This window comes from Lathyrus oleraceus, chromosome 5, assembly GCF_024323335.1.
Source record: "Lathyrus oleraceus cultivar Zhongwan6 chromosome 5, CAAS_Psat_ZW6_1.0, whole genome shotgun sequence".
NCBI lineage: Eukaryota > Viridiplantae > Streptophyta > Magnoliopsida > Fabales > Fabaceae > Lathyrus > Lathyrus oleraceus.
Window position 1 is genome coordinate 386,340,753 of NC_066583.1, and position 72,089 is coordinate 386,412,841.

The 72,089-nt window shown below is 36.2% G+C and overlaps 2 protein-coding genes across 2 annotated transcripts; both read left to right on the forward strand.

The window, feature by feature from the left end:
* The first annotated feature begins 2,372 nt into the window (after positions 1-2,372).
* LOC127084975 (FHA domain-containing protein DDL) lies at positions 2,373-10,913 on the forward strand. The gene is made up of 10 exons (XM_051025517.1): positions 2,373-2,948; positions 4,207-4,235; positions 5,245-5,311; positions 5,797-5,854; positions 5,954-6,046; positions 6,561-6,675; positions 6,782-6,829; positions 6,919-6,964; positions 7,081-7,151; positions 10,605-10,913. Exons 1-10 carry the CDS (start codon positions 2,484-2,486, stop codon positions 10,642-10,644), a joined length of 1,032 nt encoding a protein of 343 aa, XP_050881474.1. The 5' UTR covers positions 2,373-2,483; the 3' UTR covers positions 10,645-10,913.
* A 6,146-nt stretch (positions 10,914-17,059) lies between these two features.
* On the forward strand, positions 17,060-23,731 carry LOC127080024 (uncharacterized). The gene is made up of 4 exons (XM_051020362.1): positions 17,060-17,205; positions 18,577-18,711; positions 22,228-22,356; positions 23,378-23,731. Exons 1-4 carry the CDS (start codon positions 17,161-17,163, stop codon positions 23,486-23,488), a joined length of 420 nt encoding a protein of 139 aa, XP_050876319.1. The 5' UTR covers positions 17,060-17,160; the 3' UTR covers positions 23,489-23,731.
* Positions 23,732-72,089: the final 48,358 nt, after the last annotated feature.

The window sequence follows — 72,089 nt, forward strand, 5'->3', positions numbered from 1 at the left end:
GAAGCTGAAGGGCTTCCTAAAGACTCAAATGCCTGAGGAGGTCATCCGTATTGTATGTGATTTTGAGCTCCTTGATTTTGCCCACTACTCCCTCATAATGCTTCAACGCTCAATTACTTACTACTTTTGTTGAGAGATTGCATAAGAAGACATCTTCATTTCATCTTCCATTTAGGGAGATGACTATCACTCTGGATGATGTCTCCTCATTGTTCCATCTCTCTATTACCGACAAATTTTAGACGACTCCTGTTATTAGTCAGTCGCTTGCATGTTTGATTGCTGCACGAGATTTGGGAGTTTCTAAGGTGGACGTGCTGGAGGAGTTTGGCTTCAACAGGGGAGCTCACCTTCATATGTCTAGGCTTCAGGATATGTAGGAGGAACTTGTTGTGGGACGTAGGTATGAGGCTGCCGCTAGGGTGTACATGTTACATCTAGTAACATATACTCCTTTTGAAGATAATCCAAGTGTTTATATTGATGCCCGATATGTGTGGCTGTTCAGTAGCCTCGATGTTACCAGTTGGGCTTATGGGCGCATTGCTTTGACTATCCTGTATACAACACTTGGAGTGACGATATTATTTGAGACCAGATAACTTGATGGTTATTTGAGTCTATTACAAGTATACTTGAAATTATTATTTATTGATTTCTTATTTAATTGTTACGAATAATATTTCTTAATTATTATTTGTTGTATTTGTGTTATGATATCAGGGTTGGATAACAAGCATTTCCCCACCATCTATGACAAGAAGGTGCAATATTCCCTAATGGAGGTCCCACGAGCGAGGAGATGAAGGGCCAAACAGTTACATCCCAATGGTGTTGCTGAGTATAGGATGGGGCTAGATGCTTTGATTGTAGATGGTCACATATAGAGACCATACACTGATCATAAAGTCCACCATGAGTTTTATGACTTTTCTTTATATTTCGGTTATATGCGGTGGGAGACCATGAACACTAGACACTTACCTGAGAGGTGCCCGTGACAATATGGTTATGTTTAGAGCATCCCACGACTAGTTCCAGATATACCATATGCGGGCATTGACATGTGGTTTCAGAGTAACATCATCAACTATAATCGTGCCATTAGAGATCATGTAGTTTTGATTCAACACGCCTCGCATTGTGATGATGGTTACTTAGAATGGTACCTCACTGTATGTGACCCTCACATCATCCCACTCGTTGAACATACAAATGATATTGAGTCTTATAATGTTGGGGTACCTGTCGATGACGTGCTGCCGCCGCCTCCTACAGTTGATGTCGATTACCAGTAGCGCTTCTAAATGATTGTAATTATTATGGATAACCTCATGGGTTTGGTACACCCATATGGTGAAGTTTATAATGGATTATCTCGTGCTGCACACATAGCCCATGATGACCTATTTAGACATTATTGTTATCTTTATGTATTATTTGTATATTATATATAATATTACTCAGACACCAGACCTTTTTATTAGATAATATTTTTGATCTTCCATTGATGCAACATCAACATAAACTAACATTTGACAATTGATTACGTAACTTAAATATAACTTAAAAAACGATAATAAATAAGAAAACCCAGACACTCCCAGATAATTCTGGATGTTTCATCATCTTAATTATGTCGTCGACAAACCTTGAAATCTTAACATCTAACTCGATCGACCCCTTTGTTAACCTACAGTGAAATGATCTTCACATATCCTTCACATCTTCATCAGTCTTCAACTCAATAAGGTTGTATTTCACCATTCTGTCAGTATCAATTCAATCTTCACGAAACTCGATTTTTCTCACCTTTCTGTTTTCGGTATCAGACAATAATTCATTCAACTTGGACGTCAAGACGGTGAGAGATGTGGTGCCATCCGGAAGCCAAAACTCTACGAGAGGTGAAACTCCGTTAAATTACACTTCTACCTTAATAAAAAATTGAGGAAAAAACATCTTGAGATGTTTTTATCAAACAAGAGTTGATCCCATATTTATACAACTTTGCATTTATTATGGACCATACTTAACTGCCAATGCAATCATAGCCGTCCAAAACTGTCGACAAAATCTTGAACGTTTGAAATTTCAAACAAATAACACTATCGAAAATTTCACTTTGATTAAAATTTCGATATAAAATGGTAATTATAAAATTTTCGATATTATTTATAAATTAACGATTTTTTTTATAAATTCCGATAATACCGAAAATTTAAAATACATTATCAAAAATTTAATTTCTAAAAAAAAAAATTCTGATTTATCTTTAAAAAATTTTACACAAAAATTTGATACAATATTTTTTTTTGTTAGAACACTTTTAGAATTTTAAATTTATAGGGGTGGCACGTTAAGTTTGAGTTATTTAGGGCCCTAGCCCAAAATTTGTTTTGGGAAGTGAGAGCAAGTTGATTGGTAGTGTCACTTTGCCACTTAGTTAGAACAATCTCTCAATTCTGTACCGCTCTACAACTATGGGCCGTCATTCTCCGTCCTCTCGCCGTCATTCTCCATCTTCTCGCCGTCACCGGAGCAACCGCAGCATCTCTCCTCCGCCGCCGCGAGAGAAGCAACATCAACCTTCGAGTCGTGCACCTCGGCCAGCTTCCCGTTCACCGGATCCTCCACCTTCTTCTTATCACTCTCGGTCTCCTTCTCCGCGAACTAAACGGTTGAAGAAAAATCAATCTGAACGCGAAAGCGAACCTAAACTAGAGCACCATAGGAGCCATGGCAGTAGCAGAGGGAGGGATTCAGAGAGGGAACCAGTTGAGCGGAAGAAGATGATGAGAGCTGAGAACGAGGATGATGGCGGAAGGAACGGCAGGTCGTCTAGGTCGAAGCACGAGACTTCTCCGGAGAACCACCGCAATGGGGGGAGCAGGCACAAGTCTCGGTCACCACCGTATCACCCAGCCCAAACTCAGCCTCGTGATGAGGTGTCTGGTGATACCCAACCCTAATTCAAACTATTCTTTCATTCTTTCTGCAATTACCTTTGGTTTTCGTTTGGTATACGTATGCATTTTCAAGCATTTGTTTTTATGCTCTTGAGGGAATTGAAGGAATGAGGGCGTGCTTAAGAAATTATGTTTCTGTTTTTTGCTTTACATTTATGCTTTGCATACTTTTTCTGATTGTTGGTAGTGTTATCGGATCAGTTGTTTGATTTTTATTTGTTATTAGAGGTTGATTGAATATATGGAATGAAGAGTTTTGAAAATAATTGTGTCTTCGAATGTATGAGTAGTCCTATATTATTTGGCAAACAAATTTTGTAATTGGTAGACTTTTAGAATGGACCACCCATGAATTAGCACGCTGTTGATGTTTTATATCAGATGCATTTGATTATTTTAGAGAGTATTCCATGACCTCCTCCTGACGCGGCTTAAAATGTTTTGTGTTGTCACTGAAGTGGAGTAAATAATAGGTGACTGTTGCCTATTGGAATATTGAAATGATATTTTCTACCCTAGTTGTGTGATTAACTGATTGAGGTAATGGCTCAAATTACAGAAACTGTTAGTTATGATCTTGATAACTTGTTCATATGTTGGACAACCTATTTGAAGTCACTTTGCGTTTGAAAAGTGACATTTGCATATGGCATGGTGACAAAAATGGTTGTTGAGCTGCGTGAACCAGGAATTTGACTGAGATTTAGAGAAGCCTATAGTTGGCCATGCTTAGAAATGAAAATGTAGAGTCTTGCCTTTAGCTATGTTTGGCATGTGTAAAGAAGACTTGTAGAGGCCCATGAGACTAGAGTAGGTTAAAAAGAAGGTATCCCTTTAGTTTGAGTTAGAGAGAGGTTTATTAAAGCTTTGGCCAAATAATACGAAGAATTTATAACTTATTTGAATGATTTGTCCTTAGACACGTCCTTAGAAAATATCGTTTCAGTATTCCATGAATGTTGCCTATTGAAATGATTGTTGTTGCTTCAAGTTGGTGTTCATTGTTATTGTCTTTTCTTTCAGAGGAGTTTGTTTTCTCCTGCTCCTCTTCTGTGGCTGTGTGGTTCCCAAAACTTTGTTTATTCTTTCAAACTTTTTGCGTTAAATATTCATTACCCCTTATTTATCCCAATCTTGGTCTCTTTGCTTCTGCTTTGTTGCTTGTACTTTTTTGCATGTTACACTTTCATATTCCCTGGGGTTGATGCTTATTTGGGCTGCTGTTTAATTTTTGCAGGTAACGAATTCAAGAGGAGCTGAAATGATGTAAGCTGTTGCTTCAGCTTTTATGTTCAATGTTTTGCTCCTGGTTGTTGTTGTCCATACTTTTTAATTGTCATTTTTGGTTTTAATATTTTAATAAAAATGCTATATGTTGTAGTAACATTTGTCTTTCAGCATTTTTATGTTTTTAAATGCATATGAGAAAAGGGAGGGTTGGTGGCTACTTTACAGCCTCATGAAATCATTGGAGATGAATCTAAATCTAAAATAATATGTTTACTTGTAAAGATGGTTCACTACATCTAATTGCAGTGACAATGGGCTTAAGTTAACAGAAGCTATACTGTATTGACATGTAAGTAGATGCTAGATTAAGATATGAATGTATATGTGTAGAAGCATGGTAGAGGACTGTCTTGGATTTATTAGTATGGTGATTGGAATCGAATAAATGAATGAATATTAATGTTTGGTAGAATATTTATCTTTAAGCTTCTTTTCTTATACCTGTTCATTTGTTGGATATCCTTTTGAGTCTTTCCCTTGTTCATGTTTTGTTTAATATTGCTATACAAATAGTGCCACTTCATGCATTTGATGTAACTTATATCCGTTAAGATTTGTTATGAGAACATCAGAAATAAATTGTGCTTGTAAGATTATAACTTATAGTGCTAACTGGCCTTGAGCTTGAACATGCTATACAACTCCTTTAATTGATGCAAATCTTGCAATGGACATTTATACGTGGAATAGAATGCAAAGCTAAACAATACATTATTAATTTCTATTTAAACTGAATTTAGAAGGTTGCCTACAGTTTCTGTTTGCAAATGAAAAGAGATGAAGTCTCATTGGTTAAAGAGAAATTTAACGATCAAACGTTTGTTATGAAATGACATTAGCTTGCCACTTGGTTTTAGATCCTGTGTTATGACCCTGCTCCCATCTCTATATTTTCTTAACGCTTAAAACTTTGTTTTGAAGTTGTCATATAGATTAAAATTAGTTGGTTTAGTTTCTGATGGCAATTTGATTGCTGTCTTGGCAGGAATGAAGAGGATGATTCCATTATGAAGATGAAGGCTGCTGAAGAGGCTCTGGAAGAAAAACAGAAGGTAACAATGTTTTTTCAAAAAAGAGGGACACCATATTCTGTTGTCCCTCTTCGTTGCTCATTTAGATGATGGAAGAACCACATTTTACCAAGGTTACCTCTGTATGGTATAGATATTCTTCTTCTCAGCTCTGAAAAATGGACACTTTGTTGTACTAGCTACAGTTTTTTCCTGTTCTCATTGGTTACCATAATTTTCAATTGGTGTCCTCTTCCTTTAAAGAGGAGGCTAGCATGAGACATCCAGTCTCTAGATACTAGTACACTACTCCCAAATTTGTTAGTGAGACTTCACTTCACCATTCAAAAAGGAAAACAAATAGAAAATCATAATATGATTCGACAAATTAAAAGCTAATTATTATTATTGTTATTATTATTTTGTATAAAGAAGTATGTAGATTGAATCACAAGAAAAAAAATAGAGGGTGTAGATTTTATGTGACCCTTGCTGTTTGGTTTTCTGAAATACTCTATCATGTGCAGGTAAAACCTTCGTTTGAGCTATCTGGAAAACTTGCGGCTGAAACAAATCGAGTCAGAGGTGAGAGACTATTTGTTAACCTGTATAACTATCTATTTTGATTTGTTAAGCGAGTTTATGTTGCATTTAATTGTTTGCTGAACAGTTCATAATTTTCAGGTATTACTTTATTGTTCAATGAACCACCAGAGGCTCGAAAACCTGATATTAAATGGAGGCTCTATGTTTTCAAGACTGGTGAAATGTTGAATGGTAAGCCTTTATGGCTGCCCTGGTCACTTTTTCCCGTGTCATGCTGCTGAATTTTGTGTTACTGTTAAGATTAATCTTTAAATGTTCAGTCCCAACTTCTTTATTACTAATGTAGTATTTAGATGTAGTCTTCATTATCATTATCAATATATAATTTCCCCTGCAATGTGGTATATTTTCATCATGAATTTCTAAATGTTTAATTAATACGTTAGCCAATAGCAATTGGAGTGAACTTTTCGTAACTGGACAAGCAATATATAGGGGATCTTTTTCTCCTCTACATTTAGTTGCATTTCTGCTTTCATGCATACGGTTTCATTTCTTTTCTATATATTTTCAATAGTTAATTTTAGTCATACTTTTTTTCTTCAACTCGTGCAGTTAAATTATTAAGTAGAAAATCTTCTTCAACGTTGATGGTTCTAAATGGAAATGAAGTTTTTTGTCTTCCCAAGATACTTATATTTATTTGTACTAGCATTTTCCTAAAAGAAATGTATATGATTGGCAGAGCCTCTATATATACATCGCCAAAGTTGTTACCTATTTGGAAGGGAAAGAAGGGTTGCTGATGTCCCAACAGATCATCCGTCTTGCAGCAAGCAACATGCTGTTATTCAATTCCGGTATTTATTTATTTCTCTAATTTAATGATCTCATAAGGGTTCCTTTGTTTGTTGGTGTTTTAAGTTCTCACGACGATAACAAAAAACTCATTTATTTTCTTATTAGGCAAATTGAAAAGGAACAACCTGATGGTACATCAGTAAAGCAAACAAGGTAATGCCCAATTCTTTTTTTTATGGGTTAGTCAACATATACTGCCAAAGTATTCTGCATGTAAAACCCTAACATCTATGTTGCAATAGGCCTTACATAATGGATCTTGGAAGCACAAACAAAACTTTCGTTAATGTAAGTGGTCATTGAATGTCTTTAATTAGTTTCTTTGTTATGTTCATTTGATGTAGTAGCAAATTCTGAGCCTAAGTTGGATGTGAATTATTTATTATCTGATGCTGCTTTTGCAGGATAATCCCATTGAACCTCAACGGTATTATGAACTTAGGGAGCAAGACACCATTAAATTTGGTAATAGCAGGTAAGTGACAAGTAGATATTAGTTGTTTTTTATTATGTTCAAACAACAAATTTCTTGTTTGATTTAAAAAACATGTCGGGCAAAATTGTATCTTTTGCCAGTCTGTGATATTATATGGTAATATTTAACAATTTCCACTTCCATTGAGTAGATTTTTTTCTATGCCTAATTTAACATATAATATGAACTAATTATTATTAGGCCTAAACTGTTGTAGTAATAGGGTTAGGTGCTTAAGATTGAGAAGAGGAGCTGATGGTTTCCGGACTTGAAGTTTAGAGTTCAGTAATTAAAAGGATTCTGTAATTCTATAGTGACGACTAACTAATAGATAAGAAGGATATTTAGGTGAAAAGTTAAAAGAAATTTGAAAAACAAATAGAACAATATTTGAATCCATGGAACTATAACTTGTTCTGTCCCCCAGCTGAGCCATGGAAACTATCATTAGTATGCATTCAGGCCTCTCTGTAGAAGTCTGAAGCCAAGCACATGCTTAGGGATGTGTTTGGATTGAACAGTATTAGAAAATAAGTTCACGTTCTTAGGGATGCGTTTAGATTGAACAGTATTAGAAAATAAGAGATGAATGCAATTTATTCCTCAGTCCAAGGCTTTATTCCTCGGTCCATGACTCGTTTAAATAAAGAGGGAACACTTAATTCTCTTCCTTGAATGAAGGAGAAAATAGTTACAAAGGAAACAAATGGAAACATCTAGAAGCACTAAGAAATAATTCTTAGAATTTGGGTTGAACTTGAATATAACTCAACCTTACAAAATTGGCTTGTAAGGTGAGGACTGTCCCCACTTATAAACATTATCTTCAGGCCATATATTATTTGATTTGAAACTCTTAACACCCCCCCTCACGCTAAGTACTATTGGATTTGGTGCACGGTATAAATGGTGGGTGGCCCGATAGTGAAAACCTAATAGTAGGTGGTACAACGGATTTTGAACTCTTATACCTTTTTAAAATTTTGGTGTGACCTAGTTCAACCTTACAAAACCAGCTTGTAAGATGAGGAGCGATCCACTTATAAACATATCTTTAGACCATATATTATTTGATTTTGGACTTAATAATAAAAATGAATAATAAATCTACACGATTTTCCAACACCTCCTTTTAAGTTGGTGGTGGATAGATATCTAATCTATCATGCCCATCTTGATTATCAAATGCTCAAAAGTAGGTCATGCCAAGGTTTTGGTTAAGATATCCGCAATATGTTGTCTAGAAGTCACAAAAGGTAGACATAGGATTGAGAGGGCGATGTCAGGTCTGGCATGTGAGAAATAAATCAGTTTCCCAACCAATCTCTGATATCTTCCGGTATCAAGAGTAACACTGCCTTCTCCACAAAGTTTTGCATGAGGATTCACAAGGTTATCTGCTAGTCGACGACCAACCATTCCTGTTTCTTTCAGTAAATCTATAATGTATTTTTGTTGTAAAACCATAATTCTTTTCTTTAATATAACAACCTCCATACCAAGAAAATATCTTAAGGATCCCTAGTCCTTGAGTTTAAAGTCTACTGCTAATTTCTCTTTTACTCTTGCCATTTCAACTGCACCATCTCCAATAACTAAAGACAATATGATCAACATAAACAGTTAGGGCAACAAATTTCCCATCACAAGAGAACCTTGTGAACAAGGTAGTGTGGTCAGCTTCTCTTTGAATGTGCCTGATAGAAACTGGTACCCATATGATAAATAAATGAATAACAATTGTTTATTATTGGATATACTCTAGGGAAAGATTCCCAAATCAGAGATTGAATACACAATTACACACTTGTACAAAATTGGAAAGTTGCAAGAAAATGACTAAGACACGATTTCTACTAAGGATTTTGAGAGCCTTGGCCTCTCTCCTTCCCAAATGTTCGAGATTTGGGTCTCTATATAATTCCAAAATCACCAACTCCCTATGTCTTCCTCTATTTATTCTAAACATAAACACTCAAAATTAATAAAACAGAACTGCTTCCAATAATATAATAATCACCACTTAATTGGTCCTTAATGAAGAATCTAACAATATTCTCCCCAAAGATTTCACGTTCACTTTCACCACTTACCTATGTTTCCACCAGGGTCCCAAAACTTGAACTCAGTCACCTCTCTTTAGGTTTCTCATCATAGTTTTCATCTTTGCACATTTTACTCTGATAACAAGACTTGAAGTTATTTGTTTGCACATACATGTCCCGGGCTAAAGTTTTCATCACATTGGGAACATAATCCTTTATGGGATTTATCTTGCAACTCTTCGACTGTCAACCCTCTAAAGCCTCCTAATAATATAATAACTGCCACTTACCAAAACATAACTGCTCCTTGATGAGAGGTCTAACAGTACTCCCCCTAAAGATTCACCTTGTCCTCAAGATGAAGGATTGCCCAAGTGTCCTCCAATAAGAAGACTTAAAATTGTTTGTTTACACATACGTGTGTTGGGCTAAAGTCAATGACGACCTTAAGTGTTAGGTTGTTATATTAGAATTGTTTGTACCTAAGACTGATGTATGGACTGCCTTTTATAGTGAGGTTATAAGGTTTACAAGAACCTTCTTTGTTGTCACTTGCCTTATAGGCTCGATGGTGTGTCCAGCTGTCTTCGTGATCCAACGGTCCCTGGATGTTTGGCAGGCCTCGATCTAATAAATTACTAGGGCGTGCCCATTTTGTGGATCCAAGTCCTTGGATAATTGATTGGGTGTTGACGTACCTGACTGACTCCTAGGACCCTTGGATGGATCTGACGGTCCGTGTAGGTGGTCCTTTTCCGGGCTTTATATGCTGTTGGAGCTAAGTGGGTTGGGCATTGGCCCAGACCTGAACAGTTTCTAAAAGTTTCTAAAACATAGAGTACTTTAAAAAATAATACGATTGCTTGTCATGACCCTAAAAAGGGTTATTCTGATATTAGAACATTGTTGTCTCGTCTCGATGATTTTTCATGTGACTGATGCAATATTCCTTTGCTAGAATTAGTCTGGTGTCTGTTAATGCAATGAATTTTCTTGCTTTTCTTGTGTTAGTTCAAATGCAAGAAATTTCTTAGACTATCTCAAATAGGGTTTTTAAAATGGAGTTGCCATGTCCCATATAAGAACCGTTATTTATTCTTATAAAATTTAGTTCTTAACATTAAAGATTATTTTCTTAGACAGGGCTTTAAGTATATGAGATTATTTGTGAGGCCTAATTTTAATTTTTAAGAGTTCTACTATTAGAGTGAAAACTATTATGAGTTCATGAATTTTATGCGGTATTGTAAAGTCTAACAAAGATAAGTTAAGAATCCTAAAGGGGTTATACATTTCCAAGGATGCTGCTTATGCTCTTCACCTAAAACATGTATATTTATATTTATAGTTATTTTTTACAACATATCTATATATTGTTGAATTGTTTTTTTTTCCTTCCTAATTTCAGCCGAGAATATGTATTACTGCATGAGAACTCTGCTTCGTGATAAAGCAGTGACCTCTCAGAATCTGTTCCAACATGTTCATCAGAAGTGAGCAAAACAACACTGTACCAGTAGTTTTTCTAATCAAGTCCAACATTTGTGTATTCCCTCTTATCATTAAGATTATAGGTCAGTTATGAGTTTCTTGGTATTTATACAAGATACAGATTGAATATTTCATGTTAAGATGTACAATCCTGAGGATCGTCAAATGAGAGCTTAAGAAAAATGACCCTTTTGAAGATATGGAATGGGAAATATTTACTTTGATATTCTCACCCGATTTTTTTAGATATACATTTATGTTTAATATCTCTAGAAATACAAGAGACTAAGAGACATTTGAATAAACTGTGTGTTTTGAAAATTAAAAAGCACTACGGAGACTTCATTATATATATAGAAATTACAATTAACTACATCATATAATCGATGTGAGACTATTTTATGTACAAATATTCTTATCATTCCCCAAGTTAAAAATTTATCTAAAATTTGATTTAAAAAAATTTATGGTGTGGAAGCAAGTTTTAAATATTTTTCGGATCAAAAATTGTCTAACTGAAACTACTATTGAATAACCCAGATATTAAGGGTGGCAAACGGGCATGCCCGCCTCGTTTAGGTCAGTCGCGCAAAAGCCTGCAAAAAACGGGGCGAGGCGGTCATTGTTGAGGATGCATGCCTAAAATTTTGGTCCGTCCTGCAAAAAAAAGTGAGTGCGGGACGGGGAAAACCCCAGGACATTTCACTTTTTAAGTTTAAAAATGCAAAAGTTTATGTAAATGTTCGTGCCCACAAAGGCCGCGAAGAAAATGGGGCAGGACAGACACATTTGAGTGTGAGAGCCTAAATCTTTGGTCTGTCCTGTACTAAACTGCGGACAAAACGGGCATGTCCAACGGATCAGACCCGTTTTGCCACCCTTATCAGATATGAGTAAATGTGTCAATGTTATAATAATTCACAAGTCAATCAACAACAATTAAACACAACTAATTGAATACTCTACAATAGTAAAAGTCTATCTCCAATGATATCCACACACAAAATAAAGTCAAATATTTTGTCGAACACTTGATGTGCGAAAAACAAAGTTTGGAAATTTACATGGTTTTGTTGTTCTAAGAAATACAATAACAATCAAATAGTTAGTGATCAATACAACAGACACAAGATTCAAAATGTAATCAAAATTATGATCCAAACTATGTCGATCCGTTGATCAAAACAATCGATAATTAATCGAAAAATAAAAGAGATATAGAGAAAGAGAGAGTACACAAGAATTTATTTAGGTAGTTCTCCAATCGACCTCGCAATGGGTACGTTTGCTCTCAATTCGAATTCAAATAGAGATATTATTATAATAAATGTTACTTTGCAAATGTATGTATATAAGAGATGAGAGATCAAATTCCACAAACCCTAACTTTGTTCTTGATTCTAGCACCTCCAAAAACTTTGATCAAAGATTGATCAAGACACTAACAATGTCGCTTCAATTCATTTGTTGTTGCTACTTCTTTGCACGACCTCCTTGTCTTAAGGCTTTCACCCGGTTGAATTAATTCCAAGCGCACACTTGTTGAATCCAAGATTTGCCAACACGATCCACCGTTTTACGCCACCCCCTTGCACGACACACCTAGTCCCAAGACTTTCACTTTATCGGATCCGAATTACACAATCTTGTCCAAAATCTTCAAACCCTAAAGATCTTGAAGGAAAACCCCACCTCAGTTTTCTGATTTGAATCCCTCAAAGTTCTCAACCCAATATTTTTTGTACAACAAACTTAATTGAACGTTATCAATCCCACAATGCATAAGTCACATGTTCAACATAAAAGCTTCAATATGATCATGTTGCAAATGAACTCAAATGGATCTTCAATGATGCATCAGATGAAGTTTCAAATTGCAAGTACTTGGTTACATGAAAGTTGGCATTGGCCAAGTCCTTTGCATAGGGAGTGTTGCCTAAATTCTAAGTCTAATTGTCTCAAATCAAACCAATAGTCCACACAAGATATTTTTTAGGGCTTTTGTTCTTATTATGTACATTAATAGTCAAAGACCAAACAAACAAACAAAATATACACAAACAAAATATATCACAAAATATGGTCCAAGTGGACAAAGTGAAAATGATATTAACATAAACAATTAGAATGATATGACAAATGGCAAATGAGTAAGGCTAAAAAATTAAATTGCATTGAAAGTAAAGGACTTGAAATTAAATGTTAGTTGTTAATGAGTTAGAAGTTAGTATTGCTTTTTGCTTTGCTTTTGTTTTAAGTCATTCTTTGGAGAACACTCAACCCACTTATCACAAGCATGGATTCTTGAACCAAGACATCTTCTAAAGGAAGGAAAAAAGGGTCAAGTTTCCACACAATACCACTAGAATGCTATGCCTTTTGTGTCAAAGTTTAGCGTTATGTTAAGCAATCGTAATTTGACTTATGCAGAAGTCACAACTATTTGAGGTCGGGCAATAGAATTTTGGTGTTAATGCATGTTAGAGACATAACATGATGAACTATGCTCATGAAACATACCACACACAAAAAGAATATGCAAAGTGGGGGACCTAATCTCATCCATACTTATGTTGATTTTGCAATCAACAAGCCTTAGGATATTGAGATATCATAGGTCCAATGGCATGGATGCATAAAGAAGGGGAATGAGATGAAGAGAGAGGAAAAATGGATCAAACTCAAATCGGACAAAGGAGGACTTTTACCAAGTTAAGATCATTCATTCATTTTGGGAGATGGAACGTACATTCCATCAATCCCCTAAATCCAATGATTTTAACCTAACAAAGTTAAATCAACCTTGACCAAGGCCTAACAACACAAGTCAAACTTACAAAGTCAATTAATATGGCTTCACACAATTAATTTGGCATTTATTCAATTAAAAATACTAAAAATAGTACATTAAATTAAATATGGTTGGTCAATTTCCTAAAACCTCATCAAAACACCAAAGAAATGGCCATGAGATTTATCATAGGTCAAACAAGGTCAAAGGACCTGGGAGAAAAAAATTCAGAATTTTTGGAAACTTAAAAGTATTTTTAAACAATTAAAAATATTCACAAAATCAATTAAATCATGAAAAATATTAATAATGATCCAAAAAATAATTTTAATTCAGAAAATGAAAGAGGATTTTATTTAAATTTTTTTGGTGAAACTCTCATATTTTTTGGATCAATATTAAAATTAATATGAATTAATGAAAATCAAAGGAATAAAAACAAAAATAAAAAAATCAAAAAAACGTGGACCACTTGATCTGCCTCATTAATTGAGGTGGCAGATCAAGTGGTTGAGCGTGCGCGTTCCATGATACGCTTGAGTCAAACGTCCACACGCCTGGTAATCAAACTGTACGCTCCTGATTAAAACATTTCAAACTCATCTAATGGCTCTGGACCACGCCACATCATTGTCGGAGCAAAGCGCCGGTCGTCTACTCAGGCGACCTTGACCGGACTGGTTCATTCATCGCCACATCATAAATGAAAAAAGAGGACATGATCTTAAAGATAAAATGGCGTAGATCACGGATATCACCTCAATTTTAACTAACTCCAAATATATAGAGAGATTCGTGGAGTTGAATTTTGAGGTGTGTCAACTGAGTTGCTTCGATTCGACCTCAAAGCAAATCAATCTTCTTGCCTACATTGGTAGGACTTCAGACAACCAAGGATCTAAGAGAATTGATGAGAATTGAGAGAGAATCGAAGAGAAGAAAAATCTGGAAAATTACCTTCAATGTTGTGCAGAAATGGATCTCTCTTGCTTTAATTCGTGCTTGATCTTGCTTATGGAGCTTGTGGTAGTGGCTTAAGAAAAATGCAAAGCTTTGGATCCTGGAGTTTTTGAATCTCCAAACAGTGAGATTCAAACTCAAATTTCAAATGAAATTTCTTAGGTTTTCCTTTGAATTGAGAGGGTTTGAAAGGTTGGGGGCAAAGTTGGCGCGCAAGGTCCTTTGAATTGATGCATCAGACCTATATTTATAGCCAAGAGAAGTGTTATTTGCACACTTGAAAAATTGACCAAATTTGGTAAGAATATTTTCTTGGTGAAGGTAGTATGAGAGTGACCATTTGGCGGAAGCTTAACTTGGGAGCTGGAGAGTCAAATGAGCGTGTGTAAAAACTGTACTTTTTCAGAAAATAACACAGTGACAATCGATTGTCACGGTATTACAATCTATTGTTGTGCCTAGAAAAGTGATTTTTTTGAAGTTAGTAGGGAAATCCGCTTGGAAACAATCGATTGTTACAGTATGACAATTGATTGTCATAGACCAATTTTGTGAAAACTTCGGGTTTACCTTTGTTGTATTGTTCGATGATTTTCCCTGTATCTTTTAATCTGTAGGTCCAAATAACGCGTCATTTGAAGATTTAGAAACATAACACACAGAGCTACTTCATGGTAGTGCTATTTGAAATGTTTGACTTTTATGATTGGTTAGAAAATCGTTATGTTTATACGATGATGTATTGTTATTTTGGTGAAGTAACATGAATGAATGTTTATGAAGTCGTGTTTGATGAGTTGTTGTTATTTTTTGATGTTTATTTATGTGGTAACATTAATTGATTGTTACGTATGATGAATGATGTGATGCAGTGAGATGTGTATGGGGATCCTTTTGGTGAACCTTTTTGCGATAATGCATGTTGTTAAGAGTCATGCATCATGGTGTACGACCTTTGGTCTATTTTTGGTTTACTCTGATCTGGTGGTATGGATCGGGAGCGAGTAACCAGTTATATATGGGAATCAATGAAGCATTACCTATGGTGATGATAACGAACTTTGGTGTTCTCTAGTCCTATGGTGGGGATCTGGAACGAGTAACCAGTTTCAGGTGAGAATCGGTGAAGCGTTACCAATGGTGATGGTAACGATTGGCGTGCTCTGGTCCTATGATGAGGATCGAGAGCGAGATGAACCTGATTGTTCATGAATGGTACCACATGCATAATGAGTCAAATGTGGAGTACATTGCCTTATATGATTGCATACGTTGTTGATTTTTCATGATGTTTATGATTGGATATGATTATGTGAATGCTATCATGAATTGGGTGTGAGAATATATTGTTGATAGTTGTGTAATGAATGTGCACTTGATGTGTATTCATTACCTTAACATTCCTTACACTGTGTATATTGGTTTATTGTTTCTCACCCTTCTGTTTGAATGTTGTCTTTACATGGGCATCAGGCAGATACACAGGAGCAACATTGTTGAAGTAAGTGGAAAGTATCTCTTAGAGTGGCTTCCAATAGTTTATCGTTTTATTTAGTAAGGTCTTGCTCTGATCATGTGACATCGGGCTGAGAACATTTTCTTTCACTTCTTTTATTTTGTTGAAGCTACTATTTATGTTTTGATGAGATTTCAAAGTTATGGCGAGTTGAATAATACAACTCTTTTTGCTGCGTTATGAAAGTTGAAGTTTATGAGACTAAACGTCATGAGTTGCAATTATTTTGTTTAATTGATTTCATAATGATTCCGCTGCAAGAATACCCTAAGTTAAGGTGAGTATGCGATGACATATTTTATGTGACATTTTATAACCCGTGTTACGAAGCAGTATATGTTTGATTTGAGTGACACCCTATATAGTTGTAATTTTTATTAAATTATGCGTTGAAATTATATGTGGGGTTTAAGGTGTTACACCTTATCACAGACCCAAAAATACATAAATAAATAGACAATAAATCCAGTCAAACTTTACATTAATTTGGTCAAAGTATATATAATATTATTTTAAATATTATATACATTTAACATAGACATTATATTTTTTAAGACAATATTTTCTATATATTTTGACTGATTTTATTATCTTCAAATTTATGTACATTTATAGCTATCAAATTATATAAAAATAAAATATAAAAAGTTTTAATATATATATATATATATATAGATATATATATATATATATATATATATATATATATATATATATATATATATATATATATATATATATATATATATATATATATATATATATATATATATATATATATATATATAATATATATATATATATATATATATATATATATATATATATATATATATATATATATATATATATATATATATATAGTATATATATAATTCGGTCAAAATATACATACTTTATATATTTAAAATAGACATTATATATTTTTTTAAGACAATATATTATGTATATTTTGACTGGATTTATTATTTTCAAATTTATGTACATTTATAGCAGTCAAACTATATAAAAATTAAAAATTAAAAATTAAAACATCCATAAATACATATTTTAAAATAAATTTATGCATATCTGTATTGTCAGCATATATAATTATTGTTAAAATATAAAATTCTACTATATATAAGATGGTGATTTTTTTATCTTGATTTCAAAGAATTATAAACATAAAATTTGAAGTTACATTCCTCCTGCAAATAGAGCTCCATGGCAGCATATCCAACTTCAAATGGTGATATTTTTGGAGAAAAGGTAGATATTTTAATTTATTAGAGGTCTTTAGGAGATGTTATGAGTTTTGAAATTTTTATTTTTGACAATAATAAAGTTGATATGATTTTTTACTTAATTTCATAATAGTTTTTGTCTAAAATTCAACCAAAAAATTTGTTTTTTTTTTTAAAATTTTGGTTTATATTTCAAGTTAAGTCATCACTACTAATGATTGTCGACCACTATAAAACCACTAATGTAATCATCCCTTCGACTGCTACCAAGAACAACCAAACATCTCTAACAACCACTTGCATCATTGATCTCACAACCAAATAACAACTACTACTTCCACCTCCGACCACCGCAACCATCACCTACCACCACTCAATCCACCTATGACCTATAATCTGACAATCATAAACCACCACTTTAGTCATAACTAACCATGATTTGACCACTGCCTATCACCATATTGCCCATCGTTTACCACTATGTTGACCATCATCAAACATCGCTCTAACCATCATTCATGACCATTCTAACCATGATTGATGATCATTCCATCCACCTCTTATCACCAATATGACCATCAGCCACCACCATTGACTAGCACTCTAAACCGCCACTAGTCATCACCATAACCATCACTCTAACCACCACATTATGACCCTTGTCAACTATTACCACTCTAACAACCATCAATCACTACTTTAACATGCATCCCCTGATAACCACCACTTTTAACCATTATTATTAAAATTACTACTAAACAAATATATTATATACGTTACAGATCTAATGGTATGAATTATTTAGATTAAGATATATTTATTATGAATATTTATTTTTATATGTTTGAAATTTATTTTGATTTTTGAAATTTACTTATATAAAAAATAACTTTGACTTTGATTTTTGTAGATGTATAAAACTTAAAACATAAAATGATTTACAGAACATAAAATGATTTTTGTAAAACATAAAATGATTTACAAAACATAAAATGATTTATAAAACTTAAAACATAAAATGATTTATAAAACTTAAAACATAAAATGATTTTTGTAGATGTATAAAAAATTATTTTTATAGTGTTTGAAATTTTCAATACGGATAACCACTTTAAATTAAACTTTAGGTACGTTTTGTTTTATATTTCATTTCCATCCTTTTTCCTCCGATAAATATTTTTTGTTTTGTGATTTTCTTTTATACATTAGCATCAACTATTCATATCTCTTAGTTCATATAATTAAACAAATATATAAGATTCTTTGTCCATGATAAGTCGAATTAAAATTTAAAATGTATTTTGTTTTGTAATTAAGTTTTTTGATTTAATTTTTCTTAAATCTTTAAAGTCATATATAAACAACTTTATAATCTTTAATGTGTTTTGATTTACAGAAAGGAAAAGCAGTGTACACAGATTCGATATCATTGATATCTCGTGAAGGTAATAAAGATGATGGTGGTGATGATAAAATTCATGTTCCTAAGCATAAATATGACGGTGATATCATCATAACTCCAAATAATGAGGTAATTTGTATTTAATTTCAAATTTTAATAATCCCCTACTAAATTAATATTTTTATTTTATTTTAACTTTCTCTTATGTTAAGTGATGAGGATAAAGTTTATAGGTTAGTGGATTTGGAAAGTAGAGACCTTTTAAGGTAGAAAGGTTGTCTAAGATGTGTGTTTAATATTTTTAGGTTCTTTTAATGTATGTGGGTTAAGGAGTAATCTAAAGAAACATAACGTTAAGGAGTTTATCTCTTCTAACTCTTTGGAGTTTGTGTCAATTCTAGAGACTAAGTTTAGTGATGTGTTTGTTTCCCTGGTCCACTATCTTTGAGGTAATTATTTTCATAAGTGGAACGTTAACCCCACTATTGAGGATAGTCGTGGCCTTCTGTCTATCTGATATAGTACCAAGGAAATTTCTATGTTTTCTTTTGTTGGTATAGGTTTCCTTGGTGTTGGCCTTGTTTGGAGCATTGAATTATATTTGCTTCGTGGTTAATATTTACTTAAAGTGTAATTTGTTGGATAAGATAAACATATGGGAAAACCTTATGTAGAGTTAAGCTTGTCTTTCGGGAAAGGTGTTGTGTGTTTTGGAGGATTTTAATTTAATGTGTTATAGTCATGAAAGGTTTGTGGTGATGGACCACATTGAGTGGATGTGGTCATTGATATCTAGATTTTAGTAACTTCATCTCACAAGAAGATCTAATCAACCTCCCTCTATTATATATAAAATTTAGTTTACTTCAACCGTGTGGGGGACTTTTGTCGCATCTCTATATTAGGACCCGTCTACAAACTTCTTGTGAAAGTGATAGTGGGAATATTATCCAAGGTAATAAACAAACTAATTTATCAAATTAGTATTCTTTTCGCAAAGGGATACTTTTGATGGATATGGTGGTCGAAGTGAATGATCGATTGACTTGTCAAAGAAATCAAAGAAATATTTCCTTAATTTCAAGGTGGATTTTAAGCATTCATATGATTCATTAAGATATGGCTTTTCTAGACTATGTCTTCTTGGCTTGGGTTCAATGACAAATGGATTGGATGGATGCATGTTTGTGTGTTTTATGGGATTCATGCTCTCTTAGTTAATCATTACTCGACCCAAGAGATGAGTACTAAAAGAGGGTTAAATCAAGGTGAATGTTTAGCTTTATTTTTTCTATTTGTGGTGTAAGGGTTTTGTGGGTTTGTTAATAAGATGTATGAGCTAAATCTATTTTCAAGGTTTATGGTAGGTTCCTCTTATCTAGTTATAACTCATCTCCAGTATGTTAATAATACCCTTATTTTGGAAGAAGCTTTGTTGAAGAATTTTTATCTTATTAAAGTCATCCTTAGGACGTTTGAAATTTCTTCTGGTCTCAGTGTTAATTTTTCTAAAAGTATGTTAATTAAGATTAATTTTAAACCTTTTTTCCCCTAGAGAATGACTTTGTTCATATTAAAATTGAAAACCTCTCTTGCAAGTACCTTGGTCTCCTAATGAATGATAATCCTGATCTTGAGACCACATGGGAACCATTAGTTATTCTTTTTTCTATGTGGCTACTTTTCTGGAGCCATAGGTACGTCACTCTGTAGGGAAGGGTGATCATGTATAATTCGCTCCTTAATTCGATCTCCATTTTCTTTATGTCATTTCTTAAATGCATGTCAAGGTTTAGAAAAAGATACTCTTGATTCAAAGAAGGTTACTTTGGGTGAGGTTAAAGAAGAGTCTCATATTCCTTGGGTTAAGTAATATGATGTGTGTAACCCTAAGAAGAGATGTGGGTTAAGTGTTTTGGACATTCGCTTGGGGAGTTTGTCTCTGTTAGGTAAATGGTGGTGGAGGTCGGTATATGTGGATATAAATTTGTGGCATGATATTCCTTCTACTAGGTATGGGTTTCAGGTTATCCCCTCCTTTAAGGGGTAATTGTCTTCCTTATAGATTCTTAGTCTGGCCTTCCTTTTATTGGTTTATGGAGGGTCAACATAGGAAAGTAGGGATCAGGTTCCTGACTTTATTTTGGGAGGACCATTGGATAAGGCACACCCTTATTAAGGATGTGTTATTTAATCTTTACAGTATCGCTTGCAAACTAGAGAAGAATGTGAGGAATATTGTTATTTGGGATAATGGTGCTTTGTTCTAGTATCTTTGGTGGAGGCGGGCCCTTTATGTCTAGGAGCATGTGTTGACCTCTAACCTTTTTTTTAGTTCAAGGAACTACTTTTTCCTTAGATAATGATCGATGGTGGTGTCACCATGGAAAAAAAATTATTTTCTCGATTACCTCAATTAAAAATTCCCTTCTTGAAACCGGCCTCAACATTGATTTTTCCACCTATGAATTTTTTTTTGTATTTCTGTTAATCTAGGTTAGCTAGACCCCCTCCAAAATGTTGTATTTCTCTTGGAAACTTCTCCAAGATAGGATACCAACGAAGAAATGACCTTGTGAAGTTACGTGTCTTACTTCCTAGTGGTGGTATTTCCTTTGGCTTATGTTCTGGCCCATTAGAGTTATTTTCTCTTAAGTTAGACATGTAGCCTTGAGGCTATGTAGTGCTATAGGATTTCAAGACTTCTTTGTGATTTTTTGTCCTTCCAAAAGATCTTCCTTATCTTTTAGAGTTTTTTATTTTGATAGGGGCCTATCTATGATTGGATGTGGTCTAGTTATGATTGAACATTTGATTGTTTTGTCTATTATGAAATTCCAAAATGATGAAATTTTTCAAGAACTTATATAGACATGCTGGACTTGCAGGATAATAGCATTTTCACTTATTTATAAATGGTATATTAAAGGTTTGTGGGTTAATCTTGTACTTTCTATAATTAGTTAGAGAATCACTTCTTCTACTTGAGCCAATATCAACTTAAGAGTTTTGACCCCTTTCCTGGGGAAACATGTTCTTGTTGGTTCTTAGAGATTTAGTTATTTTTATGTGGTTCTATCCATTTTTATTTTAAATTGATGGCATTGGTATGTTTCCTCCAAGAGACTTTGTGTTGAACTTTTTTTATATATTTTTAATTTATTTTTGTGATCTCCTAAATACCTTGGTATCTCTACGTGGTGTTTGATCATTTGTAGCTACATTATCTGGACCTTTAGTGTTATATATATATATATATATATATATATATATATATATATATATATATATATATATATATATATATATATATATATATATATATATATATATATATATATATATATATATATATATATATATATATATATATATATATATATATATATATATATATATACTTTAAAAAATTATTAACACCATATAAATTTTAATTTTATTTTATTATAAGAGGTGAATTCATGTGATTGAGAATATGATTAAAAATGATTAACATTTAATTGTAAATTGTTGTAGGTATGAGATTATTCAATTTAAGAATAACAATTTTAAATATTATGAACTATTTTTATCAATATCTTAAACATGTACTCTTCTATTTTTATTAAAAAATAGAAATTTGATTAAATAATTATTGTGGTGCAGTCCTATAGTTATAAGAAGGAAGATTTGACTTGTGGATCTGTCAAAGAAGTTGAAAACTATGAAAAGGATGGAACACTTTCAAAGCGTAAAAGAAAAGAAAAAGAAACCATCAATGTTGAAGAAGTCGAAGTAAGATAAAATCTCAACTCTTATGTTGGCATGTTATACTTATGTTAATTACTAACGATATATTATCGTACCAAAAATTAAGAAAGATATGCTAAGAATAACAAAAAGAACCATCAATTAATCATTTAATATCTAATTAAATGTCTTTTTAAATAATCTCTTTTTAAAAGTAACTTTAAAAGTGTGTTTGTTTTAAAGTTTTATATACTATTCTTGATACATATAAATGAGAATGCAACATTCACTCTTTTTTGTTTTAGGTTTTTAAAAATTATTTCAAAATATATTTTATTTCAATGAATACTATTTATACATGAGTTTTTCTATTGTTATTCTCATGCTTAAAAGACTGAATCCAACATTTTCATAGAAATAAAATTCAACTAGTAATAACTTCTATCACTCATATTTATTTGTATTCTTTAGTATAATTTTAAATTAAATAATTTTTAAAAATATTTTTCAAAAATCTATACTTTTACCAAATACATGAGAAAGGATATAATTTCTTAAACTAAAAATCCTAGGAACATCTTTCCAAATTGAGTAATTTAACCTTGAAACAAACACAATCAAATATTTAAAACATTATTTTAAGTTTTACTATTTCAAATTTTATCAAATACTAGTACTAGCTAGTTCAATTTTTTTAATTTGTAATAATGTGATTCTAAGTGTTTATGCTAAGTCTAGCATTATATATGCTTTATAATAAGAAAAACCTATTTATTTTGAGTAGCTTTTTATGTGTTGGTTAATTTTACTTTAATTATAAATTTTTTCACAATTATAAAACAATATTTTATTATAAAAATATTTAAGCAAGTGATAGTTGTTTTGATTTTTATTTTAAAAACAAAACAAAACAAATTAAAATATTGTTATGTAAAACAATTTTATAAACAAACAAATAAAAAAATATTATTAAATGATTTAATATGTACTTAATATAAATATATATTTCAATAAGATATTCTTTTTTTATTTATAAGCATTTTTTGTCTGTTTTTAAAATTTTCAGAAGAAACTTTCTAAGAAAGCAAAGGAAGAAGCTGAAATTAATCGAATTCGGGTTGAAAAGTTTCTTGCAGAAGCTCACTACAATTTACTTCACTGGTTTGATGACAAGTAATCAAGAGACATTAAAGAACATGTTATCATGCATTTTTAATAAACTATTTTGATTTTATTATATACATTATATGGTTGGATCTTGTTAATGTTTGGTTGATGTAATGAATAATACTATTTTCCTTCAAAATTCATAGCTGCTTTAATATGGTGGTGGTTTTCTACATGTATTGTGTGTTTTGAACTGTGCTTTTAAATAATATTATAAGGCGTATGTTATACCAATACTTATGGACTTTTTTCACATATTATATTTTGTTTAAATTTGAATAGTACTTGTATTTCTTATACTTTATGTGTTTTTGAGTTCTTTTTGAAATATATTTTATGTTGAAAATTTTATAAGGAGACGGTTTCCTTTTTTAAGAAAGGAAATCAAAATATCAATCTCTGAAATCTTGCTCCTTTCATCTATAAAACAATTACACAATTATATACAGATTAAAAAAAATACTTATATTTACTTGAAATTTTAAGGAGTTGAGAAGGTTATAAAAAGGATTGATTTCATTAGGATATGATTATCATACATGGAGTGATTGAAGGATTCATTTATTTAGTAAGGTGCTTAAGTTTGTTTAGATGATTTGAGAAAAAATTGGATTTATGAACACTTTGATAAGTAATATTTAATTCAAATGATTTTCTTAAGTTGAATGGGCTTGAGAATCCTTCTCAATAAATAATTCTCTGTTTTTATGTTCAATGTCATAAGATAATAATTATGAACTTATTCCAAGATAGAAAACATAGTGGGGGACACACATGAATTTGTATTTTCAGAAATGAGATTGCTAAGATAAAACTTTGGGTTTGCCTTATGATATTATTCATACTCATCTTATGATATTTATTAAGGAACATGCATATATGCTAAATTCAAGTATATGAGATCTATTTGATTAATAGTGTTGTCAAATGTGCGCAACTTTCTCATGGTATGTGCTTTTGTACTTTGTTGTCCTTGTATAATAAACTTGTTGAAGTGGAGTCACAACATGGAGAAGTAGTTGATGTTATTCATTCATTGGTTAAGGTCGTTATATTTTTTTTCAACTTGCCAATTATAAATATGAAAATGTCCCAGCATGTGGGATATGCATGATACAGCTCCACTACTATAGGTTTTTTACTTTGGTTGAAACCTTAATTTTATGGGTGAGGTAACAAATGGTGTGATGGAAACAAAACTCTTTTCTCCCTTAGTTGGTTTTTTCATCGAGGTGAAATCTAAGCTACAAAATCAACAACTTTTTCTCTTGGTTGGTTAATCCATTGAGATGAAATCAAAACTATAAAATCATTCTCTTGGATGGATTGCAAGATTAAAAAAATGTTTTGATCAAGGTTGATTCCTTAATTTAATATATTCTCTTGTAATCGCCAAAAATATTTTCTTCAATCCAGGCTTGTAAAAAGGTTGAATGTTGTTAGGATAGAATGCATGTAATAGATGTTGTTGAATTTCAATATTTCTAACGATAATAACAACAACATTTCTAAATTGCATCCATGCTTTTCTTGACTAACACAAACATTGTTAAAACGCACCCATTTAAAAAAAATATTTTAGAAATTACTAGAAAAGATACACTAAGGAGCCTATCTTGAGACATTTGTATGCTCTTGAACTCATCCCAACATAACCGAGGGAATAGGTAGTATTTTTTCTAATGTAGGGGTGATCATAACATTTTCTCGCATTGCCACCATAACCGAGGGAATAGGTAGTATTTTAAAAAAATTGAAATCTAGCGCACTTATAATTTACACCTCAATTTTTTGTTGACTTAGGTGAAAGTTTTTTTTTTAAATGTATTATTTATAGTAGCTTTATAACATGTATTGCTTCACTTAATATATATTTTGAAAATTAATTTTTATTTAATACATGATCTGCTTCTTCAAGGATATATTCAATTTATTCAATAATCAATTAACTTTAAATATTTGAAAAGTCATAAACTAAGGTAATTAATATCAAACGAATGTGGGTCATATGAATATTATTTTAGAGTACTTAAGACGATTCACAATTGTGCCAAAGTAGAGTTCATTTTAGGCTAAAATATGGGTTTATAGTTTTAGGATTCAAGTGGGTTAAAATGTTCTGTTTGTAAAGGTGAAAGTAGAGTGAGAGTAATAAGGGTTGTGTTTCAATTTGAGGTTGGTTTTGTGTTTGGAGTGAAAAACATATAGTTTTATGATAAAAAACTTTGTCTTACAAATTAGAAAAAACTTAACATGTTAGGTCATGATATCTTTTCTCAACCATTTTACCCTTAGGGGTTGTGCACCGTCATAAATATTCTACGTAAGCCTACATAGTGACAATGAACTCATCCAATTCATTTATGACTAGGTAAGGTGCATGGAGATGACATAAACAATATTTTGCAATATTGAACATGTGTTAGGCATGTGGGAGAACTCACCATGTATTGAGAGATCCTCGGAGAGTCACGACCGAGAAAGTACCTTCAAGACTCTAACTATTCCGTTAAGTCAAAAGTGCTACATGTGCATGCCTTAATGGTTAGGTTAAAGGATCACATTATTTACAAATCACATACATATTACCTTCATTTGGCTTATTTTAGCAGTGTCTACAACATTGTAACCACCGCAAGTATAGTTTTTTCCTACCATGAGTTCTTATTAAAAATTCATAGGCAACACACTTTCAAGAGTTTTGTTGATCTAGTTTTAGTTTGATAATGGTGGTGTTTAAGGGTATTTTCGGTAAACAATCACGAGTTTAGAAAGTCCATGAGATTAACTCGAAAATTCTCCAAAGTAACTTGTGCAAATAATTTTTGTGAATGCATGTGCGTGTGAATAAAATGCAGTCATTGCGTGAACGATAATGACGTAGAAAAAACTTTAAGTGGAGTCAGGTTGTAATAAATGATAAGGTAAAATACAACAAATGACATTAAACAAAGCAAAATTAGAAGTACATATTCAGTTTAACGAAACAAAAGACTAAAGAAAAAGACTAGACACTGATGCATACAAGTTTCTCGCTCAATTGTTTCACTCTTTGACTCGGGTACTCCAGTGAAATGGAGAGTATATACAAATTTTTATGACCCTTGATCCCATGTATGAACCTCCTATTTATTCTATTTACAAAGTAAATGTCGACGACTGTTATGACCACTAAGAAACTACTGCATTGACTCCACGTTCAATCTTAAAAATCCCACTAGTGTATTTACGTGTCATCGACAAAAGTATCTATTTGAACCCCACGGTAAGTTGTAACAGCTTCCAACTTCCTCATAATCTCGATGTTAAATGCTCCAAGGTGTTATTGATGTTGACTATGAAGGACTCTGGACTTATAAATTTACTAAGTCTTTTAACTTACGCGGTTCAGTCGACTCTTGATGAAATAAAGGCCTTTGTCGACTGCCATTTTCGAGATTCTGGACATGTTTCCCAATTATCTAGGTCTTGGGGATTTATCCATGAGATTCCTCAAAATCATATATCCATGTGTCGGTGCCTCGGTCGATCCCCCGTTACTAGTCTGTCAATGCTTCATCATTAATGCTCTTTAAAACACTTCATTAGTACTTTCTCATAACAAATGTCTTTTGATTGACATTCTTTGTTGACTTTCTACTAGCTGAAAAATCCAAGTGTAACAGATGCCCCCCCCCCCCCCCCAAATGTCACTGTCGACCCATATCTGAGGGACGAAAGGTGGCATTATTGGTAACCATTATGTCACTGTTCAAATTATGTGTCACGTCATCTCAGTTATGCTTGTTGTCAGTCATTATGACTAACTTTTCTATTTATGTATACATCACAAATATGCGTGCGGATTTTCTATGATTATCTCATATTCCCTTGGAGGATCAAATGAAATGGAATCATTTACAATTTATAAAACTTCCATGTTTCTTTCCCCATGACTTTTATATGCCATTTGTCGAGTCAACCACCACGTGGCCAATTTTTCTTGGGAAAAACTGAAACTGTTTCCTTTTTTATGCTATTTAAACATGTTTACTCAAACTCTTTTCTACTACATTCCTATTTATGTAACTCTCCCTTTAGTAAACCAAAACCATACCTTTTGTTTCCTTCTTCCTTAAGCTCTTACTCAGAAAACCCATATCTTTCAATGGCATTTCCAGAATAACACAATGCGTACTTCTCAGCCGATATTGAGCTCCCCATCTTTGTTTACGACCGTTCCTTTGTACCAGATCCTCCCTTGAAGGTGGAGAGCAGAAAAGTCTGGTATCACTCTGCATTCATTCCTTGCGTGCTTGCTGGTAGGGTGCATGCATTTATGGTCCTCTACCCAAATATATTAAGAAACCTCAACTGCTTCGAGATTACTTACCCATATATTATGGGTGTGAACCACTAGTGTTCATTGATGAAGCTTTCAAGTTGAATTTCTTCAAGAACCGGGTATTTTGTTCCTCTCCCCCACCTGAGGATGTCGAGTACGTTAAGTGGATGGATAGGATTGAGAGAAGGAAAACACATTAATGGAAGGATTTATGGATTTACGATCTAGCCTCTAAAGGTTACAGGAGGTTACAAGAACTGTTCATGCCTTCTCCTTCTCCAGGGAAGCTTACATCTCTTTCATAGAGGATCATCGAGAGACCATAAATGATATTTTTATGTATGAACACATTTCCTTTCTTACTTACAGGCCATCGAACTATATATTTTACGCTTGATCCGTTCAGGTGGCTAAAAAATACGTGCCCCTTGCTACCTAGCTCTATGAGGGCAAAAAAAATTTGTATGAGCTGATTGATACTCATTGGAATTTATGAGTCTCTAGCCTTGGTCGTTGTTGATATGGTAAGACCATAGAATCCCAATAACCTCCAAACAAGTGTACCTATTTGGATCTTACAATTGTAGTTGAACTCCACTTTTGAATCCTCTCTAAAGGCCAGAGTTCCTCCCAACCCGCCGACAGGAATTAAGGGACCTCGACTAGCTAAGCTCACTTCATTTGATGGGAAGGTGGTCTCTTTAGAGATCTTTGAACATTATTTCCAGAATTTTTATAGGTGTAAAACCTTCCCGAGTCGATGGCCCCATTTTCGATTAGATATGTTGGTCGTGAGTAGTTCAGGAAATCTTACCCCAACTGGTCCCGACAAGAGCAAGACAAGATAAAGAGAGTTATCTTTGCTTACTTAAATCCCACCCTTATCTAGAAGAGGATTACCACTTTAAGTGGAAGGTTTAATGGTGGCCTCTAACCAACCAAACATGATGGCCATGCAATTTGGGTTGAGTTGGTTGCTCCCTAAGTTCCTCATTCCTAGTGCCAAAACCTTCTTCAGCATGCTTGACACTGCTACTGAGAGATGGCTCAATGGTATTCGTTTTTTTATAGAAAGAAAGAAGTTTTCTTGCATGCTTTAGACTACACACTTTCTTACCATTTTACTCAGGAGTTTGAAGAGTGGTGGGCACAACATTGGTCCCTTGTGCCTGACAACACAGTGATGGAACAATGTTTAGTTGATGCGTTTTTTTCCTAACAGAAAGAGGTGTGTTTGTCAAAATCATTCAAATGTTTTTTTACACTGCTTTGAGTCTTTTAAGATAATGCATGTCATTTTCTTTCTCGCAGGTATTCTAAAAAATCCCAAAGTTTCTACTATTGGCTCTCAAGGAGCCAATGTTTTGAGGGATGCAAGGGTAAATTCTAAACCCTTTGAATAAATTCCTTTATCTCTCCATTTACCTTTCTAATCCAAAATTAATTATTTAGGAACAGAGAGTGATTGAAACATTTACCTCTAAAAGGACACTGCACGCAAGAGACTTAGACGACACTAACGATTAGTCTTCTTCTGATGATGCCTTGGTTTGTACCTTGATTTTTCATCTATTTCTTACGAAGATATGGTTTTTTTCCTATCTTTCCCAAATCTGTTAATCTCCTCAGAAAGAGAGAGAATTCGACATCAGTGATGGCGAAGAAGAAGCTCTGATTCTTCCACCACTTACTTAGAATGTTGGCGCTTGTGCTACTAAGGCCACCATTGTGCCCCTAAGGCTACCATGGACCCAAGTGAGGCCTCTATCTGACGAAAGAGAGCAAGGCATGGAGGTGTAAAAGTTTTTAAAGAAGAGGGTACTGAAGAGAGTAAAACTCCATTTCGACACAAAAGACAAAAGGAGTGGCCACACCTTTGGGCAACCTCAAACAACAGTTGAGACCGCTACTCCGACGGCTTGACTTAAAGAAGAAAGGGTACCTCGTACTTCTTCTCTTTATTTTTATTTTTGGCCAACACTGACTTAGTTTCACTACTATAAATAATACATTTCATGACAAAACTTCCACCTCACCCTAACAAAAACCAAGGTAAAAGGTCAAGGCGCGCCATGTTTTATATTACTTTTTAATAAATACCACATATCCCCACGGTTTCTAAATAAAACTGAGGGGGAAAATATTTCAGAACATGCTTCGAATCCTAACATCAACATTTTAGATTTTTATTTCTTTAAAAGTGGTGTCTTTCTTTTTATTTTAATTTTAATTTTAATTTTTAAATTAATGATCTATTCCTTCGGTTATATTTAATAACCGAGGGTTTAGATTATCATATTTACTATAAAAACACTCGTTAATTAGATTATACCCTAAACCTAACTTATATGTAGCACTCCAAAGTCTTACACATCATTCTCTGGGATGGATTACAAGACAGAAAAACTCTTAAATGTTCTTCAATATTGAACAAAACATTTTTCTTTCCTTGCAATCTATCTCACATAATGATGTTTATGTTATTGTTGTATTTTTGTAATAAACTTCCTATGTTGTCAGTCAAAGAAAACATAGAGAAATTTATTGCTATCCTTGGTTGACAATATTGAGAATTATATTCCTAAAAATAATCATCCATTTATCTTTCGAATTATCTTTCATGTTCTCTTTCATGTGAAAGTATTTTCCATGAAAACATTTTCTCAAGATAATGAAATCCATCTGATTTGTCAAACTCTTGATCTGTTTAAATAATTTATTTTAATATTATGTGTAAACAATGTAAATATATATAAAAAAATAATTTTCCCCCTCGATTTTTAACATAAACCAAGAGGTATGTGGTGCTTGGGTTGGAATCTATTTTGTTGTTTTTATTTTATTTTAAAAGAAACATATGTTATCTCAGTTTAAGCAATAACCGAAGTAAAATAAGTGTGTTTATTCAGTTTCTTCACCTTCCTTAACACAAATACTTGTTGTCCATTTAATTAGTATCAACTCTCAAGACATTTCCATTAGTGATCCTCATGAAACCTAAAACCCTAATTATAAAAGCATCCTGAAACCCAAATGTTGTTGTGAAACCTTCTATGTTTAATGAGAGCTCCATGAGATTTTACAAAGTAAAAGTATCAATGTGATAGATTGCAAGAGAAGGAAAATTTTAGGTTTATTTAATATGTTATTATTGAGAGTATATTTACTTTTTCAAAGATTTATGTCATTGATTGCAAGTGCAGAAAAATTGATTTAAGGTTTGTGTTCTAACATAATCTCTTAATTGAATATTTATTTTATTTATCTAACCTTTTATTTTATATCATAAATAAATGAATACAAAATTCATAGAGAATATATTGCACCCAACATTTTATCTCCCCGAGATTCAATGAAACAAGGATCCAACATTTGTTTTTCCCCAAAATATCCAGCCTTTGTTATTCAATGACAGCGATGACAATGAATGAGATTTAAAATTCGTTATATAACTTTACTGGTAGACAATACAACTAAACTCAAAGTCTTTTCATTTATGGACGAATTTTTCGGTTATAATCAGATCAAGATGGCACCTGAAGATATGGAGAAGACCACATTCATTACACCCTGGGAAACATTCTGTTATAGAGTGATGCCTTTCAGTTTAAAGAATGTTGGTGCAACATACTAGAGAGCTATGGCCACTCTTTTTTATGATATGATGCATAAAGAGATTGAAGTTTATGTTTATGATATAATCGCCAAATCAAATGATGAAGAAAAACATGTTAAGCATTTGTTGAAGTTATTCCAACGTTTGAGGAAGTACAGACACCGCTTGAATCCCAACAAGTGTACTTTTGGTGTTCGTTCTAGTAAGTTGTTGGGCTTTATTGTCAACGAAAAGGGTATTAAAGTTGATCCTGCCAAGGATAAAGAAATACAAGAGATGCATGCGCCCAAAACTAAGAAGCAAGTCAGAGGCTTTCTCGGCCGCTTGAATTAAATCTCAAGATTTATATCGCATATGACTGCCACATGTGCACCTATATTTAAGCTTCTTTAGAAAGATCAGTCTTGTGATTTGACCGAAGATTTCCAGAAAGCGTTTGATAGTATCAAAGAGTATTTGATCGAGCCTCCGATTTTGTCTCTGCCTGTTGAAGGAAGACCTTTGGTCATGTATTTGACTATGCTTGATGAAAGTATGGGCTGTGTTCTTGGTCAGCAAGACGGAACTGGAAATAAAGAATATGCAATTTACTACCTCAATAAGAAATTCACCGACTATGAGACTTGCTACTCTATGCTGGAAAGACTTGTTACGCATTGGCTTGGGCTGCTAAGCGTCTGCGCCAGTATATGTTGAATCATACTACTTGGTTGATATCTAAAATGGATCCAATCAAGTACATTTTTGAGAAGCCTTCTTTAAGTGGGAGGATTGTCCGTTGGAAGATGTTGTTATCCGAGTATGATATCGAATACCGATCTCAAAAAGCGATTAAGGGTAGTGTCTTGGTTGACCATTTGGCTAACCAACCAATTGAAGATTACGAGTCAGTGCAGTATGATTTTCCTGACGAAGAGATTTTGTACTTGAAGATCAAAGATTGTGATGAACCATTGCTTGAAGAAGGGCCATCACCAGGTTCCTGTTGGGGCATGGTATTTGATGGAGATGTTAATTCATATGGTGATGACATTGGGGCAGTGATTATTACTCCACAAGGAACTCATTTTCCGTTTACATCTAGATTGACCTTCAAGTGTATAAATAACATGGCTGAGTATGAAGCTTGCATTATGGGGCTTGAAGAGACCATTGATCTCATAATCAAATATCTTGACGTCTATGAAGATTCAACTTTGGTTGTGAATCAAATCAAAGGTGAATGGGAGACGAATCAACCCAGTTTAATACCATATAGAGACTATGCGAGGAGGATTTCAACTTTCTTTACAAAGGTTGAGTTTCATCATATCCCTCAAGATGAAAACCGGATGGCAGATGCTCTTGCAACGTTGGCTTCAATGATTATGGTGAAATTTTGGAATGAAGTCCCCAATTTGACTATGATGCATCTTGATAGGCCAGCTCATGTATTTGCTGTTGAAGAAGTTAGAGATGAAAAGCCATGGTATTACGATATCAAATGTTTCCTCCAAAGTCAGATTTACCCGCCCGGGGCATCTTTGAAAGATAAGAAGACTTTGAAAAGATTAGCTGGCAACTTCTACCTGAATGGTGATGTGCTTTACAAGAGAAATTTCGATATGGTTTTGCTCAGATGCGTGGATAAACACGAAGAAGACATGTTGATGACTGAAGTCCATGAAGGTTCCTTTGGTACTCATTCCAATGGACATGCTATGGCAAAGAAGATGTTGAGAGCAAGTTACTATTGGCTGACAATGGAATCTGATTGTTGCAAGTTTGTGAAATTATGCCACAAGTGTCAAATTTATGCAGATAAGATTCATGTTTCTCCGACACTGTTGAATATTATTTCCTCTCCATGGCCCTTCTCCATGTGGGGAATTGATATGATTGGCATGATTGAGCCAAAAGCTTCGAACAGACATTGTTTTATTTTGGTGGCTATTGAATACTTCACAAAGTGGGTTCAAGCGGCATCATACGCAAATGTAACCAAGCAAGTTGTTGTGAGGTTTATCAAGAATCAGATTATATGCCATTATGGTGTGCCAAGTAAGATCATTACTGACAATGGATCGAACTTGAACAATAATATGGTGGAAGCTTTTTGCAAAGACTTCAAGATTGCACACCATAATTAGTCTTCCTATATACCAAAGATGAATGGGGTTGTTGAAGTTGCAAATAAGAATATCAAGAAGATCATTCAGAAAATGGTGGTAACCTACAAAGATTGGCATGAGATGCTCCCATTTGCTTTACATTGATACCGTACATCCATCCGCACTTCAACTGGGGCAACCCCTTTCTCTCTTGTTTATGGTATGGAAGTTGTGCTCCCCGTGAAGGTTGAGATCCCATTATTGCCTGTCTTGATGGAAGCCAAGTTGAAAGAAGATGAATGGTGTCAGACCAGATATGATCATCTGAATTTGATTGAAGAGAAGAGATTGATTGTTATGTGTAGATGTTTTTGATTGGCTGCATTTTATATTAAAACACTTACTGTACTTAGATGTCTTGACTGATGTCATGACATGCTTAAGTAGTATGCTGCAGGATTAGCTAATACAGGATTTACTGGATGTCAAACTGAACGTTATGACATTCATTCATGACATCATTTTCTAGATGTCAAACTGAATATTATGACATTCATCCCTGATAGCAGATGCTGAAGTATAGGCTAATTTTTTTGTTATGTTTTAGTATTTATCTCAGGCTGATTTTCAGGAAACTAACAGCTGTGCTAAAATTAAGAGACCTAACATATAGCCTATTTGTTAGCACCCTAATGTGTGGAAATTAGGTTAACTTGCTTAACCTTAATTTTAGGAAATTCAAGTACAAGGCCCAAGTACTGCATTATAAAAGGATGGCAATCCTACTTTCAGCAACTCAGGGATTTAAAGTGTGAAGAATTAAATATATCATTATATATCCTTGTTGTACTTTCATTATGTCTTGAATTAGGTTCTACTTGTGAGCCAAGCAATTATCACCTAGATGATTGCATTGGACTAGGGTGTTCATTGAGTTGTAATTGTTGTGTCACGCTAAGATTTTAAGCGTGAGTGCTGTCTTTTTTGATTAAAGCTTTTAAGCACAATCAAGAGTTGTTTGAAGTATATCTTCACCACTGACTTTAAAATTCTTAATGGTTGTAATCACTGCTGTGATTGAGGGGGAGTGAGTAGGTACTCAGGTCTTAGTTTAGATTGAAATTGCATTGGGTAGGTCTTAAGTGATAGGATTAAACTGGTGGTTTAAGTCCTGAATTAATACCTCTTATAGTGGATTTCCTCCCTGGCTTGGTAGCCCCCAGAGTAGGTGTGTTTGTCACCGAACTAGGTAAACAATTCTTTGTGTCATTTACTGCTTTTTACATTTACTTTCTGCATACATTACCTGTCTGCGCAGAATTGGATGTCATAACATCCTGTGTGACATCGATAGTCTGTTACTAGAATTTCAATTGGTATCAGAGCAGGCACTCTGCCTGTTAGTTTCTGGGTGAGATCTAGGGACGTTACTTTCTAGTACCATGGACAAGGATGTAGGATTCTCAAATAGACCACCCATGCTGGATGGTTCTAACTATGATGACTGGAAACCTCGTATGATAGCCTTCTTGAGGTCTCTGGATAGCAAGGTCTGGAGAGCTGTCAACAAAGGATGGGAACATCCAACGAAGACAGGTAAAGATGGAATTATTATGCAAATTCCTGAAGAAGAGTGGGACAAAGAGCAAGAGGCATTAGCCCTTGGAAACTCTAAGGCTTTGAATGTACTGTTGAATGGGATAAATAAGAACATTTTCAGACTGGTGCATCACTGTGAACTGGCTAAAGAAGTTTGGGATACTCTCAAAACAACTCATGAAGGTACCTTCAAGGTAAGGATGTCTAAACTCCAGATGCTGACTACTAAGTTTGAAAATCTGAGGATGAAAGAGGATGAGACTATTCATGACTTCCACATGAATATTCTTGAATTTGCCAACACTTCTGGAGGCTTAGGAGAGAAAATGTCTGAAGAAAAACTTGAAAGAAAGATTCTCAGATCATTGCCCAAGAGATTTGCCATGAAGGTTACTGCTATAGAAGAGGCTCAAGATATCTGCAATATGAAGGTTGATGAGCTTATTGGTTCTCTCCAAACTTTTGAAATAGGCTTGTGTGAGAATGTTGAAAAGAAAAACAAAAGCATAGTTTTGGTATCAAATACTGAAGAGGATTCAGAAGAAGGAAATATTGGAGGTGATGAAAGTATATCAGAAGCTATAGCCATGCTTGAAAGACAGTTCAACAAGTTCATAAAGAAGATTGATCAAAAAGGTAGACCAAATGTCAAGAACACTTCATATGACATCAGTAGAAGATCAAAATCTGAAGAAAAGTCCAACCAAGGCAAGGGAATCCAGTGTCATGGATGTGAAGGTTTTGGACACATTAGAGCTGAATGTCCTACCTTCCTCAAGAAGCAAAAGAAGGGACTATCTGTCACCTGGTCTGATGGAGACTCTGAGAGTGAATCAGAAGGAGAATCTGCAAAACATGTCACTGCACTAACTAGTGTTTGTGCCTCTGATGATGACTCAAGTGGAGATGAACTTATATTTGATGAACTTGCTGCTTCATATAAAGAGTTATGTGTCAAAAGTGCAGAAGTGTGTCTACAAGTAGCAAAGCAGAAGAAACTTATCAAGGAGCTGGAAGCTGAGAAGAAGAAGCATCTGACAGTCATAGATGATCTAAATGGTGAGATAACCTTGCTGACCTCTAAGCTAGATCAAATGACAAAATCCATCAGAATGCTGAATAAAGGAACTGACACTTTGGAAGAAATTCTAAAGGTGGGACAGAAATCAGGAACCATGTCTAGTTTAGGCTTTGTTAAGGAATCCTCATCTGAATTCAAAAGCTCAAAGGCTGAAGTTCAGAAAATCAAGCAGAAGTCACAACCAATGTCACAACATCATGGAAACAAGAGGATTAACCATCAAAAGAAGAAATTTCAAAGATGAAGAATCCAATGTCATAGAGGATGTTGGACCATTCCTTGAGACTTCAACAGAAAATGTACAGGATACTCCTCCTGGACTTGAGTTAGAAGCATTCAACAAGGTGCCTTCTATCAGGATTCAGAAAGACCACCCTAAGGATCTTATCATATGAGATCCCAATAGTGATGTGATTACCAGATCAAGGGAGAATAACTCGAATTCCTGCTTTGTATCCAAGGTTGAACCTAAAAATTATTAAACAATTGAAAGTATGCTCTGATTGGTCAATGGATAATACTTATTTCACTTGCAACAAGTGTGTTCACAAGATGTTATGTGTGATGTCTTAACATGAGATATCCTATGTACCTGCTGGAGTTCAAGAACATGTTCATGCAGGATTGTTTCAGAATGTCATACACAAGGTCATGGCATCTGATATATGTGTATCTGCTGGAGCTTAAAATGAAAGACATGATCATGCAGGATTGTTTCAAGATGTCATACACAAAGTCATGGCATCTGATATGGTTGTACCTGCTGGAAGTTATAAAAGGAATTATGGAATTATGTAGGATTTTTCCAGGATGTCAGACCCGATGTCATGACATCATGTACTCAGAACATTCAGTGTGAATGCCTGGTGTTTTGTGATTGCATAATTAATGGCAATCTATGTATGATTGAAGATCTGATTTGCAGACGCATTCAATCATGGATTACAACCTGATTTACTTATTTTCCAAACAGATCTAACCAGCTGTTATAAAAAGATTTAATTGGAAAATAGATTTAGGGTTTTCAAGATGTCCAAGCCCAATTGAAAGCTTCTATAAAAAGGGACTTAGAAAACCTGTTTTACAACACAACCAATACTGAGCGAAATATAGAGAGAGAGCTAGGGTTTGTGTATGTTTAGTCGTAAGACTTGTAAGTCATTCAAGTCATCTTTTGATGATTGAATTGGACTGATTTGTGGTTGTAATTGGTCACTCTAAAGTTGTTAAGCAAGAGTGTGTGTCTACTTGATCAAAGTTGTGAAGTAAGATCAAGTGTGTGTCGTCTTGATCAAAGCTGTAAAGTAAAATCAAGAGTGTGTTTCTGATAATTGCTTGTATTTTTATTTTTTTGGTCTGGAATATTAAGTGTTGCTTTGACAATATTTTTGACAAAAAGGGGGAGTAACACTTGTACCCCAGGACAACAGATTGCTTTGAAGTTGAAGGTCCTCTAAACAAGAGGTTATGTTGCTGTTTGCTCTCTGCTTGATCTTCTCTTATGTTGCTGCTGTTTGAAGTTTAACTTCTATGTTTGCTAAGTGTATTAGCTAATTTGATTCTCTGCTTGGATGTGTGCTTTCTGCTGCTCTGAACTCTGTTGTGATGCCAAGTTGTTTTAGCCAAAAAAAATCCAAAGGGGGAGTTTGTAGATGTTTTTTATTGGCTGCATTTTATGTTAAAACACTTACTGTACTTAGATGTCTTGGCTGATGTCATGACATGCTTAATTAGTATGCTGCAGGATTAGCTAATACAGGATTTACTGGATATCAAACTGAACGTTATGACATTCATTCATGACAATATTTTATGGATGTCAAACTGAATGTTATGACATTCATCCCTGACAGCAGATGCTGAAGTATAGGCTAATTTTTCTGTTATGTTTCAGTATTTATCTCAGGCTGATTTTCAGGAAACTAACAGATGTGCTAAAATTAAGAGACCTAACATATAGCCTATTTGTTAGCACCCTAATGTGTGGAAATTAGGTTAACTTGCTTAACCTTAATTTTAGGAAATTCAAGTACAAGGCCCAAGTACTGCATTATAAAAGGATGGCAATCCTGCTTTCAGCAACTCAGGGATTTAAAGTGTGAAGAATTAAATATATCATTATATATCCTTGTTGTACTTTCATTGTGTCTTGAATTAGGTTTTACTTGTGAGCCAAGCAATTGTCACCTAGATGATTGCATTGGACTAGGGTGTTCATTGAGTTGTAATTGTTGTGTCACTCTAAGCTTTTAAGCGCGAGTGTTGTCTTTCTTGATTAAATCTTTTAAGCACAATCAAGAGTTGTTTGAAGTATATCTTCACCACTGGCTTTAAAATTCTTAATGGTTGTAATCACTGTTGTGATTGAGGGGGGGTGAGTAGGTACTCAGGTCTTAGTTTAGATTGAAATTGCATTGGGTAGGTCTTAAGTGATAGGATTAAACTGGTGGTTTAAGTCCTGAATTAATTCCTCTTATAGTGGATTTCCTCCCTGGCTTGGTAGCCCCTAGAGTAGGTGTGTTTGTCCCCGAACTGGGTAAACAATTCACCGTGTCATTTACTACTGCTTTTTACATTTACTTTCTGCATACATTACCTGTCTGCGCAGAATTGGATGTCATAACATCCTGTGTGACATGATAGTCTGTTACTAGAATTTCATTATGTGTCATGGTCAGTTATATCAACAAAGAATGAAGAAAGCTTTTGATAAGAAGGACAGGCCTCGGGTGTTTAGAGAAGGTGACCTTGTGCTCAAGAAGATTCTATATTTCAAACCTGATGTTAGGAGCAAATGGACTCCTAATTATGAAGGCTCATATGATGTTAAGAGAGCCTTTTTAGGTGGTGCTTTGATTCTTACAACTATGGATGGTGAAGAGTTCACTCATTCTGTGAATACCAATGCAGTCAAGAAATACTTCGCCTAAAAAAGAAAAAGAATAACTCGCTAAGTTGAAAACCCGAAAAGGCAACTTAGGAAAAAATGAGCGTCTCGGTGGATTGAAAACCCTAAAGGGTGATTCAGGCAAAAGTTAGAGACATAAAACAAAACATTTATCCCGATAGATTGAGTACCCCACCTTGGGGAAATCTAGGCAAAAGTTAGGGATTATGGCAAGTAACTGCATTCGTTCGGTCCTAGTCATTGGAGAAGTTTTGAGCAAGTCATTTGGTTTTGATTCATCATTCTCAACCAAATCCAAGAGCACAACGGATATTAAAGTTGGTAGGAAGAGTAGTGATCAATGTATTCAATGTAGCCATTTTCCATGTAAATTACCATTTTCAACTTTTGTAAAGATCTATGGAGTCTTGTAATTTACAGACTACCATCTTATTGGTCTTCCCGAAGCAGTTGGTTTGGTGATTTTTCCCAAATAATTCATCATTTATCCCCAGTAGAGTAGAGCTGGTGATCAGTCCCTTTTGCAAACCATTTCCCCCAGCTGAGTAGCAGAGTTGAACCCTCAGTAAATGGCTCAGACCCCGTACAGAGTTTTATCTCTTGTATTTCCTGGAGAATTTCATCTTCAGATATCAAAGATCTCTTATTCCCGGGAGTATTTGGTTTTGAGCAACGTTTGATCCCTTGCGAGGTTGTCTCCCATTTGATATGGTGTTGACCTAAAATTCTCACAGAGTTGAATCCTCAATAGATCTTTTCTCTCTCTCTCTCCCCCAGCCAATATTGAGTTATTCAGAGCTAGATGATTTATTTTTCATCTCTCAGCATTTTGATCCAATTGGTGTTTCCATCTTGTTGAGATTAACCAAGTGTTGCATCGGTGATTCAAATCTGGGATATTTGTATCCTTTGTGATTATTTTTCCAGCATAATTATAATCATATACATGCATATTAATGCATAAAGCACATCATTAGATATTTTCATTATGCATTTTATTGCATTTGATTTCTTATTTCTGATCCCCTGCTATAGTGATATTATTCCCCATACAGGATTAGTGTGTCTGTCCTCCTTCAATTGTAGAGTGTCAGCCCCTTAAGCAGAAAGAGTTTAACCTTTCTTATTTCCCTACTGAGTTATTTCCTCTTGGATGATTATTGCTTCAGTTTCCTCCCCAGTTAACTATCTGGATGGAATCACACCACTTGAGTTATATCCTCATTGGGTCGAGTCTTTGTTTGACCATTTCTTTCTAGTTACTACCTAGATGGATATTTTGGTCCCTCGATAATATGTTACCCAGTAACTGGTAATATTCTTCTCAATTTTTGAGTACATTGCTTTTGCCCAATATCTGGTAAAATATAATTTACTTCCTTTGCTTTCTCCAGCAGATTCGTTTTCACGTTTCCCCAGGCAGTCTATCCTTGATATGTTCATCCTAACCGATGGCGGAGATTCTCCCTTTGTGGTTTTCTACCCAATAAAAAGGTAGTTGTAATCCCTATTTCATTCCCTGGAGAGTTAATCCTTGGTATGTTCATCTTAACCGATGACAAATTCTCTCCTCTTTAAGGTCTTCTGCCCAGTAACCGGTAGTTGTAAATCATGCTTTCCCCTGCTGAGTTTATCCTTGATATATTCATCTTAACCAGTGACAAATATTCTCTTGGTATTCTATCCAGTAACTGATAGATATAATTTCTATTTTTCTTCGGCAGTCTATCCTTGATATGTTCATCCTAACCGATGACGAATATTCTTCCTTTGAGTTTATCCTTGATATGTTCATTTTAACCAATGACACATATTCTCTCTTTGATCTTTTTACCAGTAACTAGTAGTTATAAACCCTATTTGATAGTTTCCCCAGCAGTCTATTCTTACCCAGTAACCGGTAACGACTACACCTCCTTTTTCTCAGCGAGTCATCCTGGATATGTTTACCCTAATCGGTAACGGATGATCCTCTGTCAAAATATATTATCTCCCTACCCAGTAACCGGTAATAGATAATATACTTCTGGTACTCCTGTGTTGAAGTTCATTCTTTCCCAATTGAGTTTGAGTGCGTATTTCCTCAGTAAAACCATCAATCCCCTGTTTGGTTCAGGTATTTCAGCTTTGTTCTGATTTACCTGTTTCCCCTGAAGATTTTCCCTTATCCCCGAACTAGTCCTTCCATTGATTTATTTTCGTGGAATTCCTCTTGTGTCTCTAGCAGTTTTTAAGTTGTAGCCTGGCCTACGCGCAACGCTTATCCCCCAGAATCTTTGTCTCCCCAGCGAGTGTTCCCTATGGAATGCATTATGCTCCTGTGGACTTTCAGTCTCTCCGGATTCATTTGTGGAAATATTTTCCCCATAGAGATTATTTTTAACATTTCATACCATATGCATCATGAGGTCTCTTAGGGACCAAATTTTGTTTCTATATGTTGTTATTTAAGTCCATTCTACTGAGTTGATACAAAGATTTTATCATTCACATCCTCAGTAAGAATGTCCTTAAATAGGGGCAGCTGTAAGACCCCAACTTTGACCCTAAGATCCCTCATGCTATCTCATCATATGCATTGGCTTTTGGATCACACATTTGCATCCTCCTTACCCATCATTCATTGGGTTTGCATTAGGAGAGGTCACCAAGCACATTTTATTGAATCATACTTTGTTTTTTATTATTTACTAACCAAAATACCAAAAATATGTCAATGTATAGTTTGTTGCTTTTGTAGGTAGTGTGTGTGTTCACCCATACTCCATCAAGCTCATATCTAGGGTTTAGGACCCTCAATGCAAGGAGATCAATCAAGAGATGGTTTACATTAACTTTAAAAATCATATATGGATCCCCATGGTCTTCACATATCATTTTGATTAAGAATTCATCAAGAGTTTGAAGCTTAGAAGCCCTAATTCATCTAGGTATCTTTTCTGACTTCCTGTAGCGGTAAATTCATGATCATCAAGCTATGGATAAGCTAGAGATCAAATAACAAGAGTCGCCACCGCGCTTTTATTGTTTCCAAGGGAAAAGGGAAAAAGTACGAACAAAACCCAAAAGTAAGAAGTTTTCAAATCAAAATTAATAAAATGTCAGAGATTACAGGTAAGGGGGTTGGTTACATAGAGGGAAGGTGTTAGCACCCAAAGTGTCCTAGGTACTCCTAGGGAGCCCTTTTTGTGTGCATATGTATTTGGTACAAAATGATATTTATAAACAAATAGAATGGGGGAATGAGAAAAGAATTTATTAATTATATTTTTATGTTTGACAAGCCCTTTGGACTTGTGCCTATATACCAACATAAAAATGAGGGATCAAAACCTCGTAGTTCGTGATACAAATTTCAAAGTGGATGCATTGTTTTTAACAAAAATTAAGTTTGAAAGGCATAAAGGCCTAAAAATGGTTTGAATGAGTTAGTTCTTTTTGGATTTTTTGAAAGTTTAAGTTAAGTATAGTTAAGTTTATTTACAAATTTGATTTAAGAAAAAGAAGTTTGAAAATGCAATGGCATAAGGCCAAAGTTTCTATCTTTTTGCAAAGTGGTCAAAGTTTAAAACAAAATAAATTCAAACAAAGAAGATTTTGAAAAGGGAGGGAGATATTTTGAAATTAAAGAAATGGGGAGAAGATGAAGAGACTAATCCTAATGCACAAAATTAAAAGTTAAGAGTTGAAAAGATCTGACCAAATGGGTAGCAATCCCATAGACAAGAATGTCAATAGAAACCCATAATTCCCTTGGACATTTAGAATCAAGCAACACACAAATGCACAATTATATTATCTTGAAGAGCAAAGGCATCAAATAAAGATAGCCACGTCCAAGCTTTAATCATTCCATGATCTTCTTCAAAAAAAAGCCCATGTAGCAGATGAATTCCACAAGTCACAGGTTCACAATAATAGCTTCACAATGATCATGTTGTAGATGAAACTCAGAGGGATCTTGAATGATGTATCAAATGAAGTTTCAGATTGCAAGTACTTGGTTTCTCAATAAGTTGGCATTGGCCAAGTCCTTTAGCATAGGAATGTTGCCTAAGTTCTAAGTCATTTTGCCCAAGATCAAGCCAACAGTCCACACAATTTTTTTATGGTTTTTGTTGTTATTATGTACATTAATGGTCAAAGACCACACAAACAAGCAAAGTATATACAAACAAGATATGTCACACAATATGGTCAAAGTGGACAAAGTGAAATTTGCATTAACATAAACAATTAGAATGATATGAACAATGGCAAATGAATAAAGGCTAGAATTAAATGACATTAAAGTAAATGGCTTGAAATTAAAAATTAGTTGTTAGTGGATTAGAAGTTAGTATTGTTTTGCTTTTGCTTTTCATTTTAAGACATTCTTTGGAGAACACTCATCCCACTTATCACAAGCATCGATCCTTGAGCCAAGACATCTTCCAATGGAAGGAAAAAACGCCAAGTTTCCACACAATACCATGAAAGCGGGGAGACTTACAATCTCACTAACTAGAATGTTATGCCTTTTATGTCACAAATTTAGCGCTATGTTAAGCAATCGTAATTGGACTTATGTAGAAGTCACAACTATTTGAGGTCGGGCAATAGAATTTTGGTGTTAATGCATGTTAGAGACATAGTATAATGGACTATGCTCATGAAACATACCACACACCAAAAGAGATATGCAAAAGAGGTGGCCTAATCTCATCCATACTCATGTTAATTTTTCAATCAACTAGCTTTAGGACTTTGAGATATCATAGGCCAAATGAGATAAATGCATAAAGAAGGGGAATGAGATGAAGAGGGAGGGGAATGGATCAAAACTCAAATTGATCAAAGGAGGACTTTTACCAAATTAATATCATCCATTCATTTTGGGAGATGGAATATACATTCCATCAATCCCCTAAATCTAATGATATTAATTTGACAAAGTCAAACTAACCTTGACCAAGACCCAACAACAAGAGTCAAACACAAACAAGCCATCACAATTGGTCAACAAAATTATTTGGCATTTATTCAAATTAAAAAAACTAAAATAAGGCATTTAAATTAAATATGGTTTTCCAAATTCCTATAACCTCATCAAAATACCAAATAAATGGCCATGAGATTTATCATAGGTCAAACAAGGTCAAAGGACCTTGGAGAAAAAAATTCAGAATTTTTAAAGACGTAAAAGTATTTTTAAACAATTAAAAACAAATGCAAAATCAATTAAATCATGAAAAATATTAATAATGATCCAAAAAATGATTTTAATTAAGAATATGAAAGAGGAAATTATTTGAATTTTTTTGGTGAAACTCTCATATTTTTTGGATCAATATTAAAATTAATATGAATTAATGAAAATAAAGCAATTAAAATGAAATTCAAATAATCAGAAAAAACGTGGACCACTTGATCTCCCTCATTAATTGAGGTGGCAGATCAAGTGGCCACCAGCGCACGTTCCATGGTGCACTGCAGTCAACGCGGCATAGGCTTGGTATTTAAAAGTAACACACGAGATTAAAACAATTTGAACCAGATCAATGGCTTTGAACACATCCAGCACATCACCGGCGTCCAAAGGCCGGTCATCTTCTCCGATGACCCTGGCCGGACTGGTTCACTCATCACCATCAAGAAAATGAAAAATGAGGACATGATCTGAAAGAAAAAATAGCGTAGAGCACGAATCTGATCTCAATTTTAACTAACTCCACATATATAGAAAGATATGAGGTGTGTCACCTGAGTTGCTTCGATTTGACCTCTAAGCAACTCAATCTTCTTGCCTACGTTGGTAGGACTTCAGACAGCCAAAGATCCAAGAGAATTGAGTAGAATTAAGAGAGAATCGAAGAGATGAAGTTTTCTGAAAATTACCTTCAATGTTATGCAGTTCTTGATGTTGCTTACTCGAAACACGATCTGATCACACTTGAGAAGCTAGAAGGAAGTGATTGGAGAGGTTGCAAGGCTTTGGATCCTGGAGTTCTTGTATCTCCAACAGTTGAGATTCAAACTCAAATTTCAAGTTGAAATTTATCAGGTTTTCCTTTGGAATGAGAGGGTTTCAATGGGGGGCAAAGCTGGCGCGCAAGGTGTGATTCAAATGAGCATAGAGAGCATGTATTTATAGCATGAATGAATGATATTTTCACACTTCAAATTTTATCCAATTTTAGCAATGTTGATGGCGCGAGTGCATGGGCATGTGCAGGACCATGATGCAATGCAAAAAGGTCCAAAATCAATCCAAATGAAGTCTGAATGGAAGCTTGATTGGCAAGGCAAAATGAACTGAAGTTTTGAAGCTTAATTCTTGCCAAAGATGCAACTCTGTTAAAGCCATGCGCAGACCTAGCAAACCTCATCCAAAATGCATGAACTTGGATTCTTTGGAAAGCTTGGATCAAGGGGAACAAGTTTTATGTTCAACACTTTTTCATTTGGAGCTTGGAATATGGAGAATTTTGAGGTGGAATTTTTGAAATTTCAACATGTTGAAATTTTTTCTAAGTGTCAAGCCATATATCTCAATATTCCACCTTGCTTAACTTTTTTATGTGAGCTTCAAATGAGAAAAGTGTCTTCATCAAAGTTGTATCTCTTTCAAATACCTTTAAAATGGTCACAAATTTCATGTCATTTGGATTTGGAATGATAGAGTTATGCATTTTTGAAGTTTGGAAAAATCACTTGTTCAATGGTATAGGTCAAAAGTGACCTATAATGTAACATCATATCACATGCTCAAAAAAGTTGAATTAGATCTCACTCCAAACATAAAAGTTGAAGTAGACACCTTGAATTTTATTGTGAAACTTGGAAATATTTCATCTCATAAAAAATGAGCACGTTATGGCCTTGGGAAGTTGACTTTCAAATTAGGGTTTAGACAAAATGACCTATAATGTTTAAATATAAAAAATGATTTTCCAAGCAAAACTAGCTCTAGGTATCAACATCAAAGTTGTTTAGAATGTTGTGTAGAGTAACTTTGCTCATGGGATCATTTATATATGGTGAAAATTGTAGGAGATAGGGTCTAGGGAGACCCAATTTTGATCAGATGAATTCATCTGGCCAACCACCATCAACTAACTTGCTAACCTTCAATTCCTTTGACTTTCTTGGCTCATGGTAGATCAAATATGCATAAGATGACGAATTTTGAAGTGTCCCTTGATAAATTTGATCAATTGGTGAGATAGCTTGTTGGAGAAGTTACTCAAGATACCTAGTCAAACTAGGGTTTCCAAGGCAAATCACCTTCAAACTCTTGAAGAAAACTTGATCAAAATAACATGTAGGAATCAATGAAACTCATATATGATGCTCATAACCATTCTTGGATCAATTGATGGTTGTGCTATTTGTCATGAGGGTCTTAAACCCTAGATATGAACTTGAAGAATCAATGGAGATCATATTGTTGTAATTTATTAAATACAAGTGTGTTCCAAAATGACAAATGGTGGAAGTGAGTTAATGCTAATAAATGCATGAGATAAAGTCCTGCATTGGAAGATTTACTCACTTTATAAGTCCTTATAAAGAGTTAATATCATTAACTCAACAAAAGGACAAAAGAGGATAAAGTGCCACATGAACACATATGATGGTCCCAAGCATTATGCCACTTGTCCCAGCCTTACAACCACTCGCCGGTGTCGCCACCGACGACACCGACTTCGGCTCCGACTCCGACTCCGGGACCGGGACCGAGTCCGTGGGCGTAGGGTGCTAGTGGCGGCTTGTAGACGGCACTTGAGCACTTTTGCACGTCGCATCGGAGCAATCGGGCTATTCGCAAAGTTAATGAGGCGGCGCCGCTCCGGCGGCCGGTCGGCCTTCGTCCGGGCTATTATCGTTGTTCCCTTTTGGTCAGTGCCTATGATTTGATATTTGAATTCGGAGATTGTAACTCTTCATGAGATGTTGCAAAGGCGAAACCATGCAACTGTTGGTGAAACATGCTGCAGGCCAACCATTATGATTATATGAAAAGGACATTGATTCACCAATGGTCGCTACCTTGTGAAACAATATCAACATGGCCTATAAAAGCATAAATTCGGATTCATAATATAACACACAAAATCCGAAAATCGTCTAAATAATTCCATACACTCTTCGCTGCATTCGGGTTTTCGCCGGTCTTGCGCAAACTCGATAAGGCTGAATTATCCTGGATATTCCTGCATCAGAACTCTAAGACAATCGAGAGTGCTTGATATACTATAAGGAAAGTGTTGCATTCATGATTCAAGCTTGGATCCCTTTAATCTTTCCGAAATTTCTAACAGTCTTATAGTATCTCAAATCATGGCCACCGACGTTTCTGTTTCAAGCATCAAACTGATGAACCAGGACCTTGTTAAGTTAGATCGTTTCAATGGAATAGACTATACCCGCTGGCAAGACAAAATGACATTTCTCCTGACCGCCTTGAAAATTCAATATGTCTTGGATCCTCACCTGGAGGCAATTCCAGAACCAACTGAGAATGACAATGATGAAGTAAAAAAGGAGAGAAAGAGACGAAAAGAAGATGAACTGTTTTGTCGTGGACATATCTTGAACACATTATCTGATCGTCTCTATGATCTCTACACCAATACTGCATCCGCAAAGGAAATCTGGAACGCACTCGAATTCAAATTCAAGGTCGAAGAAGAAGGAACGAAAAAGTTTTTAATATCTAAATACTTTGATTTTAAGATGTTGGATTCCAAGCTGATTCTTGCACAAGTACACGAGTTACAGGTTCTCGTGAATAAAATAAAAGGCGTGAAAATTGACATTCCTGAAGCATTCCAAGTCGGTGCAATAATAGAAAAATTGCCACCTTCGTGGAAAGGATACAGAAAGAAATTGTTGCATAGTTCTGAGGATTTTTCTTTGGAGAAACTTCATAAACACCTTCGTATCGAGGAGGAAACGAAGGATCGAGAAAAAACTGAGTCTGCTGGATTTGCTAAAGCAAATGTGGTTGCCGCTAAAGGAAAGAAAAAATATGATGGCATGAAAAACCGTCTCGGCCCAAGGAAAGAACACAACAAGTTCAAAAATGTTGGCGGACCAAAAGGTACTAAAAATGGTTATTATGTATGTGGCAAACCCGGACATTATGCTCGAGATTGCAGGCACAATAAGTCCAAAAATGAGGTCAATGTCGTTCATGCTGATGACGACGTAATCGCTACGGTAAGCGAAATTATGGCAATCAAAGGCAAAGTGCAAGGATGGTGGTATGACACATGTGCAACTGTGCATGTATCTTATGATAAAACAGCATTCAAAACCTATACCAAAGTCAATGATGGACAAGAAGTGCAAATGGGAAATGAAGTGTGATCTAAAGTCGTTGGAACAGGATCCGTCGAACTCAACTTCACTTCCGGAAAGAAAGTCACTCTTGTTAATGTGCTTCATGTTCCTGATATGAATAGAAACCTTGTTAGTGGGGACTTATTGGGAAAACCAGGTATTAAATCTGTATATGAATCGGGCAAATTAATATTGACCTGTAATGGTATATTTGTAGGAAAAGGATATTCCGCTGAAGGAATGATAAAACTTTGTACTACCAACAATATTATTAATGAAATTTCTAATTCTGCTTATATGCTTGAATCTAGTTCCTTTTGGCACTCTAGATTGGCACATATTGGTATTAGTACTATGAATAGACTAATTAAATCTGGTTTGATATCATGCAACATTCATGATTTCGGAAAATGTGAAATATGTGTTAAATCAAAAATGATAAAGAAACCTTTCAAAAGTGTTGAAAGAAAAACAAACGTGCTAGATCTTGTGCGCTCCGATTTGTGTGAACTTAATGGTATGTTGACCCATGGGGGAAACTGTTATTTTATAATGTTTATCGATGATTGCTCTAGGTTCACACATGTATATCTCTTAAAGCATAAAGATGATGCTTTTAATTCCTTTAAGACATATAAAGCAGAAGTAGAAAATCAATTAAGTACAACTATAAAAGTACTTAGGAGCGATAGAGGCGGAGAATATTTCTCAACAGATTTTGATGCATATTGTGAAGAATATGGCATCATACACGAATGTTCTACGCCCCGCACACCACAACAAAATGGCATGGCCGAAAGAAAAAACAGAATATATCAAGAGATGATAAATGTTATGTTAATGCATTCAGAATTACCATTTAATTTATGGGGTGAAGCACTATTGTCCGCATGTCACATAATGAACAGGATTCCTTTAAAAACAACTGGTATTTCTCCATATGAGAAATGGAAAGGAAGACCACCAAGTATTGGTTATTTCAGAGTGTGGGGGTGTGTAGCTTATTACAAGAACATGGATCCCAAAAGGACAAAATTGGGTCCTCGAGGAATCAGATGTGCCTTCATAGGATATGCACCAAATAGCAAAGCATACGGACTTCTAAATCTAGAGTCTAATGTAATTGTTGAATCCAGAGATGTGGAATTCTTTGAAAATCTCGTCACAAAGGATAAGGGACCTGAAAATCCCACAATTGAAGAATCTCGTGACAAAGATTTGACATGAATTGTTGAAACACAATTAGAACCAAGGAGAAGCAAAAGGGCATGAAAAACTAAGGATCTAGGACCAGATGAAATCAATTCCCAACTCATTTCTCTTTATTTAGTTGAAGGAAATAGCAAGAATGATGTTCTTAAAATTCCTATTATTCTTCAAGTAGAAGATGATCCTAAAACATATAAGGAAGCAGTGGCTTCTAGGGACGCTTCTTTTTGGAAAGATGCTATCCAAGATGAAATGGATTCAATTATGTCAAATCATACTTGGGAACTAGTTGATCTTCCGAAGGGATCAAGACCCATTGGATGCAAGTGGGTGTTTAGAAAAAAGTATCATAGTAACGGTACATTAAACACCTACAAGGCTAGACTAGTAGCAAAAGGATTTAGACAAAAGGAAGGTGTCGATTATTTTGACACATATGCACCGGTAGCAAAAACTACGACAATTAGAATCCTGTTTGCACTAGCTTCCTTGAATAACCTTATTGTTCATCAAATGGATGTTAAAACATCATTCCTAAATGGAGATCTCGATGAGGATATCTACATGGAGCAACCAGAAGGCTTCAAGCTTCCTGGAAATGAACAAAAGGTATACAAACTTGTTAAGTCTTTATACGATTTAAAACAGGCACCAAAACAATGGCATCAAAAATTTGACACCGCCATAATTTCAAATGGGTTTGTTCCAAACTCTTGTGACAAATGCTTGTACACAAAGGTGCGCGGAAGTGTTGTGATATTTCCATGTCTATATGTTGATGACATGTTGATTATCAACAATGAAATGAATGGAATATTAGAAACAAAGAAATTTTTGACTTCCACATTCAAGATGAAAGATCTTGGACTAGTTGACACTATACTAGGGATCAAAGTAAAACGAAATAGTGGGGGTTATGAACTTAATCAAACACATTATATTGAGAAAATGTTGGAAAAGTTCAAACACCTAAACTTTAAGGAAGTAAACCCTCCATTCGATCCTAGTGTCAAACTTCAAAAGAACAATGGGAGAACTGTGGCACAACTGGAATATGCAAGTGCAATTGGATGTCTAATGTACTTAATGCAATGCACCAGACTTGACATAGCTTTTGCAGTTAGTAAGATGAGTAGATTTACTAGCAATCCAAATGATGAACATTGGAAGGCCATAACTAGGATTTTCGGATATTTGTTAAAGACCAAAAATCTTGGCCTTCATTAGGGTAAGTTTCCTGCCGTACTAGAAGGATATACCGACGCAAGTTGGATATCAAGTGTTAGAGATTATAAATCTACAACTGGGTAGATATTCACATTAGCTGGAGGTGCAATTTCTTGGAAAAGCAAGAAACAAACATGCATTACTCTCTCAACCATGGAATCAGAGTTTGTGGCTCTTGCGTCTGCTGGACAAGAAGCAGAATGGTTGAGGGACCTCTTATTGGAGGTTCCGTTAGCTAAAGACAATGTTTCAAAAGTATTGATACATTGTGATAGTCAAGCCACCCTGGCTAGAGCGTTCAGTGAAGTGTACAATGGAAAGTCTAGACACATAGGTCTTAGACACTCTCTCGTGAGAAAAATGATAAAGGATGGGATCATTTCACTAACATATATACAAACAAGATATAATTTGGCTGATCCATTTACTAAACCACTGGCCAGAGATTTAGTAAAGACTACCTCGAAAGGTATGGGATTAAAACTCCTTGAATAAGGGTTCCGACAATGATAGCAACCCAATCTGAAGTTAACACATCTTAACCTAAGATTCAATGGGTAACAAAAAGTCGTTGATTCAGAAGGTTATGCAACATTCCGTGATAATTTTGACGATTACAAACTGAGGGTTGAGTTTTCAAAGAAACTCTTAATGAAGTTTTATATCAAGGAGGATACGTATCTCAAGAATTAGATACAAATTGAACTTCACCTATATGAACTTCAAGATGGTGCCGTCTTAAGGTGAGAGTTGGAGTTTCTCTCATGAAAAAATTCATGAAAACAGGAAAAGCACATGGCCATAAATAGTGCTAGGCGAGATATGTAGGCGAAGAACCTCTAAAAGTGTGTGTATAGCAACGCCTGTCTGATCACATGGGATAATGGTTCAAAGCATAGCTACTAACGTTCCGATTAGGCTTTGCGTTGTCTTTACTAAGATTAAGTTTAAATCGAAAGATACCTAACTGTATTAACACTTTTTGCTTTCTATATTCTGGAATTGGATTTGTCATTATTAGAACAAGTGGGGGATTGTTGTAATTTATTAAATACAAGTGTGTTCCAAAATGACAAATGGTGGAAGTGAGTTAATGCTAATAAATGCATGAGATAAAGTCCCACATTGGAAGATTTACTCACTTTGTAAGTCCTTATAAAGAGTTAATATCATTAACTCAACAAAAGGACGAAAGAGGATAAAGTGCCACATGAACACATATGGTGGTCCCAAGCATTATGCCACTTGTCCCAGCCTTACAACCACTCGCCGGTGTCGCCACCGGCGACACCGGCTCCGGCTCCGACTCCGAGACCGGGACCGGGTCTATGGGCGTAGGGCGCTAGTGGCGGCTTGTAGACGGCACTTAAGCAATTAGGTACGTCGCATCGGAGCAATCGGGTTATTCGCGGCGTTAATGAGGAGGCGCCGCTCCGGCGGCTGGCTGGCCTTCGGTCGGGCTATTATCGTTGTTCCCTTTTGGTCAGTGCCTATGATTTGAATTTTGAATTCGGAGATTGTAACTCTTCATGAGATGTTGCAAAGGCGAAACCATGCAACTGTTGGTGAAACATGTTGCAGGCCAACCATTATGATTATTGGAAAAGGACCTTGATTCACCAAGGGTCGCTACCTTGTAAAACAATATCAACGTGGCCTATAAAAGCATAAATCCGGATTCAGAATATAACACACAAAATCCGAAAATCCTCTAAATAATTCCAGACACTCTTCGCTGCATTCGGGTTTTCGCTGGTCTTGTGCAAACTCGATAAGGCTGAATTATCCTGGGTATTCCTGCATCAGAACTCTAAGACAATCGAGAGTGCTTGAAATACTATAAGGAAAGTGTTGCATTCACGATTCAAGCGTGGATCCCTTTAATCTTTCCAAAAATTCTAACACATACCCTACCTACAAAAGAGTTAGGCAAATGCAAAGACATATTTTTGTATTTTGGTTAGTAAAATGATAATATACAAGTATGATATAATCATAAAGTGCTTGGTGATCTCTCCTAACAAAACCCAATGAAAGAGGGGTAAGGAGGATGCCAAGGTATGATCCCAATGCTAATGCTTATGATGAAATTGCATGAGGGATCTTAGGGTCAAAATTGGGGTCTTACAGCTGCCTCTATTTAAGGACATTCTAACTGAGGAGGCGAAGGTTAAAATCTTCATGTCGAATCAGTAGAATGGGCTTAAGTAACAACATATAGAAACAAATTTTTGTCCCTGAGAGACCTCATGATGCAAATGGTATGAATGCAAAAGTTAATGCTCTATGGGGAAATATTGCCACAAAGGAAAAGAAATCAGGGAGACCGAAAGTCCACAGGAGTATAACATATTCCATAAGGAAAACTCACTGGGGAGACAGAGACTCTGGGGGGGAAAAGGAGTTATGCGTAGGCCAGGCTACGACTTAAAACTACTGGGGGACTCGAGGAATTCCATACAAACATGGAAAAGACTCAGTCGGGGAACAACAACATCTATAGGGGATACGAGTAAGTCAGGATAAAACTGAAGTACTTGAATCATGCAGGAAAAGCGACTTCACTAAGGAAATGCGCACTCAACTCAACTGGGGAAGAAATAAACTTCAACACAGGAGGAGCAGAAATCTATTATCTACTACCTGTTACTGGGTGAGGAGATAATAAAGATCTGACAGAGAGAGCATCCGTCATCGGGTAGGATGAACATATCAAGGATGACTCGCTGGGAACCAACAAAAGGGAATATTCATTACTAGTTACTGGGTAATAATAGCCTTGCTGGGGAAAACTATACAAAATAGGATTTACAACCACAAGTTACTGGGTAGAAGACCAAAGGTGAGAATATATGTCATCGATTAAGATGAACATATCAAGGATAAACTCAACAGGGAAGAAAGTCCGTCATCGGTTAGGATGAACATATCAAGGATAGACTTGCCTGGGAAATGTCAAGGAGGATACCCGTCATTGATTAAGATGAACATATCAAGGATAAACCAACTGAATAAAAAGTAGGAATTACATCTATCGAATGCTGGATAGAAAACCATCAAAGAGAAAATTTGTCACCGGTTAGGATGAACATATCAAGGATAGACTCTAAGAGGAGAGAAAATAGGAATTACATCTATCAATTACTAGATAAAATACCAAGAGAGAGAATTCATCACTGGTTAAAGTGAACATATCAAGGATTAACTCTGCGAAGGGGACAAAAAGCAGGATTTACAACTACCGATTACTAGGTAGAAGACCGCAAAGAGAAGGAAACCTGTCATCGGTTAGGATGAACATATCAAGGATTAACTCTCTGGGGAACAAAATAGGGATTACAACTACCTTTTTACTGGGTAGAATACCAAAGGTGAGAGTATCCGTCATCGGTTAGGATGAACATATCAAGGATAAACTCAGGCAGGGGAGAGAAAGATATCTGTTACCGGTTAGGATGAACATATCAAGGATATACTTTCTGAGGAATAGATCCACTAGGGACTCTACTGAGGAGAAAAATAGGGGTACTTTTGTCGGGTATTGGGCAAGAAGTAACAAACTAAGAAGAATATTACCAGTTACTAGGCAATTAACTCTCAGGATACTCGAAGCATCTATCTAGGTAAGAGCTAGACAGAAACAGTCAATCAAGACTCAACCCAATGAGGATATAACTCAAGGGGAGTGATTCCTTCCATATAAACAACTGGAAAGGAAACTGAAACAATAATCATCCACGAGGAAACAAACTCAGTGGGGAAGAGGAGAAAGGTTAAAGTCTTTCTGCCTAAGGGGCTGACGCTCTACAATAGAGGGAGGACAGACACCGAAATTTGTATGGGGATAAAGTACCGCCATACAGAGAATGAGAACCTCAAATCGACAAGTTAATCAAATATGCAAATATGCAATTATGAATGTATATGTATATCTATATATATGACTATTATGCTGACAAAACGATCACAAAGGATACAAAGGCGTCACAGAGGATTTGAATCATCGGTACAATCCCTGGTCAATCCACAAAAAGAGGGGGGACAAGTGCTGGAGAACAGAGAAGTCAACAACCCAAAGGCCTAAACCTAGCCGAGGGAGGAGATCTACTGAGGAGAGGCAAAATTATCGAGTTTGTAAGGAATTTTAGGTCAACACCATATCAAATGGGAGACAACCATACAGAAGATAAACATAAAATAGCTTCTCAGAAACCAGGAGGGAACTCTGACTGGGAGCGAGTCGGATGGAAACTGGTGGGGAAACCAATGCGATATACTGGGGAAAAGATCTTACTCTGCTGAAGATCATCCCTGTTGGGGAATACAAAAACACTACCGGGAAATAACACGCCGCAAGATACTGAATCAACCAACTTAGCTGGGAAAAAGAATCGGAACTCCGCTAGGGAACAAACACTCCGCAGGGGAACCAGATCAACACAAAAAACTGGGGATACCCGAAGGGTCAACTGCTTGGGGAACCTCTGATGCTTAGCACTTAAAGACTTGTTGCTCTTTTGAAGTGCTGTTGATATTTCTTTTTTAATTTGCTTTGAAAATTTCTTGTTTTTATATGCTTTAAGAAAAAGATTTTGATTAAAAAAATTTAAATTTTCAAAATGATCATAATAAAATTTAAACTATTGGCTGAAGTAAATAAGAGTAGAAACAATTGGACAAAAGCTCAACTTTATTTAATGGGATGGTAGTCTGTAAATGACAAGACTCCATAGATTTTTACAAAGTTGAAAATGGTAATTTACATGGAAAAGGGTTACATTTAATACAAATGATCCTTAGTCCTTCTACCAACTCTTGATATTCACTGTGCTTTTGACCGCTGTTGGGATAATGAATTGACGTCAACCCTTATGCTCAACAAAGTCTTTCCAAAATTGGACTATCAATAGACTGCAATTACTTGCCATAATCCCTAATTTTTGAATAAGGTGCCCCAAGGTGGGGTACTCAACTTATCGGGAAATCTTTTTTTTTGTCTCTAACTTTTTCCTAGACTGCTCTTTCGGGTTTTCAATCCACTGAGACGCTTTTTTTGTCTAAGCCGCCCTTTCGGGTTTTCAACTTTGCGAGCTGTTCTTTTTTTAGGCGAAGTATTTCTTGACTGCATCCGCATTCTCGGGACGAGTGAACTCTTCATCATCCATAGTTGTAAGAATTAAAGCACCACCTGAAAAGGCTCTCTTAACAACATATGGGCCTTCATAATTGGGAGTCCATTTCCCCTAGAATCTGGTTTGAACGACAAGATCTTCTTGAGCACAAGGTCACCTTCACTGAACACACAAGGTTTGACCTTCTTATCAAAAGCTTTCTTCATTCTCTGCTGATATAACTGACCATGACACATGGCAATCAATCTCTTCTCTTCAATCATATTCAACTGGTCAAACCTAGTCTGGCACCATTTAGCTTCAGTTAACTTGGCTTCCATGAGCACACGCAATGAAGGAATCTTAACCTCTACGGGGAGCACTGCTTCTGTTGGTTCTAAGTGTTGGTAGCAATTTTGGTAAAACAAAGAGTGTTCACAAGACGTTATGTGTGATGTCTTAACATAAGATATCCTATGTACCTGTTGGAGCTTAAGAAACATAATCATGCAGGATTGTTTCAGAATGCCATACACAAGGTCATGGCATCTGATGATGTGTACCTGCTGGAGTTCAAATGGAAGACATGATCATGCAGGATTGTTTCAGAATGTCATACACAATGTCATGGCATATGATATGGTTGTACCTGCTGGAAGTTATAAATGGTATTATGGAATTATGCAGGAATTGTTCCAGGATGTCAGACCCGATGTCATGACATCCTATACACAGAACATTCAGTATGAATGTCTGGTGTTTTGTGATTGCATAATTAATGGCAATCTATGTATGATTGCAGATCTGATTTGCAGGCGCATTCAATCATTGATTACAACCTGATTTACTTATTTTCCAAGGAGATCTAACCAGCTGTCATAAGAAGATTTGATTGGAAAATAGATTTAGGGTTTTCAAGATGTCCAAGCCCAGCTGAAAGCGTATATAAAAAGGGACTTATAGAAAACCTGTTTTATAACACAAACAATACTTAGCGAAATATAGAGAGAGAGCTAGGATTTGTGTCTGTTTAGTCGTGAGACTTATAAGCCATTCAAGTCATCTTTTGATGATTGAATTGGACTGATTTGTGGTTGTAATTTGTCACTCTAAAGCTGTTAAGCAAGAGTGTGTGTCTACTTGATCAAAGCTGTGAAGCAAGATCAAGTGTGTGTCTTCTTGATCAAAGTTGTGAAGCAAGATCAAGAGTGTGTCTTCTTGATTGAAATTGTGAAGTAAAATCAAGAGTGTGTTATTGAGAAGTGTTTTCTTTTCTCAAGAGATTGTTGTTTAAGATCACATGTGTGATTGTAGGGAAGTGAGTGGGTTCTCATATCTAAGAGTGCTTAGGTAGAAATTGCACGGGTAGAGATTAGGTGAGAAAGACTGTAACTTGTTGAAGTGTACGGAGAGTCTTTGAACTAATTCTATTTTAGTGAATTTCCTTCCTGGCTTGGTAGCCCCTAGATGTAGGTGAGTTGGACCGAACTGCGTTAACAATTTCTTGTGTATCTTGCATTACTATTCTCTATATTTATTCTGTTTGCATTACTCAGATATTAGTGTGGTGACATTACCTTCGACATCTCATATCTGATACCAGAATTTTAATTGGTATCAGAGCAGGCATCCTGCTCTGGTTCTGGGTGAGATCTAGGGGCAATACTTTCTGGTAAAATGGAGATAGGTGGAGGATCTATTCACATGCCACCAATTTTGGATGGATCTAACTATGACTATTGGAAACCTCGAATGGTAGCCTTTTTAAAATCTCTGGATAATAAGGCTTGGAAGGTTGTGTTAACAGGATGGGTTTATTCAGTAATTACTAAGGAAGGAGCAACCACGACTGACAAGAAGTCTGAAGAACAACGGTCCAAGGAGGAGGAAGATTTAGCCCTTGGAACTTCTAAAGCATTGAATGCCATATTCAATGGAGTATACAAGAACATCTTCAGGTTGATAAACAATTGTGAAGTGGCTAAAGATGCTTGCGACATTCTCAAAACCACTCATGAAGGCACATCTAGGTTAAAATGTCTAGACTACAGCTGCTCACCTCCAAGTTTGAAAATCTAAGGATGAAAGAAGATGAAAACATACATGAATTTCATATGAGCATTCTTGAAATTGCAAATGCCTCAGGAGCCCTGGGAGAGAAGATGTCAGATGAGAAGCTGGTAAGGAAAATACTCAGGTCACTCCCTAAGAGATTTGCTATGAAAGTAATAGCCATAGAAGAAATCCAAGACATCTCCAACATGAGAGTTGATGAGCTAATTGGTTCCCTCCAAACATTTGAGATGGGATTAAATGATGGTTCTGAAAAGAAAACCAAAAGCATGGCCTTCATGTCAAACATAGAAGATGAAAACAGTCCGGATGTTGATGAAGACTTGTCAAAAGAAGTAGCAATGCTGGGAAGACAGTTCAACAGACTGCTGAAAAAGATGGATGTAAGATCCAAGGCTAATGTCAAGAACATCTCACCTGACATCAATAGATCCAACAATGCTGAAAGAAGAGCAAGGTCGGATGATAAGCCCAAAGAAGGAAAAGAAGTACAATGTTATAAATGTGATGGGTATGGACACATTAGAACTGAATGTGGAACCTACCTCAAGAAGCAAAAGATGAGTCTTGATGCCACTTGGTCTGATGAGAGTGAAATAGATGAAGCTGCAAATCTGGTAACTGCCTTGACAGGAAGATGGGGTTCTGATGAAGACTCAAGTGATGATGAAGTAACCTTTGAAGAGTTGGCCTCTACCTACAGAAAGCGATGTCACAAAAGTGTAGAGCTATGTAAACAGGTTGAAATCCAGGAGAAGGAAATAATTTAACTTAAGAATGAGAAGGTAGAACATTTGGAAACCATCTCCAAATTAAGAACAGAAGCAGTGGTTCTGAATGTCAAGCTAGAAGGTGAAAGTTTGAAGATAGTACAGCTGGAGAATGAAAAGGTAGACCATGTGGAAACCCTCTCCAAAGTAAAAACTGAAGTTATGTTCTTCAATTCTAAACTGGAAGAAATGACCAAGTATGTAAGGATGTTAAACAATGGATCTAATTCCTTAGACAAGAATCTTCAAACTGGACAAATAATAGGAGACAAATTTGGCATTGGGTATAATGAGTCTAAGCCTAAGAGCGGTTACACTGGTTGCAAACCTCAAGCCAAACCTAAATGCAGCCACAATAAAAATAAACCTGAGATGTCACATCATATGTCACAACATCAGAGGATATAGCAGAAAGGGAAACACCAAAGATGGAGATGCCATTATTGTGGGAAACTAGGTCACCTGAAGCCCTTCTTCTATAAGTTGTATGGTTATCCTAGCCCTGTTCACCATTAGACTCACTATCAACCCATACCCAAGCAGCACAGGCCTATCAACAAGAAGCTATGGGTTCCTAAGACTAATGTTACAAGTCTAATAGCTCACATTCCCCTCAGAATCTTAGCCAAAGAAGAGTGGTATTTTGATAGTGGATGTTCTAGACACATGACTGGAAACATAGAATTGATAACTGATCTTCATCCTCATGCGATAAGCCATGTAACCTTTGGTGATGGAGCAAAGGGTGAAATAAAAGGGATATGCAAGCTTGATTGTCCTGGAGTTCCTAAACTTTACAATATCCTACTGGTTAAGGGCTTGACTGCAAATCTAATAAGCATCAGTCAACTATGTAACCAAGGTCTGAATGTTAACTTCACCAAAACTGAATGTCTAATCTCTAACAAAGACAGTGAAGTAATTATGAAAGGAATCAGGACCAAAGACAACTGTTACATGTGGAGCTCTCAAATTGATTATTCCTCAAAGTATACCTATGTCAAAAAGGAAGGGATGAAGATTAGTATAGCTGCTAGAGGACAAGTCTGTGGGAAATGCCAGACAAGGATGTCACAACAGAAGCTCAGACTTAAACTCACTTTCAAAGGAGAAAAGGTCATGATGGCCCAAATAGCTGAGAAGTTAGATCAAATGGGTGGACATATGACTAATCATATGCAGTCTGAAATTGGAAAGAGCTTTGTTGGAACTGGACCACAAGGGACTATGTGTCTATCTCAAAGCAAAAGTACCAAGAACAATGTGGAGAAGATTGAGAGTGAAAGGACTCCTGCTCCTACACATTTGAAAGATAAAAATGGTGTTGATGATGAAAGTATATCAGATGAAAGCAGTTGTTCTCAACTAGGTTGGATGAAACTACTGATAATTGCATACAATGTCACACACGATGTCATGACATTGTATTATGAAAACCTGTATGTTGCAACTATGTCCAAAAATCATATTCAGCACAGTTGGACCAAGTACATTATTTGCTGTCATCACTCAATTAGAAAATATATGGAAAACAAATTCATAGTTCTAAAGCATGAAATGCAACTAGCTGACAAGGCTGTAGGGGATTTGGATGATATTCAACTTGAATGTGTAAGAGGGAAATTAGGGATTTGGATTCTTGAGAAATTATGGCAATTAATATGGAGTGGAAAAGGTAATAAAAATATTGTCTGCCCAATTAAAAGAAAGAGCCACATTAATGATGAATCATTACCTTGTATTGGAAATAGTATTTATGTCATCTGCACACGCTACCTGAACACAACTCTTTCCATCTTCATCAAACTTCTCAGAGGACCTCTTCTAGGGAAAAGAAATTTCTCTCAAAAGTTCAACAACATGTCTCAACATCCTTCATCATCTAGGTCAAAACCCTTTCATCATGCAAAGACTCCCTCCATGGAGTTTCTAGATGAAGACGTGTTGGACGTCACTCCTCTATGTGTGTGATACCCGGTGACGCCCCAGGTCCCACTTCCACGGCTGGAAGTAAACAAGGTAATATCCATGATAAATCTCCTCTTCCAAAGGACATGCATTATGCTGATCATGCCATTAGGAACCTAGTTACTAAGATACTAAGTGAAGGGCATTCAGTCAAGGGTGTTTCTACCCCTCTGGCCAGAAGGGACCCCTCTCCTGAGGAGGAACCCCAAGTTGAGAAAGATGATGACTCATCTAGATCAGAAAAGGAAGTGGCTGCTGAGGGGCTATGTTCTCTAGGAAAAACCCAACCTAGCAAGAAACCAACAAATATGTCTCAGGAGAATATTATTGACCTAGAGGAAGAAAGCTCTGAAGAAGAGGATGACACTTTGGTCCATCTTGTAAAACCAAGTGTAGCTGATAAAGTTGAGGTTAGGAAAAGGAAAGAAAGAGACAGTTCTAACTCTGATGAGGATGTCGAAGACGATGTCCCAAACATCTCCCCTACAAAAAGGCAGGCTGTTAAGAAGTGTCCTGGAAAAGATGTTGTTGTGCACCTAGATAATATCTCCTTCCATTTAGAAGATGGTGCTGCAAAATGGAAATTTGTCTTTCAGAGGAGGGTAGCTGTTGAAAGAGAGATTGGAAAAGAGGCTGTAGAGGTAAAGGAAGTAATTGATTTGATCAAAAATGTTGGACTAATGAAGACTGTGGTTGCTCTACCCCAATGTTATGAGGGATTAGTAAAAGAGTTCATTGTGAATATCCCTGAGGATATTTATGAAAGGAGCAACAGGGAGTTCTGCAAGGTGTTTGTACGGGGTAAATGTGTGAAATTCTCACCAAGCATTATCAACAAGTTCCTAGGAAGAGGAACTGATGGAGGAGTGGATCTAGAGACTACAGACAATAAGGTCTGTAGGATTATTACAGCTGGCCAAGTTAAGGAATGGCCTAGTAGGAATCACTTATCAGCTGGCAAGCTCACTGTCAAATATGCCATCTTACACAAGATTGGTTCAGCCAACTGGGTGCCTACTAATCATATCTCTACCATCTCCATTGGTCTTGGCAGAATCATTCATGCAATTAGAACCAGGATAAACTATGACTTTGGAAGGTTTGTATTTGATCAAACTATCAGACATGCCTCCACAAATGTTGTGAAGCTGCCCATTGCCTTCCCATCCATTATTTATGGTATTATCTTGAGTCAACAACCAGACATACTCAATACAAATGACATTCCAAACAGAAGAAAGCCCCTACTATCCATTCATTATAAGCTGTTTGAGGGAAGTCATGTCAATGATGTTGTCATGACATCTTCCAGAAGGGAGCCTGCATCTCAAGGAAGCTTAATTGGTCAACTAAAAGATACCTGCAAGGAACTGGATAATGGTATAAGGGTAGCCAAGGCAAGAAAAGAATCTCCGGAAGTTCTTATCAGGAGCCTAGAAAAGGAAGAAATGGAGAAGGCTGGTGAAGTTTCAGATGCCAATACCTCAAGAGAGAGGTCAAAAGCTCAATCCATTGGCAGCTCTGAAAGCTCTTAAGGCTCTAAAGGTGAAGGTGATACTTCTTCCTCTGATTAATGCCCCCCCCCCTTTTGTGTTGAAGACTGAAGGTTGTGTGAGGTATGAAGATTGTTGTTTTCGAAGCTGTTTTGGTGTTGCTGTGTCTGGATGCTGAAGTTTTATTGTTTTTTTTTAAATGTGTAATTTGTGGCAGTCCTCATTGATGTCTGTTTGTAATATTTTGGGCTCTTAATGAGTTCCATGGATTTGTTCATTATCTCAGCTATTACAGCTGTGTATGATGATGGTTTGTATCTCCTGAACAATTATGTTTTAACATTTTTAATGTTATAACATGTGATTTGACATTCTCTGCTAGGCTAATTGACATTTATTTTGTCTAATTGGTCACCTTTGGTCAATTTTGACTAAAAAGGGGAAGAAGTGTTGATGTGGAGCTGGAGCTGTGAGGAGATGTATGTAGCTGGACAGAAGGACAACTATTATTGGAGGAAGTGCACAGGTGTTAAAACAGAATGTTGTTCTGTTTACAGATGTCAAAGGGGAGGTCTGATGTGGTGCACAGGTGGTGATGTTGAAGCAGATGTCAAAATGACATGACATTCTGATTGTTACAGGTGTTGTTATTTTCATGGAGATGAATGCACAGATTTAGGGGGAGAAGTAGTACCCTTGTGTATTTGTGTGTCTTACTAGTTGCATCCATAACTAGTAATTCTATTTGTGTTGCACAAATTTAGGGGGAGGAGAAGTACACCTGTGCATGTGTGTATTACTAGTAGCTTAACTAGTAATTGTATTTGCTTCTGCTGCTGATTAAACTACTGTTATGTTGTTTAACTGCTGATAGTTTTCTTGTGAACAAAAAGGACAGATATATGTTTTAGCCAAAATTTGCCAAAGGGGGAGTTTGTTGGTTCTAAGTGTTAGACGCAATTTTGGTAAAACAAAGAGTGTTCACAAGATGTTATGTGTGATGTCTTAACATAAGATATCCTATGTACCTACTGGAGCTTAAGAAACATAATCATGCAGGATTGTTTCAGAATGCCATACACAAGGTCATGGAATCTGATGATGTGTACCTACTGGAGTTCAAATGGAAGACATGATCATGCAGGATTGTTTCAGAATGTCATACACAATTTCATGGCATCTAATATGGTTGTACCTGCTGGAAGTTATAAATGGAATTATGGAATTATGCAGGAATTGTTCCAGGATGTCAGACCCGATGTCATGACATCCTGTACACAGAATATTCAGTATGAATGTCTGGTGTTTTGTGATTGCACAATTAATGGCTATCTATGTATGACTGAAGATCTGATTTGCAGGCGCATTCAATCATTGATTACAACCTGATTTACTTATTTTCCAAGGAGATCTAACCAGTTGTCATATGAAGATTTGATTGGAAAATAGATTTAGGGTTTTCAAGATGTCCAAGCCCAGTTGAAAGCTTCTATAAAAAGGGACTTATAGAAAACCTGTTTTATAACACAAACAATACTTAGCGAAATATAGAGAGAAAGCTAGGATTTGTGTCTGTTTAGTCGTGAGACTTATAAGCCATTCAAGTCATCTTTTGATGATTGAATTGGACTGATTTATGGTTGTAATTTGTCACTCTAAAGCTGTTAAGCAAGAGTGTGTGTCTACTTGATCAAAGCTGTGAAGCAAGATCAAGTGTGTGTCTTCTTGATCAAAGTTGTGAAGCAAGATCAAGAGTGTGTCTTCTTGATTGAAACATGTGAAGTAAAATCAAGAGTGTGTTATTGAAAAGTGTTTTCTTTTCTCAAGGGATTGTTGTTTAAGATCACAAGTGTGATTGTAGGGAAGTGAGTGGGTTCTCATATCTAAGAGTGCTTAGGTAGAAATTGCACGGGTAGAGATTAGGTGAGAAAGATTGTAACTTGTTGAAGTGTATGGAGAGTCTTTGAACTGATTCTATTTTAGTGAATTTCCTTCTTGGCTTGGTAGCCCCCAGATGTAGGTGAGTTGGACCGAACTGGGTTATCAATTGCTTGTGTATTTTGCATTACTATTATCTATCTTTATTCTGTTTGTATTACTCAGATATTAGTGTCGTGACATTACCTTCGACATCTCATATCTCATACCAGAATTTCAGCTTCCATGCATTACACAAGAGAGAAAGGGGTTGCCCCTATTGAAGTGCGGACGGATGTACGATACCCATGCAAAGCAAATGGGATCATCTCATGCCAATCCTTATACGTGACAACCATCTTCTGAATAATCTTCTTAATATTCTTGTTCGCAGCTTCAACAGCTCCATTCATCTTGGGTCTGTATGGAGAAGAATTATGATGTTCAATCTTGAAGTCTTTGTAAAGAGCTTCCACCATATTGTTATTCAAGTTCTATCCATTATCAGTAATGATCTTACTTGGTACACCATAACGGCATATAATCTGATTCTTGATAAACCTTACAACAACTTGCTTGGTTACATTTGCATACGATGTCGCTTCAACCCATTTTGTGAAGTAGTCAATTACCACCAAAATGAAACGATGTCCATTCGAAGCTTTGGGCTCAATCATCCCAATCATATCAATTCCCCACGTGGAGAAGGGCCATGGGGAAGAGATAATATTCAAAACTGTCGGAGGAACATGAATCTTATCAGCATAAATTTGACACTTGTGGCACTTCTTCACAAATTTGCAACAGTCAGATTCCATTGTCAGCCAATAGTAACCTACTCGTAACATCTTCTTCGCCATTGCATGTCCATTGGAATGAGTACCAAAGGAACCTTCATGCACTTCAGTCATCAACAAGTCTGCTTCGTGTCTATCCACGCATCTGAGCAAAACCATGTCGAAGTTTCTCTTGTACATTACATCACCATTCAAGTAGAAATTACTGGCTAATCTTCTCAAAGTTTTCTTATCTCTCAAAGATGCCTCAGGAGGGTAAATATGACTTTGGAGGAAACATTTGATGTCGTAATACCACGGCTTCTCGTCTTTGATCTCTTCAACAGCAAACACATGAGCTGGCCTATCAAGATGCATCACAGGCAAATTGGGAACTTCATTCCAATACTTTACCACAATCGTTGATGCCAACGTTGCAAGAGCATCTGCCATCCGGTTTTCATCTCGAGGGATATGATGAAACTCAACCTTTGTAAAGAAAGTTGAAATCCTCCTTGCATAATCTCTATATGGTACTAAATTGGGTAGATTTTTCTCTCATTCACCTTTGATCTGATTCACAACCAAAGCTGAGTCTCCGAAGACATCCAAATACTTGATTCTGAGATTCATGGCCTCTTCAAGCCCCATAATGCAAGCTTCATATTCTGCCATATTGTTTGTACACTTGAAAGTCAATCTAGCTGTAAATGGTAGATACGTGCCTTAAGGAGTAATGATGACTTCCCCAATGCTATTTCCATATTAATTAACAGCTCCATCAAATACGATGCCCCAACGGGAACCAGGTTCTGGCCCTTCTTCAAGCAATGGTTCATCACAATCCTTCATTTTCAAGTACAAAATCTCTTCATCAAGAAAATCATACTGCACTGACAAGTAATCTTCAATAGGTTGGTGAGCCAAATGGTCAGCCAAGATACTACATTTGATCGCTTTCTGAGATCGGTATTCGATATCATACTTTGATAACAACATCTGCCAACGGGCATTCCTCCCAGTTAAAGCAGGCTTCTCAAATATATACTTGTTTAGATCTATTTTAGATATCAACCAAGTGGTATGATTCAAAATATACTGACGCAGACGCTTAGCAGCCCAAGCCAATACGCAACAAGTTTTCTCAAGCATAGAATACCGAGTCTCACAGTCAGTGAACTTCTTACTGAGGTAGTAAATCGCAAATTCCTTCTTTCCAGTCTCATCTTGCTGACCAAGAACACAACCCATACTATCTTCAAGCACAGCCAAATACATGATCAACGGTCTTCCTTCAACAGGTGGAGACAAAAACGGAGGCTCAAGCAAATATTATTTGATACTATCAAAAGCTTTCTGGAAGTCTTCAGTTCAATCACAAGACTGATCTTTCTGAAGAAGCTTGAATATAGGAGCACATGTGGCAGTCATCTGGGAAATGAATCTGGAAATATAATTCAAGCGGCCGAGAAAACCTCTGACTTGCTTCTCAGTTTTGGGCGCAAGCATCTCTTGTATTGCTTTGACCTTGGCAGGATCAAATTCAATACCCTTCTCGCTGACAATAAAGCCCAACAACTTACCAAAACGAACACCAAAAGTACACTTATTGGGATTCAAGCGCAGTTTATACTTCCTCAAACACTAGAATAACTTCAACAAATGCTCAACATGATCCTCTTCATCAATCGATTTAGCAATCATGTCATCGACATAAACTTCAATCTCTTTATGCATCATATCATGAAAAAGAATAGTCATTGCTCTTTGGTAAGTTGCACCAGCATTCTTTAGACCGAAAGGCATCACTCTATAACAGAATGTTCCCCAAGGTGTAATGAATGTGGTCTTCTCCATATCTTCGGGGTCCATCTTGATCTGATTATATCCGGAAAATCCATCCATAAACGAAAATACTTTGAATTTAGCAGTATTGTCTACCAACATATCAATGTGTGGCAGAGGGAAATCATCTTTCGGACTGGCTTTATTCAAATCTCTATAATCGACACACATGCGGACCTTTCCATCTTTCTTCGGCACAGGCACAATATTGGCCACCCATTGCGGATACTCAGCGGTCACAAGGAAACTGGCATCAATCTGCTTTTGCACTTCCTCCTTGATCTTCACAGCCATATCAGGATGCGTTCTTCTCAACTTCTGCTTGACTGGCGGGCATTCTGGCTTCAACGGCAATCTATGCTCCACAATCTCAGAATCTAAACCAGGCATGTCTTGATAGGACCAAGCAAACACATTTGAATACTCTCGAAGAAGATCAATCAACCCCTTCTTAACATCTGGACACAATCGAGACCCAATCTTGACTTCCTTCACATCATCCTCGGAACCCAAGTTGACTAGCTCAATCTGCTCTTCGAACGGTTGAATGTCTTTTCCTTCATACTCAAGAAGATGAGACAATTCATCACTCACTTCTACATCACTTTCCTCCTCGGCCTCAAACACAGGGAATTCAAAATTGGGAGAAGGAGAAGGATCGTTGTATTCAATGGGGTTAGGAACCAACCTGCATAATGGTTTGATATTTTGATTTTAGAGAAGTGGATTTGTGACTAAATTTTATGCAGATGGACAATTATATTGTTTATTTATGTTTTTTGTGATTACCATTTTCAGAATAAAGCAAAAAGTAAAAACAAACATCATAGATATGGATGAATAGAATTGATTTTATTAATGATCAATTTGAAAATGCCCAAACAATGTTCACTTCTCCCTTAGGCATAGGAGAAGGATTTTAAAACATATAAAAGCAATTACTTAGATCAATGCAAAATAACAGGAATATCAACAGCAGTCCAATTGTTGCAAGCTTTTCCATGCGTCACAAAATTGGTGCAGTCTTCCTCTTTGTCATCCCCTAGCACTGCAGTTAAGTGTTGTTCATTGCCATGAATGAACCCTCTGCTATGGAAGCTAAGTTTCATAACTTTAGTCCTTGCAGTTTATGAACCTTTCTGGAACCCCAAACCGGTTCTGCCTTTTTTGTCGGAGACCTCTACCATGCGCCCCCACTGATCAACATCGCCTTCTTCCACAATCTTCTTAGCATCTTTCAATAAGGACATAGGTGCCCCAACTCTCTTCTCAGCAGCAATAGATAAGGCATGGAACGGAGTTCCAACCTCATCCTCAGCTTCAACATAAGAGAAAGATGACAAATGGCTAACCAACAGCGCCTTCTCTCCACCAACAATCACTAGCTTGCCATTCTTCACAAATTTGAGCTTCTGATGCAAAGTGGAGGTAACAACTCCTGCCTCATGAATCCAAGGCCTTCCCAACAAGCAACTGTAGGCCGAGTGGATATCCATTACTTGAAAAGTAATATGAAAATCACTCGGACCAATCTTAACTGGAAGGACCACTTCACCAATAACTGTCTTGCGCGAACTGTCAAAGGCCTTGACGATTACACCACTGTACCTCATAGGCGCTCCTTGATAAGATAGCTTTGACAGAGTTGACTTTGAAAGCACATTCAGTGACGACCCGGTGTTAACAAGCACATTTTACAAAGCATCCTCTTTGCAATTCATAGAAATATGCGAAGCCAAATTATGATTCCTTCCCTCCTCAGGGAGTTCTTCATCACAGAAGCTAAGATTATTGCAAGAAGTGATGTTAGCCACGATATGATCAAATTGGTCTATTGTAACATCATGTTCCACAAAATCTTGCTCGAGAACTTTCTGCAGTGCTTCTCTGTGCGCTTCAGAATTCATGAGCATAGACAACACCGAGATTTTTGAGGGGGTTTGGAGCAGCTCCTCCACCATATTGAACTCACTCCACTCCTTTTGATCAACTGAAGTACCTCATCATCATCGTTGGCCTTCACATTGCTGGACTCACCAGACTTACCTTTTGAAGCACCAACTGGATCCTCAACAGGCACTTCCACCTTCTTACTCACAATTGATTCTTCATTATCCTTTGGGAACACCGACCCAAACACTCGACCACTGCGGGTCACCTTGGTAACATCAGCGGTGCTCATCAAAGAGTTAGTCGTAGGCAACGGAACCTCTTGACCACCCTCTATCATTGTAGCATTATACTGGTACGGAACAACTTTATCAGATGAATATGGGACTGGGCCCGCTAACCGTATTACCAACGGCGATACTGATCTATTGTTGACATCGTTACTGTTGCTGCTATCGTACTGGATTACTAATCTCTCTGGCTGCTTGAAAACGGGCACTATGACATTAAATCGTCATCTACATGACGGGATTGAACAATTTGAATCATGCCTTCATCCATCAATCGTTGGATGTCCCTTTTCACAATTTCATAACCCCTCGGGTTAACACTACAGATAACACAATCGTCATGGTCATGTTCACAATCACTCACCAAACAAATATCCTTATGCATCTGCACTAAGGACCTCCGAATAAAGCGCACATCAAAAACTTTGAATTCGCTAGGACAACCATCCACCATATTCACAGAAGAGTTCCCATGGGCGGGCAACGAATTTGCTTTCACATTCGGCGCACGGTCCTCGAAGGATACCATTCCACTCTTCATCGGCTTCTGAACCTCATACTTGAGTGGATAGCAATTCTCAATATCATGTTTGGGTGCTCCTTGATGAAAAGCACAACGGAGCTCAGGCTTGTACCACCATGGAAGTGGTTCTGGAATCTGCAGCGGGTTTCTCGGTTGAATCAGGTTTTTGAGAACCAAGGATGGATACAATTCTGCATAAGACATAGGAATCGGGTCGAAAGAGACCTTCTTCCTCTCAAAGTTTTATTGATGATGATTGTTGTTGGTATTGTTGTTGTTGTAGGTGTTTGCTCATTGTTGCGGTTGTTGATGTTGTGATTGTTGAACTGGTGTTGATTGTTGATTAGAAAATACCGGAATAACGGAATATACTTGATGGTGATGTTGACGGGATGTTAGATTCCTTATGATCTGAGGCCTCCTCTGCCTCCCACTACTTATTGCATTTGCTCCATTGTCCTTCTTCTTTCCGAAACTACCGTCATACCTCTTACTGGTCGATGCCTCATCTTTTGACAAACGTCCCTCTCGGACTCCTTCCTCAAGCCTCATCCCCATGTTTACCATTTCGGTAAAGTCACTGGGGGCACAAGCAATCATTTGTTCATAATAAAATGAACTCAGGGTCTTTAGAAAGATCTTTGTCATCTCTTTTTCCTCCAAAGGAGGAGTGATCTGGGCAGCCAATTCCCTCCACTCTTTCCAAACAAGTCCTTACCCCTCATCGTCATCAATTCCTTGCGCGGCTCAAGAAATTGATCCTTCATTTCATCCATTTTCTCATAGACATCCGGACCCTCAGACGGCTCGGAGTGATAAATGGTTTCCTCTACACGAGGTAAGGTGTGCACAACTGGAGGTGACACAGACATAACCGGGCTAGATGCCGGCATGGAAGCAAATGTAGGCGCAAAGCCTTCAGGCACAAAGTTGGACGACATTCCCCACGGGAATTCGGCAGGCATAGTGGGCGCAAAATGAGCGGTAGCAGCAGGCATGGTAGAGGTAGCCACCTCTGAAATAACTGTCCTCGCAGGAGGAGTTGCAGGCGTTGGAGAAGATTGACTCTGAGCAGCAAGAACTAACTCCATCATGGCAATCAGGCGGGCGATCTCGTCCTTCAATTCTCTGTTCTCTTGCTCTAGATGCTCCATAATTTTGAGATGATTGGCGCAGGTGTTGTACCAGTGAGTCAACTTGGCTAAAGCACAGAAGAAACACCAATGAGACATCTGGCGAAAAGGAAACCTGCTTATGCACATGATGCATGGAATGATCTGGCTGCTTTATTTTCAAGGAACTTACTATATCATTTGCAAACATATATATAAACAATTGCAATAATTTTTATATGACCAAAAATCTCTTTTTTTATAATTGGAAGGATTACACTGAGTACAATTTTAGAAACCAAATGAAAAATACAAGAGAAAAGGAGACTAGTCATCCTAAGGATCCCTAACAACGTTAGAAGATCTGGCTGAAGGCGCGTACTTCCTTCGAATGCGACGAATCTCGGTCTCAAAAGAAGCCTTCATCTGAGTCTTCTCGAGGACAAGCTGGTCAACAATCTTCTTCCAAGCAACGGAAGGCTGAGGCATGCTAGAAGATGAAACCTCTGGCTCTCTCTGTCTCTTTGTCACTCGGTCTTCAAGTAGCTCAATGAGTGCATCTTTGTCCTTAGACTCCAACTGCAACTCTTCATGCTTCTTGCTCAAAGCACGTAAACGCTCTTCCCACATATCCTTCTCTTGCTTCATCTTGATGAGCGCATCTTCCAACTCCTCTACATCTTGGTTAGGGAGAGATAATGGCTCAACCACAACCATAGACATAGGTCTTTTACAAGGATAAGGCATCTTCAACTCCAAAGCTCTCTTCTTCACCCAAAGAGTGTAAGCTTCCAAAGCTACACAATTGCACGGACCAAGCTCGGATCTTCCTTTCCTATGCACATTATGCCAAGCATGCACAATTTTATGCTTCAAATGTTAGGGATCTTTACCCTCTTGATAGAAAAGACCTTCTAACAAAGTGTTATTAGGTTTGTCTCTCAAGGGGAACCCAAGCTGACGACGAGCCAAAGCAAGGTTGTAGTTAATTCCTCCATGTGTACCAATGAGAGGCACATTAGAGAATTCGCCATAACTATCAATAATCTCCAAACTGCTTAAAGACGGATCATACCAAACTATATCATCATTAATGAGAGACATAAGTCTCTAAGACCACCTCAGACATTGTTTGTTCTCCACAAAAGCAGGTGTCTGAGGCAAGTGCGAAATAAACCACTTTACAGAAGAGGAATACAACAGATGATAGTTCCACCACCCTTAGAATTCCTTAGATGCAAAGAGAAATACATATCACCCAACAAAGTAGGCAAGGGATTCCCAATCAAGAAAAGTCTAATGGCGTTAACATCAACAAAACCGTCAATGTTAGGGAACAAATCTAATTCATAAATGAGCAACACAAGGATAGCTTCAAAAGCATCCACACTACCGGCTTGAGCAAAGGTAGTAGCTTCCTTGATGAGGAAATCAGATGGCAACCCAAACAATCCTCCTTTCT

Coding starts and splice junctions, on each gene's coding strand:
- LOC127080024 (XM_051020362.1), top strand. CDS start 17,161: ATGGCAGCATATCCAACTTCAAATGGTGATATTTTTGGAGAAAAG. Junction 17,206..18,576: donor GTGATATTTTTGGAGAAAAG/GTAGATATTTTA, acceptor TTTGATTTACAG/AAAGGAAAAGCAGTGTACAC. Junction 18,712..22,227: donor TCATAACTCCAAATAATGAG/GTAATTTGTATT, acceptor ATTGTGGTGCAG/TCCTATAGTTATAAGAAGGA.
- LOC127084975 (XM_051025517.1), top strand. CDS start 2,484: ATGGGCCGTCATTCTCCGTCCTCTCGCCGTCATTCTCCATCTTCTCGC. Junction 2,949..4,206: donor AAACTCAGCCTCGTGATGAG/GTGTCTGGTGAT, acceptor TAATTTTTGCAG/GTAACGAATTCAAGAGGAGC. Junction 5,855..5,953: donor TGAAACAAATCGAGTCAGAG/GTGAGAGACTAT, acceptor CATAATTTTCAG/GTATTACTTTATTGTTCAAT.